Source organism: Triticum aestivum, chromosome 6D (genome assembly GCF_018294505.1).
Source record: "Triticum aestivum cultivar Chinese Spring chromosome 6D, IWGSC CS RefSeq v2.1, whole genome shotgun sequence".
In the NCBI taxonomy this organism is placed as follows: domain Eukaryota; kingdom Viridiplantae; phylum Streptophyta; class Magnoliopsida; order Poales; family Poaceae; genus Triticum; species Triticum aestivum.
The window spans coordinates 86868409-86939943 of NC_057811.1; the positions used below are offsets into that span (position 1 = coordinate 86868409).

The following is a 71535-nucleotide window of genomic DNA, read 5'->3' on the forward strand; positions in this document are numbered from 1 at the left end:
TTGTCTTAAAGAACATCTTTAAAAGAACACACCTATATAAGCTAGACTATTAAACGTCACAGTCTATGAGAGCTGGGTGCTCTATAGTAAACTCGTGAAGAGGCCCCGGAGTATGATGTATAAGCTCCTACCCATGGGATAGTCATTCGACAGCCTAGTATCAGTGAAGATTTCACATGAAACTTTTTTGCACAAAACTTGCAACTCTAGGCGTAAACCATTGTTCAAGTTGTGAATGGATGTAGCGTGGAGTTTTAGGTGAAAGTTTAACTTAACAGTCTCCACCAAAATACCGGTATATAAACAATGCTTTGGAACCATATGCAAACTCTACGTGCCTCCGGTATCTTGTAGGGGATTGCTGGAATGATTGGGTTTAGCATGTTTATTATTACCGATAATTCATGAAAACCTCAGGGGTCCATGTGGCCCATTCATGCATTACAAGGGAGCGTAGAAAGTTTAGGGGTTGTTGGTTGCTGCCCACATTCGCCCAGCCAAATTGTGGGCAGAGCAAACAATTGGCGACTGATTCATCCACCCTGGCTTCGCCAACATTTTGGCATGAAATCATATGGAAGGAGTGCATATAGTTGGGCGTGCCAAAAAACGAAGTTGATCCAAACAGACGCCCACGTCTAAGTCAACGTCTATATTTTGGCTTGACAAGTGTGGCTACGATCCAAACGGCCCCTTAGTCCCATCCAGATTGTGGAAGAGGTTTTGGACCCAACATATAAGATTGGTTGGCTCACACACTACTAAAAGCTTGAGAAAAGAACACATACATGTGTGCTCGTCCGCCTTCCGCCTTGCCACGCCTCGCACGCACATCATGTTTAGTGAACGAGCGGAGCCTGTCTGATCTTTGCACGTGTGCATGCTGGATTTTTTTTCAGGCAAGTAAGAAGCGGAAACGTTTTTTCCGCTAATGGAAAACGAAACTAAAGTGCTGTGACTGTTTCCATTCATCTCCTCATTAATGTTTCTATTTAGCTTCCACTTCTGGAGTCTATATTAGAGGTCGCTCCTTTTCTGTAGATATATGTCACTTCATCTCTCCCAACGCGATTACTTCCTAGTTTTAGGCTTTGCATTGCCTACCTCTTCTCCATCTCGCTCTTCGGCGTACACCCTAAAGTCAAATAGCAGGTCTTCAAAGCCTCGCCTCTTGTGATTCCGTATGGGAGAGGGACGATCAGATTTTTGTAGAGCGCTCTATTAAATTATCATGTTCTATCTACTCCCTCTCTCTCAGTTTACAGGGCATGCACGTACCCCTAGGTCGTCAATTTGGTTAACCTAATACAAGTCATATATTACAAAAAATTATACCAATATAAACTTCAGAGTTTTTACTTTCAAAAGTTATAATTTTGTGTTATATAGTTTATATTAGGGTGATAAAATTAGCAACCGAGGTATACGCGCAGGACTTGTAAACTGAAATGGAGGGAGTATTGTTTTTCTGAATTAAGCTTGATGAAAAATTGCTCAAATATTCAACACACCTGAAAGCACTAGTACGAGGTAGAAGTAGCAAGGAAAGCGTAGGATAGGGGGAAGGCAGCACGGCGTCTCACTCGGATTCGTCCTAGACGTGCGATGGTTTATTCGTTGAGGTCGAGAGGCATCAGGATGCGCTTGTCGCACAGCGCCTCTATGGGCTCAGCCTGTAGCAAGAGCATCCACCGACGACTGGTTTTGATCTGTAATAGGTTCTTTATTACACCCTAATTCTGCTCAGGTTGTACGTGCAGATGGGCATTTGCTACATCAGTAGTTGCTGTGAGCTCCGGTACGTATAGGTTTCGCCACACTAGTGTCAGCACCACAGAACACACAATATCTGCTTAGCATGTTCAGCAACTTATTTACTAGTTATACCACAGTGCCTTTAACAACAGAATAAAATTTTAGAACAGGCAAGCGCACCATTATTTGTTCCTTAGGACTGTGAATGGAAGCATAATTTTGGTAATCAATGGGTAACTGCAATTTCTGAAACCGGCATGAAAATGCGTCGAGTTTTCCACCATATATAGCTTCCAAATCAACAACCAGAAATATCTCATCTGTACTGTCTGTCACGCAGCTGAATAATACTGCCCCGTGGGCGATGATCAGTAAAATGCATTGCATTCCACATCTCAGAATCATATTAGTCTGACTGTGCATCTGATAGCAGGGTACTTTTACAAGCCAAAAAGGCCAAAAAGGCCAAAAACAATATTCAGCCAGGGTACTTCCACATCTCAGTCTTCCCGGTAGAGAACTCAAAAAGGAGTGCAACAGACTAGTAAAACTAGTTACCAGACCTTCATGGCCTCATTCTTACCTTCTCAGTTCACCGCAAAATTATGAAGAACTAATAAGTAAACTAGTACCACACCCTTAGCAGCTCAAAGTAAACATGTCGATGTGAAATAGCACCAGCATCAGTACCATGATCAAAAACTAAAACCTCTCATGCCATAACTCGAGAAGCGATCCAGCACTTGTCATGCCTCAACACACAGAAGGGATCCTCCACTGACAAGTCAATGGCGTTCTGAAAGGTCCAGCAAGGGGAGGCAACGTAAACATAAATAATATTACTGCCACTGCTTCCACCTGATGGCGCATTGCCCTCACCAACGGATCCTGACACCGGACCTTCCTCCATTACCACACCATCACTGCCACTACTTCCACCTGATGACACATTGCCCTCGCCAGCAGAACCTGACATAGGGCCTCCCTCCACTACCACATCATCACTGTCAGCACAATCGATGCCCAGCGTCTTAAGCACCTTCGCCTTCTTCAAGATATAACAAAGAAACAAGTACTCACAGTCCAGACCCTGGTATCTATGGAAGACGAATGTCTTCAGATGAGATTCAAGGCAATCGCAAGAGCCCAGGGACTTCCAGAACTCAGCACAACCGACACTATCAGGTGAACTGGGTCGAATGGACTGGATAGCAAAAACACAATGTTAGAGTTTAGCATATCAATCTTCAAATTACACCAAAAATACTACTAGAAGTGCTAGAACAGATATCTACAACATCAATCTGGAATTTATAACAATGAACAACTAGCACTTGAATAAGCTGATATCCACATTATCATCTTGAATCGCAATTGATAAACAAGTATAGGGACGAACAGATATCGATATGACATGGGTACTACCATGACGTGAAGCGTCTCGAGGCGAGGAAAGCATCTGAGCAGAGTGTCCAGCATCTTGACCTCCATGTCGTGCGAAAACCGCACCTTGACAGCCAGCATCTTCAAACTTGGCAGCATGGCCCTAGCTCTCACATTCATACCAGCCTGCCATTGAGGCAAATTAAACACCATGAGAAATTCGATTGGATACACAGTCACCTAATGAGTGTTAAGTGCAGACCACAGAAGTTACAAGACCCAGTTACCCTGATGACAATGCCACCAATCTCGAGCGCGTGGATCTGGAGGTCCAAGAAGCCGAGCACCTCCAGCCTAGGTGCGTTGACAATCCTAACGGGCCTCCGATCGGAAATGCTATGGAAGAGCAGGCGCTCCAGGCAAGGTGCATCCTCGACGATGATTTCATTGAAACCGCATCTCCATTCCATCATGACGCGGAGGCTGCTGGACCTGATACGGAGGCGTGAACCGCAGCTGTACGCCATGGCAAAGGAGAGGATTCTCAGCTTGGAGCAGTGCGCGAGCAAGGCATCGACATCCCTGTCCTCGATGATGGAGTGAAAAAGGCCGAGCTCATGGAGGTTGGGAAATGCGGGCTGGTGGGCGGCAGTGTCTGGGAAGCGCCAGAAGCCGATGTAGAGGCGGGTGAGAGAGCCACAGCTGAGGATGTCGTCGGGGAGCGGCATGTCGAGCGGCCAGGGTCGGTTGAAGAGGATGAGGTCCTGGACGTTCTTGGCGGCGAGGCTGGCGACCAGGCGCTCGAGCGCGTACTCCTGCCGGTGGAAGGAGGTGTGGGTGACGCGCACGGCACGGACGGGGCCGGGGTGAGCGGCCACGCAGCGCGAGAGGGCACGCACGGCGTGCCTGTCGGCGGCCCTGAGGTGGGTGTCGTCGACGAGGAGCGGGGTCGCCGCCCAGACGGAGCGCCAGCGGGTCGAGAGGACCATGGTGCGCGCGGCTTCGTTGGTGGGGAGGCAGGAGACGATGTTGGAGAGCAGGTCGTCCGGGAGACGGCTGATGTGGTCCTGGCCGTCACCATCCTGTGCCGCCGGATCGACAGCGGGCCCGTCGGCGGGGGCGGCGATGTCGTCATCGGAGGAGGTGAGGGAGAAGTGGTCGTCGTCGGAGTCGGAGGACTCGTCGGCGTCGGCGTCGGGCGCGGGGACGAAGGGTGGGGGCAGGAGGGAGATGAGGTAGGGGACGATGCGATCGATGCGATCCTGCGCGGACGGCCCCTCCAGTGCCAGAAGGCTGAAGTACGCCCCGATTTGGGCGTAGGTGACAAATACTTCTTCTCCTCCCCCTCCGGCGGCGTCCATGGCGGCGGATCCCGGCTAGGGTTTTGTCGGCGGGCACGAGGCGAGCAGGCTGAACGAATGGGGACTGGCGTGGGGTGCCGTGGACCGTGGTGGACTGGTGATAGTGGGCTCTGTGGTCTGACTAGTGTTGTGATTTGTGAACTTGTGGACCAAAATTTAAAATTCAAATTCATTCCATATATTGCAGATCAATCAAACAGATATATTCGAATTCTCAAAAAAAAATCAAACAGATATATTCAGCTGTGAACAGTTGTGACACAACTACTATTGACAGATGATTTTCTTTTTCTTTTTCTTGTGTATGTCAAAATCAGATTCATAATTATTAGGGGTTTATAATAGTCTACCTGTCGCGCCACTTTGCGAACTAGAGGCCGCACTATAGGAAGGGAGTTTTTATTATGTTTGAGATGCTTTATAGTTCCGGTAAATTTTTATAATATATCTATTCATTTTCAAAAATGAAGGAAGGGAGATGTCGAGAATAATTTTCTCGCCACTCTATATCCAACTTTTCATTCAAATCACCGACAGGACAAGTCCTAACAAAACCAATCGGTGCTTACACTAATATATAAATTTGTGGCGCCACTGGGTATCTCCTTTTGTGTAGTGCAACCAAAATATAACTCTACCTAGTATTAAAAAATGGCAAGACTATCTTACCTAAGTACAATCCATTGCAAATGCAATAGATCTAATGTGGGCATATGTGGCCAATAACTTGCGCGATTCATTTCGTACCCACCAATGGCTGGTCTTCTTTTGTGGTGATATTCACTACATATCTACTACTGACTTCGCATTCATTTTGTGCAGTGCAGATAAAATCGATCCACATATGGAGAACATGGTTAACTTATTTGAAATCGAATGCAAGCAAACTTTATGAAATAAGCAATTAGTTAACCTTAAACTTGACTTAGTCCATGATGTGATTAGTGTTGGAAATATGCCCTAGAGGCAATAATAAAATGGTTATTATTATATTTCCTTGTTCATGATAATTGTCTGTTGTTCATGCTATAATTGTATTAACTGGAAACCGTAATACATGTGTGAATACATAGACCACAACATGTCCCTAGTAAGCCTCTAGTTGACTAGCTCGTTGATCAATAGATGGTTATGGTTTCCTGACCATGGACATTGGATGTCATTGGTAACGGGATCACATCATTAGGAGAATGATGTGATGGACAAGACCCAATCCTAAGCATAGCACAAGATCGTGTAGTTCGTTTGCTAGAGCTTTTCTAATGTCAAGTATCATTTCCTTAGACCATGAGATTGTGCAACTCCCGCATACCGTAGGAATGCTTTGGGTGTACCAAACGTCACAACGTAACTGGGTGGCTATAAAGGTGCACTACAGGTATCTCCGAAAGTGTCTGTTGGGTTGACACGAATCAAGACTGGGATTTGTCACTCCGTATGACGGAGAGGTATCTCTGGGCCCACTCGGTAATGCATCATCATAATGAGCTCAATGTGACTAAGGAGTTAGCCACGGGATCATGCGTTACGGTACGAGTAAAGTGACTTGCCGGTAACGAGATTGAACAAGGTATTGGGATACCGACGATCGAATCTCGGGCAAGTAACGTACCGATTGACAAAGGGAATTGTATACGGGATTGATTGAATCCTCGACATCGTGGTTCATCCGATGAGATCATCGTGGAACATGTGGGAGCCAACATGGGTATCCAGATCCCACTGTTGGTTATTGACCGGAGAGTCGTCTCGGTCATGTCTGCATGTCTCCCGAACCCGTAGGGTCTACACACTTAAGGTTCGGTGACGCTAGAGTTGTAGAGATATTAGTATGCGGTTAACCGAAAGTTGTTCGGAGTCCCGGATGAGATCCCGGACGTCACGAGGAGTTCCGGAATGGTCCGGAGGTAGAGATTTATATATGGGAAGTCCTATTTTGGCCACCGGAAAATGTTCGGGATTTTTCGGTATTGTACCGGGAAGGTTCTAGAAGGTTTTGAAGTGGGGCCCACCTGCATGGGGGGACCCACATGAACGTGGGTAGTGGGGGCAAGGCCCCACACCCCTGGTCAAGGCGCACCAAGATCCCACCTTAGAAGGAATAAGATCATATCCCGAAGGGATAAGATCAAGATCCCTAAAAAAGGGGGATAACAATCGGTGGGGAAGGGAAATGATGGGATTTCTTTCCCCCACCTTTGCCAACGCCCCAATGGACTTGGAGGGCAAGAAACCAGCCCCCTCCACCCCTATATATAGTGGGGAGGCGCATGGGAGCAGCACCCCAAGCCCTGGCGCCTCCCTCCCTCCCGTGACACCTCTTCCTCCCCGCTTGCGCTTGGCGAAGCCCTACCGGGATCCCGCTACTTCCACCACCACGCCGTCGTGCTGCTGGATCTCCATCAACCTCTCCTCCCCTCTTGCTGGATCAAGAAGGAGGAGACGTCGCTGCTCCGTACGTGTGTTGAACGCGGAGGTGCCGTCCGTTCGACGCTAGGATCATCGGTGATTTGGATCACGACGAGTACGACTCCATCAACCCCGTTCTCTTGAACGCTTCCACTCGCGATCTACAAGGGTATGTAGATGCACTCCTCCCCTCTCATTGCTAGCATCTCCTAGATTGATCTTGGTGACACGTAGGAAAATTTTGAATTTCTGCTACGTTCCCCAACAATTAGGACAATAGCACTCGGAACTTTTCCAGGTCATGTTCACCATTTACGATGCTTGCGGAGAAGAAATAAAAATTGTCAACTCTCTTGACTTCCTCGAGAAACGGGTGGTCGCGGCAAACCCAACAACTATGTTGGCTTCGTTGATGGTTGTGATCCTACAAAAATCCTCTTCACGAAACCTCAAATCCATAACCAAGTTTTTTTGTGCACTGCAACTAAAATTTATATCTATGTCAAGAAAATAGTTATTATCTACTTTTCAGCTAATGTAGAGGTATATAGAACGCACAAACCTCAGATAACAAAATGAACCATAATTTTTTACATCAAAGGCACAACTGCTATGGCTAGCACGAGTTAAATAAATCAAGTTATTCTTCAACACATATTAGCCAAAGCTAACCATGCATTAGTTATGTGTAAGGGCAGCAAGTTTCATCATCATTCTACTGCCTGGCCCAACACCATTAGAATAGTTTGACTTAACTGTAAATTTTTAATAGATTTCTATAAACACTAGCTAACCCTAAAAAATCCATAAGCATACAACATCTAACCCTACAAAAATGCATCGATATGAAGGTTGGTCACACAGAAAATCCTGAAATTGCTATATTGTAAGAAGCAATGGAGCTCACTACTATGGTCATCGCCCCAACCGAAGAACAAGGCAACACATGCCAATTCTATGACCGAGCATGATGGCGCGGGAGACCCGATGTCCGACTAAAAGGCAGATTGCATGGAACCAGAAATGGTCGAATAGAGGCGACGCCTCACGGACGTCGAGGCGATGCACGGAAAGAAAGCGCCGCTCGGGACGATATGGGAGCGACTGTGTAAGGATGGTGCGTCCGCGACGAGTGTCTGCGGGCGAGTCGGATAGGGCACCATCGGAACGGATCAATGGCTGTATACAATGAAAACTAAGCGGAGAGGAGCTCATCGGCGCTAGCAAGAGTTGGGAATCGAGGATGTGCAATGGATTATAAGAGGCAGCGAACACCACAACACCGAGCGACCAAAGAAAGATGTTCAACCATGAATGAACAACACAGACATATCAAATATAGCAGTCGATGAGTGATTACCTTCCTTCCATTTTGGTCATCGGAACATATGATCACTGACCGGTCATTTTTAGACTAGACTGTGAGAACATCCAACCAAGCCCAAAAAACTATATCATTGATGCCTTTGGAATGGCAGGTTAGTGTTGTCCCTCATCATTGAAGCTAGGCCAGGCACCGCTTAACGATGAGGCATCAGTGCTATTCAGCTATGCAGTAGTGATTAGAGTAGTTTTAATGCAACAAAACCATCCTTTAGCATTTGTGAGCGAAGATTTGGGCCCGAGGAACAGAGCCTTGTCAGCGTATGAGAAGGAATATGTGGCTTTTTGATAGCACTAGAACAATGGAGATCTTACTTGCAAATTCGGAATTTTCTGATAAGAAAACTGACCAAAAAAGTTTTTCTAGCTTGAAATAAAATATTACATACACCCTAGAAATAGAAGGCACTCACTAAATTGTCGAGTCTTGATTATCAGATTGTATACAAGTAAGGTACAAGGAACCCTGCCACTTATGCATTATCTAGGAGGCCTCAAGGTGAGTTACAAGTCCTGAATGTCACTAGTTTACAACCTGCCTAGCTTTATGAGGTTATTGCCTCTTATGAGCAAGATGCTAAGGTTCGTGAAATTCTTCAGCAATTAGTTGTGCCACCAGATTCTCGTCCTCCTTAACAGCACATCAATGGATTGCTCAGCGACAAGGATTGTATTGGGATTGGAGCTGCCCCTGAGTTATCAGAATTGCGCATGCTTTTCATGCCTACCCTGTTGAAGGTCACCTTGGTTTCCCAATGACTTACAAGAGAGTTCACTCCCTGTTTAGGTGCACTCGGACAAAAGTTTTCATCAAGATTTTTTTCTTTCAAAATTGCATGATTTGTCAACAAAAAGCAAAACTTGAGCATGTCAATTACCCATGATTGCTATCTCCCTTGTGAGTACCTCAAAAAGCTTGGGAAACTATCACTATGGATTTGAATATATGGTCTACCACACTCTGCACATTATGACCACATTATGATTGTTATAGATAAGTTTACTAAGTACATGCAATTTATTTTTGTTAAACTTCCATATAATGCCGAGAAGATTGTTGATCTCTTTCTGGAAAATGTGTATACAACGTGCCCAGATTCATTGTTTCATATAGGGATCCTGTGTTCACAAGTGCATTTTGGCAACATTTGGACAAAAGAACAGGGGTTGAGCTAAGCATGAGTACTGCTTACCATCCTGAAACTGATGGACAAACTAAAAGAGTTAATCAAGTGGAATGCTTTCTCAGGTGTTTCATTGTGTTCACCCCAATAAATGGATAAAATGGCTCTCATTGTGTGAATTTTGGTATAACACCAACTGGCATTCTTCCTTAAACAAGTTTCCGTATTAAGTTTTGTATGGACACAATCCTAGTTACCTTGGAATTACTCTTTCTAATACAATGGCGCCAGTGGATTTGCGACAATGGTTGGATGATAGAGAAGTGGCAAATCAGCATGTCAGACAACTCTTGTTGAGAACTCAGCAAAGGATGAAAGCCCGTGCTGATAAGCATAGAATTGAAATAGAGGTTTATGAGGGTGATGAAGTATTTTTGAAATTGCAGCCCTATGTGCAAACTTCAGTTGCCCATTTTTCAAATCACAAGCTTGCCTTTAATTATTATGGTCCTTATCCTATGACTAGGAGAGTTGGAGAAGTGACCTACAGATTACAACTACCTAGCTACCTGACACTAGCAAGACCCATCTGGTGTTTCATGTTTCCCAATGAAAGAAGTGTACAGGGCCTCCACTCCAGGTACAAAAGAAATTACCCTCTTTCATTTCACCGTTTTAAGTTCTCGTCAGAATCCTGCAACAGCGAGTTCGACGAGCTACTATGGCCCAAGAACTTGTTGAATGGAGTGATGTAGCACCTCAAGAATCAACTTGGGAAGACATGTATTCTCTCAAAGAGACATTTCCACATGCGTCGGCTAGGAGGCAAGCAGTTACTCAAGAACAGGGGATCCCAACTGCTCTACTGATGGCAACAAGATAACATACAAGCGGGAAGTACCAAATTCAAGTCGTGGGCTTAAAGACCCATATGGTGTTTCATGTTTCCCTACGAAAGAAGTGTATGAAGTCCCCACTCCAGGTACAAAAGAGAAGGGCCCTCTTCCATTTCACCATTTCAAGTTCCTGTCAGGATCCTACAATGGCGAATTCGACGAGCTGGCAATCGTACTGTGGGCCAAGTACTTGTTGAATGGAGTGATGCATCATGCATCACTGCAATAGTCAACTTGGGAAGACATGGATTCTCTCAAGCAAACATTTCCATGGATTCAGCTTTGTGTGTGGGGGGGGAGGGGGATCTAGCGGCTACTCGAGAATGGTGGGGATCTCAGCAGCTCTATTGACAACAACAAAAGAACATACAAGCGGGGAATACCAAATTCAGCTCATGGGCTTAAAGACCCCTGGTGTTCCATGTTTCCCATTGAACGAAGTGTATGCGGCCTCCACTCGAGGTACAAAGAGATTTGCCCTCTTTCACTTCACCGTTTCAAGTTCCTGTCAAGATTCTGCAACCGTGAGCTCGGCGAGATGAGATGGCAATCATACTCTGGCTCAAGTCACTGTTAAATGGGTTGACGCATCACCTCAAGAGTCAACTTGGGAAGACATGGATTCTCTCAAGCAAACATTTCCACGTGCACGACGGGGGGGCATGCAACTACTTAAGAACGAGGGGGTGCCATCACCTCTACTAACGACAACAAGAGAACAAACAAGCTGAAAATGTCAAATTCAACTTGTGGGCTTGAAGCACGACCCACTCGTCATCGCCACCTCCCCTAGTGGCTTGCAAGCCCGAACTGGACCCGTTAATCAGGTGTAATAGCTTACGCTTAAATACATAACCAGGGACCTCCTACATGGCCTCGTACGTGCCAGAAGCCACGGAGCGCGCACCCTCCCCGCTCTTACGAGCGCACTCATGGGCCGGCCCATGTGTGGGGCGGCGAGCCTCTTGTTTTTTTTTGCTTTTTGTTCTGTTTTAAGTTTTTTCATTTTTAGAAATAATTCAGGATTTAAAAAAAGTTGCAAATTGTTGAATCTTTTGTGAATTCAAAAATTGTTCATGACTTCAAAAACGTTCGGGAAATGATAAATGCTCACGGATTCAAAAAATGTTTGTGATTTCAGAAAAAAATGGTTGTCTATTCAGAAAATGTTTACAACTGAAAAATGTTCATGAATTTATAGAAAAATGTTTACAATATTCAGAAATCGAGAATTTCAAAAAATGTTCCCATATTTCAAAAAAATGTTCACAAAATTCAAAAAATATTTGCTGTGTTAAGAAGTCTTAATGAACTCAAAATTATTTGCCAAAAACAAAAATGCTCCTGAATTCCAAAAATTGTTCCCAAATCTCAAAAAATGTTCACATGTTCCAAAAATGTACGCAATTTCAAGAAATGTTTGTGATTTTAATAAATGTTCAGGAGTTTATATAAATGTTCACAATTTCACAAAAAATGTTCACCATTTCAAAAAAATCATGAATTTGAAATGATGTTCACTTTTTCAAAAAATATTTTCGAATTTGTAAAAAAATGTTCGTCTATTCGAAAAATGTTCATGATTTTTTTTAAATGTTCGCGAATCTATAAAAAATGTTCAGGAATTTGAAATTTGTTCACAATTTCAATAAATGTTCACGAGTTCAAAGAATGTTCGGATTGAGAAGATGTGTTCGGCAATTTGAAAGATGGCCGAAAATAAAGAAAAATAAAATCAGAACAGTAAATATAAGCAAAAACAAAAACAAAAAAGTAAACAAAGAAAAAGAAAGAAAAAACTGAGAAAAAAAACGGTTCTAGGAAGGTTCTGGAACCTTCCCAAACCGGTGGGTAGGAATAGCGAAATGACCGACCCAAAAAGGAGCAGACGCTGTAAGGGGGTACGCGCCAGCTAGTTATTTGGTGACCTACGCGCCAAATAGGAGTGGCGTACAACCAGTACGTGTGCTTGGTATTAGCTTCAAAAAATTCGTGACTCTGTGTGGGCGGTTGGGTGAATTATCCAGCGAGAAATTCAATTCAAAGTGATTCGTGAGTAAGGAGAGAGCTAGATCCTTACAAGTGACGACTGCTTTTGATCTGTAATGGGTTCTGTACACCCTAATTTTTCCTTCCGAAGGTTTACACCTTAATTCTGCTCAGGTGCTACGTGCAGACGGGCTGTTACTACATCAGTAGTACGTACTCCATAGTACATAGCTATTGGTTTCGACATACAAAGTGGCGCTGTGGCAGCACCTCACAACACTCTTGGTCTGCTTAAAATGCTGGGCAACTCATTTATACTGCCTGTAGCGACCGAGTAAAACTGGAAACAGGTAGTAGCCACACCATATCGTTGCTGTTACAACTGTCAACACAGGCATAATTTTGGAAAACAATGACAAACTACAAATTCCGAGCGCGGCCTGAAAACGTGTGGATTTTTCCGGCATAGCTACCGAATCAACAACAAAACGGCTTCGTCTGTATTTGTTCGTCACCAATATTGTTGTCCCGTGGGCGAGGATCAGTCAACTACTACATTGCATTCCAAGAACTATGTTAATTCATCAACTTAGCAGCAAAAGCACAGATGCGAAATAACATCAGGATGTCAGTAGAGAAAATAATTCCACCCAGGTGTTGTTAAGTTCTTCTCTTCTCTGGCCGTTGCCAGGATCCATGGATGAGATAATCCATCGACGTCAAACTGGCGAGATGAATGAATACTTCTATCTTTTTTTCACCCATCATGATAATAAATGAACAAACGTTTATTTTCTCATGAGCGTGATAACATCAGTATCGCGAGAACTAAAGCAAAAAAAAAAAACTCATCGTTTTCATTTCTTTCATTACAAACCCAAATACAAGGGCACTTTGGGAATATATTTGTTTCTATTACTTGTGAACCCCAGTTCCTTAAGTAAGTTCTATCCTATATAGGAGTACTTTACAAGAAGCCATCATCATCTCTTGGGCAGCAGAAAGTCCAAGCTCTGGAAATGGCCTCATCATCTGCTGATCATTGGAACCTACTAATCTTTCTTTTCGGATTCTATAACTCCCGAACGTCAGAATTTTAAAAGTCGCCTCCGAACGTCCTCTAGACCAGTGGATAGGAGCACGAATCCTAAAGATTGGATTGCTGACACGTCAGCTCTGGAAATCGTTCGGGGAGGAGTTCCATCACCCCGAACCTTATCTTCTCCCCCACCGCATTAGCTTCTGCCTTGTTTATCCACTCCCACCTCCCCGACAGTGAGGCGGAGGCCATGCCGCCGCGGCCGCTGCGGCGGGCGTCCAGGCCGGCCCCTCCGCGTGCTCCTCGCCGACGCTGGGGCACCAGACGCGTTTTCCGTTCCGTCTTGGGCATAGCCGAGCGCCAGCCGGCTCAACCGGCTCGAGGTGTCAGGTCGCACCGCCGCAACAGGCGTCCATGGCGGCCCCTCCTCGTGCTCCTCGCCGACGACGGGGCACCATGACGCCGTGTTCTCCGTTCCGTCTTGGGCGTAGCCGAGCGCCGCCTGCTCGCCCGCGCCACCGCGGCGGGCGTCGAGGACGCCTCCATTCGAGCGCTCCTCGCTGACGACGAGCACCAGACCGCCGGTTTTCAGGGTCCAGGCCGAGAGATCCTGCAGCCACGCCCGAGCTGCGCAGCTCGCCTCCAACCCTGCAGCAGCCGCTACCTTGCCGCGCGACCGGTGAGGCCCCGCCACGACCTCCTACTTTCGTCTTCTCCAGCTTCCTGCTCTCTCACTCCTTGCGGCAGCTAAGCTTTTCAGAGGAGGAATCTTTGATGGTGAACTACGAGGTCAGGGGAAAAGTAGCCAACAGCTCGAGCGGTGCGCTCGATTCATGTCGCCGTCGCAGGACCACTGGTCCTTCGGGAGGCGGCGAGGCAGACGGGAGGCAGGCGTGGTAGGCGCAGCAAGCCTTTGCGGCAGTTGCAGGCACGGCTAGTAATTTCAGGTTCTGCACACACTCAATCCATCCTAGTTTAGCTATCAAAATTTTCTTCAATGTGCGTGCACTTATTGAGAGAGGTTGTACCTTTCAATCTAGCTGTAGATGGGGCCATGGCAAATTTAGTATAAGTTTGTTCAATCCCATGGCAATTTTCTAACAAAATCTACCCTTTATCATGGCGATTACATATTACTTTGTTGGAAGTTCATGGAATTTGTTCATACCTTGGCAAATTTGTATCTGGTCGCATGGAAAATTCTATAACAAAAAATGATGGCCATGTCAACCATAGCTTCAAGGTGTGTTTTGCCATGCCAACTTGAAGCTTAGGTGTTTCCATGACGGCAACATTTGTGTTGTGTCTTTTTTGCCCTATTTATCTGAAGAATGTTGCCATGGCAATTACATTTTTGTTTGAGAACATGGCAACTTTGGTGTTCTAACTTTTTCTTGCCATGGCAAAATTTATTATCTTTTTTTAAAACAGGGCAAACTTGCCATGGCAACTTTGCTATGTTCAAGAACATGACAAAGTTATGGATGTTCAAAAACATGGCAAACTTGCCATGGCAAACTTAAAATGTTTTTGGCAAATGTATTGACGGGGCATGGCAATTCTAGTTCACGGGGCATGGCAAAAATACCTTTATTCACAGCCAAAAGTGAGATTTTTTCTACGTTTTTCTTGCCATGGCAACTTTACTTTAATGGCATGTCAAATTTTACTTTATTTTTTTGACATGGCAAGTTTATTGTATAGAGCATGACAATTTTAATTTAAATATGATGGCAAATTTACATTTCCACACATTAATTTTTTTAATATGTAGCATGGCAAATATACTTGTGTAGCCATGGCAATTTTTAATTTATTTCCATGACAAAATTACACCATTTTTGCCATGGCAAAAATTACTTCATTTTTTTGCCACAGCGTACTTTTAATGACATGGCAAATTTTAGTTTTTTTTTCATGGCAAATTTATTGTAAAGAGCATGGCAATTTTAATTTAAATATGATGGCAAATTTACATTTTCCGGAACATGACAAATTTTTACTATGTAGCATGGTAAATATATTTGTATTCCCATGGCAATTTTTAATTTATTTTCCATGGCAAAATTTAATCCATTTTTTGCCATGGAAAATTTTACTCCATTTTTGCCATGGCAAAAATACTTCTATTCACATGGCAAATTTTAGTTTAACTTGCCATGTGAAAATTTCCTGCTTTTTTACATTTGTATATTGAAAGATGGCAAAGTTAAGATATTTTGATCCATTGATATAGCATTGCTCAGATTTTTATACATGCCCAATGACAATTTTTGTAGAAATCTTTTTTGTTCTATCTGATATTTCCATTTTTTTTTGTGTTTCCATAATATCATAGCAAACTTTTTCCACACTCAGTTGTAATGAAGTCTGTATGAACATCATGGCAAATCATGTAATTTTTTAATATACCCTTTTTCATGATTATATGCTAGTTTTGTTCATTAGAGCATGGCAACTTTTTGTCACGTACTATGGATTTTCTAGATTCACGTACGTTCTCTCAGGTGCTTCTTCTTCCAGCAGGCGTCACCTGCGAGTCTCCCATCTCTTCTCTCGGTCATGAGTCAATCAAGCTCACCACCAGGGAAAAATGGTATGCGCTCGTCTATGGCCTATCCTTAAATATTTGTCCAGTCTGATGAATGCAATACGTACTGCTGCAAGGGGCGGCATATTGAATATACTCCGTTCTGATCTTCCAAGCAGTAGATGTCAACGTTGGATGGGACGAGGGCAGCGATTAGTTTCCAGTGATCTTCCAAGCTTCTAGGTCGTGTCCTCGTATGCCTATTAATTAGGTTGTGTCTTTCAAACCATAGAAGGTGTAATTGCAGAACTACATATATCAACAACTAGATCACATGATTTGTTATCAAATTCCCAATATCGCTGCCACCGCCTGCTTGTTGTCATCTGCCGCCTTCAGGAAGCACTGTTGGTTGATCGTTCTATCTCCTCTGTGTCCAAATTTGAGTAAACGGTGATGCTGCAATGGCCGGCTTGCCGCAAGCAAGCACCATCTTCCATGGCACCAATACATCGTTTCTCTATTATTAATATGGTCTGATTGGGTAACGCCCTAATGCATTATTTAGTAGCAATTGTAGTTACATGTGGTTTACTAATAGAGATCTGATCTTTATCCCAGTTTAGATGTATTTGTCTAGATAAAAATAAATAGAAAGAAAGAATAGAACATAATGCTATTTTCAAGCCATTTTCTTCAAGTCTGAACGTTGTGCGCTAATGATCTGAATTCAACGTGCTAATCATATGATCATATACGTACTGCTAGAGCTAAATTTACACCCACATTTGCAAAACATGCGTTTTTTTCTCTTATATTAATTATTATTTGTGCAACTATTACAGAACATACATTGCAATTTTATGTGAGAATTGATATGCAGGCGGCGACGGCTACATCTGCAACTGCGGCGCGATGAAGATGGGCGGCGTCGGCTGCCACTGCGGCTCCTACCTACTATCCAAATCCAAAGGAAATGAACTAAATAGGCCACAAAGGGAGATGGTGATGTACAAGATCTCTAAGATAGGGCGCGAATTACCTGTGTTTGTGCAGAAGATGACGAAAAATGATATACTGAGTCCAAACCTGGTGAGTTCATAACTTCAGATACCACGCGCAATATGTATAAAGCTCGCAAATTTAGAACCATTTTTCTTGCTGAATTAATCGTCCGCCTGATACCCGGTCTCCATCTTGACGCGCTCTTTTCTGAACAGTATTTTTGCAAGGCATATGTTTCGAGGTGTCTCCCGCGCCAACAAGAGGGCAACCAAATAATACCTCTCAAAGTTTTGCTGGAAGGTATGCAGATGGACGCAAAGCTGGTCTTCACGAAATATTCCCATGGGACGTGGCCTACTATATATCGAAAAGACTGGAAGAAATTGATCGAAGATGCCGGGATGAAGGCGGGAGACATCTGCCTCTTCCAAGTTGTAGACAGGAGCAGCAGCGGGCTCACGATGATGGTCCATATGATCCGCAAGTCGGAAATGCTGGTAATAGCCTTAGTCTTGGAGGGCCGTATAAACCATTTTTTCTTGTGCATGTGCGACATTTTGCCTTTTAGTAGAATTCATATATATTATATTGTGCCTCACTCAATTCATTCTGCTAGCATTACATCCCTCTTACTGCCTATCTATATATATATATATATATATATATATATATATATATATATATATATCAGTTGTGCTAACATTTCAATCTGCTGTGTGCTGCTAGCCTCGCAAGGAAGGAAGCACCAGCGTCGAGGCCAGCGAGCCTCGCGCGGAGGAGACACGCTTGGCCCAGCCGGGAGGAGACGCCGGCAAGCCTCGCGCGGAGGAGACCCACTCCTCCCCGGCGGGAGGATACGTCGGCAAGCCTCGCGCTGAGCCCTCCGGAGGGAGCGACAGCGACAGCCGCCCCCATCTGAATGTGAAGAGGAGTCTCTCGCCTTCACCTGGCGAGTAAGTACCCGCGTCTTACTTTCTGCTTCGTGATCTTTGTTTCCTACCTCTTGAAACCGGGAGCTGAGCCCCCGTGCCATGCAGGTCCCTTCAAAAGGAGAAGAAGATGCAGTTAGGGGCCACGACGTCCACCGAGTCCTCAGCGAAGGCGCCCGCTGAGGAGACCCATGCGCCCCTGTCGAGCCCTGAGGGGCGTGAGGAGATGGCCCGCCATGTTGAGGCGGCGACGGGGCAGACGGTGACCGAGGATGATTGTGTGACTTCGCAGCCGCACCAAGACTTGCCTCCCCCAGCTGGGAGGAACGAGCTTCGCAAGGGAAGGGGCCTCCGGAGGTGAGGAGGTGCCTCTAAAGGCGCGACGAGCCCCCAGCACAAGCCCACAGACGTGAAATAACATCAGGATGTCAGCGAAAGCACAGACGTGAAATAACAATTTTGCATCTGATAGTAGGGTACTACTTTTACAAGTCAAAAAGGCCAAAACAATTTTCAGCCCGGGTACTTCCACATCTCAGAATCACATTTGTCTTCCCCAATAGAGAACTCAAGAAAGACGATTGGCTTAGTCAATCAATCGATACGTGCTTCCATAGCCTGATGCACTTGCGTTTGTCTCGACCACGGCAGCAGATACTTGCTTCCATTGACGATTGTTTTTGATCTGATCTGTAATGGGTTCTTTACACCCTAATTCTGCTTCAGGTGATACGTGCAGATGGGGAGTTGCTACATCAGTAGTTACTGTGAGCTCCAGTACGTACGTGCTCCATACTCCATAGCTATTGCTGCCTCTGTGATAGCACCTCACAACACTCTTGGTCTGCTTAAAATGCTGGGCAACTCATTTATACTGCCTGTAGCGACCGAGTAAAACAGGAAACAGGTAGTAGCCACACCATATCGTTGCTGTCACAACTGTCAACACAAGCATAATTCTGGAAAACAATGGCAACTACAAATTCTGAACTCGGACTGGAAACACGTGGACTTTTCCGCCATAGCTACCGAATCAACAACAAAACGGCTCCGCCTGTATTTGTTCATCAAGGATATTATCATCCCGTGGGGCGAGAATCAGTCAACTACATTGCATTCCTGGAACTATGTTACTAATTTATCAGCTTAGCAGCAAAAGCACACACGTGAAATAACATCAGTAGAGATAGATTGTGAATCTGATAGTAGGGTACTTTTACAGGCCAAAAGGCCAAAACAATAATCAGCCAGGGTACTTCCACACCTCAGAATCACATCAGTCTTCCCCAATAGAGAACTCAAGAAAGAGTGCAACATACATACTAGTAAAACTAGCTTCCAGACCATCATGGCCTCATTCTACCTTCGCAATTCACCGCAAAATTATGCAGAAGTGCAGAACTAATAAGTAAAGTACCAAACCCTTAGCAGCTCAAAGTAAACATGTCGATGCGAAATACCATCAGCATGAAAAACAAAAACTACTCATGCCTCAGCTCGAGAAGCCCTCCAGGCCCTGGCACGCCTCAACACACAGAAGGGATCCTCCACTGACAAGTCAATGGCGTTCTGAAAGCTCCAGCTAGGGGAGGCGGGGCAAACGTAAATGACATCACTGCCAGTGCCTCCGCCTGATGGCGCATCGCCCTCACTAACGGAACCTGACACGGGACCTCCCTCCATTACCACATCATGGCTGCCAGTGCTTCCACCTGATGACACATTGCCCTCACCAGCAGAACCTGAGACAGGGCCTCCCTCCACTACCACATCATCACTGCCACTACTTCCACCTGATGGCGCATTGCCCTCGCCAACAGAACATGACATCCGGCCTGCCTCCGATACCACATCATCACTGTCTCTACAAACCATTCCCAGCGTCTTAAGCACCTTCCCATTCTTCAAGATGTAACCGAGGAACAACAGCTCACAGTTCAGGCCCTGGAATCCGTGGAGGACGAGCGTCTTCAGATGTGATTCGAGGCAATCGCAAGAGCTCTGAGACTCCCAGAACTCAGCAGAATGTACACCATCAGGTGAAGTGGATTGAATGGACTGAAATTGAGCAAAAAGAAACAATGTCAGCGTTTAGCATATCAAACTTCAAATTACACCAAAATACAATTACAAGTGCAAAGAACAGATATCTACAATATCAATCTGGACAATATAGCAATTAACTAGTACTGGAATAAGCTGGTATTCATATTATCATCTTGAATCACCATCGATAGACAAGTATAGGGAAGGTATCAAAATGCCATATTATCGATAAACAAGTATAGGGAAGATAACAAGTGCTAGAACGAATATCGTATCTGAGTAATGCTACACACACAGGGGCTTTACGGGATAATTAAATTATTAAAGATTAATGGATGTGATTTAGTTAAGTAGGACGGGCCCCACCAGTTAAATTCAGGGGGGCGGGGAGGCAATTAAATTAGGCCACGTTCTTCAGCCCGTGAAGTTCGTTGAAACATCCCCGTGAATCTAGTATCATCGTATTGACAGTATCAATCTGTAATACTCCCTCTGTTTACTAATATAAGACGTTTGGCAGTTTAACTTGAACTGCCAAAACATCTTACTATATTAATGAACAGAGGTAGTATATAGCAATGGGCAACTAGCACTTGAATAAGCTGACATCCATATTATCGTCTTGAATGGCAATTGATAAACAAGTGCAGAGATGAACAGATATCGATATGGCGTACCATGATGTGAAGTGTCTCGAGGCGAGGAAAGCATCTGAGCAGGGTGTGCAGCATCTTGACCTCCATGTCGTGCGAAAGTCACACCTTGACAGCTAATATCTTCAAACTTGGCAGCATGGCGCTAGCTCTCACACTCATCCCAGCCTGCCATTGAGGCAAATTATTAAAAAAAATGAGAGAGAAATTTGTTTGGTCGCACAGTCACGTAATGAATGCTAAGTGCAGATGACAGAAGTTACAAGAAGCAGTTACCCTGATGACAATGCCACCAATCTCGAGAGCGTGGAGTTGAAGGTCCAAGTAGCCGAGCACCTCCAGCCTAGGGGCGTGGACAATCTTGACGGGCCTCCGGTCGAAAATGCTTTGGAAGAGCAGGCGCTCCAGGCAGGGGGCATCCTCCACAATGATTTCATCGAAGCTGCATCCCCATTCCATCACGGCGCGGAGGCTGCTGGACTTGATGCGGAGGATCGAACGGCTAATGTACGCGATGGCGACGGAGAGGATTTTCAGCTTGGGGCAGTGCGCGAGCAAGGCATCGACTTCTCTGTCCTCCATGATGGAGTGGAAAAGGCCGAGCTCTTCGAGGTTGGGGAAGGCTGGCCGGAGGGTGGTGGTGTCTGGGAAGTGCCAGCGCCAGACGCCTATGTAGAGGCGGGTGAGGGAGGCACAGTCGAGGATGCTGTCGGGGAGCGGCATGTCGAGCGGCCAGGGGCGGTTGAAGAGGATGAGGTCCTGGATCTTCTTGGCGGCGAGGCTGGCGATCAGGCGCTCGAGTGCGTGCTCCTGCCGGTGAAAGGAGGTGCGGATGAAGCGCACGGCACGGACGGGGCCGGGGTGAGCGGCCACGCAGCGCGAGACGGCACGCACGGCGTGGAAATCGCGGGGCCCGTCGGCGGCCCTGAGGTGGGCGTCGTCGACGAGGAGCGGGGTCGCCGCCCACACGCAGCGCCAGCGGGTGGAGAGTACCATGGTGCGCGCGGCTTCCTTGGTGGGGAGGCGGGAGATGATGTTGCAGAGCAGGTCGTCCGGGAGGCGGCTGATGTGGTCCTGGCCGTCGCCGCCCTGCACGGCGGGCCGGTCGGCGGCGGCGGGGGCGGCGTCCTCGGAGTCGGAGGAGGTGAGGGAGAAGTGGTCGTCGTCGGAGTCGGAGGACTCGTCGGCGTCGGCGTCGGGCGCGGGGACGAAGGGCGCGGGGAGGAGGGAGATGATTTGGGAGACGATGCCGTCCATGCGGTCCTGCGCGGACGGGCCCTCCAGTGCCATGTTGTTGAAGTACGCCTCGATTTGGGCGTAGGTGACAAATTCTTCTTCTCCTCCCCCTGCGGCGGCGTCCATGGCGGCGGAGGCCGGCTAGGGTTTGTCGGCGGGCGGGAGGAAGGGAGAGACCTCACCTCCGCGAGAGGAGCAGGCTGAACAAATGGGGACTGGTGTGGGATGCCGTGGACCGTGTAGACTGGCTGTACGGCGGCTCTTTGGTCTGACTACTGTTGTGAACTTGTGGACCAAATTTAAATTTCAAATACATTCCATGTATTGGAGTTCAAACAGATAAATTCAGCTGTGGACAGTTGTTGACGGTGTCCCAGCGGCCTCTCGCCACGTCGGTTCTCGGTCCGATGGGCCGGGCCAAGGACCCCTTTGCCAGTTCCGTCCCAGGCTACTTCAGCGGGGCCATCACATGAAAATTCCAGAAGACTTAGAGCATCTCCAATAGATGGTCCAAAATTTGGCGGTCCAAAACCGGAGATGTAAAATTTGGACCGCAAAAAAATGCGTTTTGGAGCTTCGAAAAAAGCTCAACTCCAACAGATGGTCCAAAAGAGTAACTCCAACAGATGGTCCAAAATGAAGATGTAAAATCGCCTGGATCGTCTTCTTCAACCTCGGGACGTCGGCCGCCTTCGTCAAATCCGTCGCCATCAAGCTCTCCCCGACCTCCCCGAGCGCGCCATCCTCCCCGTGATGAGCTCCTCTCCCAATCCCCTTATTTTCCCCCTTCGATCGGTGTCGTTTGCCACCGCTCCCGTGCTGGTCCGTGGTCGCCATGGCCAGAGCCCGAGCTCCCCTGTACGTGCTCCTTTGCCGGCCAGCAGCGACAGAGGCGGGCAGCAGCCGACGCGAACACCACGAGCAGCGGCACAGGCACGCTGCACGGACCAGCAGCGACGGCAGCTCGGCTGGACAGGGTCAGTGCGGGGCGGCGGCGGGGCCGGGAGGCGGTGGCAACGGGGCGGGCCAGCGAGCAGCGGCGGGCGGCGGAGGCGGGCGGCGGCCTAAGGACCCGGCGGAGGCCTACATGGGCAGCCAGACCGCCGGAGGCGCCGAATCCTACCGCGGCTGCCTCCCGATTCGGCGGCGCCCGGGCGGCTGCGAGACGGCTTCCGGCGAGGAAGGCGGCGGAGGGCGGCGCGGCGATTTGGGGCGGCGGCGGCGACGGTGGCGGATTCTGGCCGACTGGTGTTCGGGCGGGCGGACAGGCGCGGCTGTGAAATGAAATGAAGTGGCGGTTGGGCGTTGGTGGGCGGTCGCCGAATTTGCACCAGATGCATCTCGTGATGTAAATTTGCACCGCGAGGTGTTGTATTTTACATCACGAGGAGGCCGCGGTACAATTTTTTTTTACATATGGACCGTCTGTTGGAGCAGCGTTTTTTGCCCTAAACGGTCCAAAAGTTAGGTATTTTTACATTTGGACCGTCTATTGGAGATGCTCTTAGCTGGGATCATGGAAAACTCTACCTCACCGTACATAGCCGGGAGAACTCGACCTCACCGCACGTAGCCAACTAGGATTTGTACCCCTAGGGTCCTCGGTATGTTATATAAGTCAGGGTCTTGGTGGTCAAAAGTGATCGGTACGTCCGGCCACTTATTCTCCGAAGTCGTTGTGCTTTCAATGACGTCCGACCACTTATTGTCCGAAGTCGTTGTGTTTTCAATGGTACATATCTCTCGAAGAGCTCTCTTCCGTTGATTTCTTGATGAGTGTGTTTCATAGATCATATGTACATCTTTGTCCTCGGACGTGTATTGTTCTTCTGTACAGTCGATTTCTACACCCCGAACCCTTCCGCTATTGGGGTTATTGAGGAACTCCCATCATCCTTTTGCCACTTGCTTGACAACCCAACAGTGCCTGCTTTTGTGGGTGGCTGGTTTATCCGACGAGGCAGAGTGGATCGTGCACGGGTGGTCGAGTATCATGTCCAGCAGTGATTTGACTCCGATGCCGACTACCCGGCTCTTCTTCTATGGAAGCTCACTACTAGGAAAAGGGCTATAGATGAAATGGCCACTAATGACGCACCAGACATGTGGTGCGCCACTGTGGCGCACCATGTGCTGGTGCGCCATTAGTGTGAAAGACACTAATGGCGCACCAGACACACGGTGCGCCACTAGTAACAAAAAATGTATTATTATTTTTTCAAACATACTAATGGCGCACCAGGGCACAGTGCGCCATTACTAGTTCTAACTAGTAATGGTGCACCAGCCACATAGTGCGCCACTACTATATTTTTTTTGCAAAACTACTAATGGCGCACCAGGGTATAGTGCGCCATTACTAGTTTAAACTAGTAATGGCGCACTGTGCCCTGGTGCGCTATTAGTGTGTGTATATATATATATATATATTTTGCAAAACTACTAATGGCGCACCACCAGTAGGTGCGCCATTAGTAACCAGGGTTACTAATGGCGCATTTGTAGGTGGTGCGCCATTAGTAACCTGGGACCAGCTAAATATTTTGGACAGCCACACCTACCCACTCACTTTCCCCACTTCATTCTCTCCACCTCCTCCTCCAAGCTTGTCTCGGCTGCCTCCTCCTCCTCACCTCATTTGCACCATAAATTCATCCAAATTAAGTGGTTAAATTACCTTTTTTGATAGGTAAGTAAGGGGGAAGCTATCTTTATGTTGTTCTCCCTCCAACAACGTGCACATGCATTTTTTATGGCCTAGCTAGATCTATGTATGTTTGTGGTGTTGCATATATGTTTGTGTTTGCAGGTACCGGTATTTGAAATGCGATAGTTGCCAATATTTTGCCGGAATGTTGATTCATTTCCGTTTCGGCGAGATTTTGGCACTATGCATTCTTTTTGGTCCTATTTTTAGGGAAAGTCATGCCAAATTTTTTCTTGGTTCTAAAATATCGTTTTACTCTACCCCGCAGGCGACCATGGTTCGCACGATGACCGAAGGCATCGTGAATAGGTTTTTGAGCTCCGCGAAGGCCGAGATGCTTCAAAAGAACGAGACGGAGATAAGATGTCCGTGCCGAAGATGCAAGCTGAAGAGCCTTATTGAGGACCCGGATTCCGGGCAGGTGCGGGACCACCTGCTCTTGCGTGGTTTCATGGATGGCTATCGGTGGCAAGGTTATGAAGACGACTATGAAGTCGTCCATAGGGGCCGGGCAAGAAATGAGGAAGGGCAGCAAGACAACCACCGCGGCTCGGGCGGGCGAGAAGACGAAGAATCTCCAGGACATGATCACGACGGTGATGCTGTACACAGTCATCATGTAGAAGATGCCGGACATGATGATGAGGAAGATGCCAGAGCAGACGAAGGGCATGATCATGAAAATGAAGATGCCGGCGGAGCAGACGATGATGGACCATCGATGGGCTGGGTGCAGGACCTTCATATTCAAGAGCTGCTTCTCAAGCAGACGGATAACGCAAGAGCTGTCGCCCGAGAGAAAGCCAAGCTGGATCAACTGGAGATAGATGCGGTTACTCCATTGTATGAAGGATGCAGGACCGAGGATACCCGCCTGAAAGTAACGCTCATGGCTCTGGAGATGAAGGTAAAACACAAAATGACCGACGCATGCTTCGACGAGAACATGTCATTCTGGCACAAACGTCTTCCCAAGGAGAACAAGTGCCCGACCAGTTTCGAGGAGGCGAAGAAAATCGTGTGTCCTCTGGATTTACCGCACGTGAAATACCATGTGTGCATGAACAATTGCATCATTTATCGGGACGAGCACGCGGAGTCTACCATATGTCCGTGTTGGGGAACGTAGTAATTTCAAAAAAATTCCTACGCACACGCAAGATCATGGTGATGCATAGCAACAAGAGGGGAGAGTGTTGTCCACGTACCCTCGTAGACCGACAGCGGAAGCGTTATCACAACGTGGTTGATGTAGTCGTACGTCTTCACGATCCGACCGATCAAGTACCGAACGTACGGCACCTCCGAGTTCTACACACGTTCAGCTCGATGACGTCCCTCGAACTCCGATCCAGCCAAGTGTTGAGGGAGAGTTTCGTCAGCACGACGGCGTGGTGACGATGATGATGTTCCACCGACGCAGGGCTTCGCCTAAGCTCCGCAACGGTATTATCGAGGTGTAACATGGTGGAGGGGGGCACCGCACACGGCTAAGAGATCTCATGGATCAATTGTTGTGTCTCTGGGGTGCCCCCCCCCGCCCCCGTATATAAAGGAGCAAGGGGGAGGCAGCCGGCCAAGGGGAGAGGCGCGCCATAGGGGGGAGTCCTACTCCCACCGGGAGTAGGACTCCTCCTTTCCTTGTGGGAGTAGGAGAAGGGAAGGGGGAAGGAGAAAGAAGGAAGGGTGCGCCCCCCTTCCCTAGTCCAATTCGGACCAGACCATGGGGAGGGGTGCGGCCACCTTTTGAGGCCTTTCTCTCCTTTCCCGTATGGCCCATTAAGGCCCAATACGAATTCCCGTAACTCTCCGGTACTCCGAAAAATACCCGAATCACTCGGAACCTTTCCGAAGTCCGAATATAGTCGTCCAATATATCGATCTTTACGTCTCGACCATTTCGAGACTCCTCGTCATATCCCCGATCTCATCCGGGACTCCAAACTCCTTCGGTACATCAAAACTCAATAAAACTGTCATCGTAACGTTAAGCGTGCGGACCCTACGGGTTCGAGAACTATGTAGACATGACCGAGACACGTCTCCGGTCAATAACCAATAGCGGGACCTGGATGCCCATATTGGCTCCCACATATTCTACGAAGATCTTTATCGGTCAGACCGCATAACAACATACGTTGTTCCCTTTGTCACCGGTATGTTACTTGCCCGAGATTTGATCGTCGGTATCTCGATACCTAGTTCAATCTCGTTACCGGCAAGTCTCTTTACTCGTTCCGTAACACATCATCCCGCAACTAACTCATTAGTCACAATGCTTGCAAGGCTTATAGTGATGTGCATTACCGAGTGGGCCCAGAGATACCTCTCCGACAATTGGAGTGACAAATCCTAATCTCGAAATACGCCAACCCAACAAGTACCTTTGGAGACACCTGTAGAGCACCTTTATAATCACCCATTTACGTTGTGACGTTTGGTAGCACACAAAGTGTTCCTCCGGTAAACGGGAGTTGCATAATCTCATAGTCATAGGAACATGTATAAGTCATGAAGAAAGCAATAGCAACATACTAAACGATCGAGTGCTAAGCTAACGGAATGGGTCAAGTCAATCACGTCATTCTCCTAATGAGGTGATCCTGTTAATCAAATGACAACTCATGTCTATGGCTAGGAAACATAACCATCTTTGATTAACGAGCTAGTCAAGTAGAGGCATACTAGTGACACTCTGTTTGTCTATGTATTCACACATGTATTATGTTTCCGGTTAATACAATTCTAGCATGAATAATAAACATTTATCATGATATAAGGAAATATATAATACTTTATTATTGCCTCTAGGGCATATTTCCTTCAGTCTCCCACTTGCACTAGAGTCAATAATCTAGTTCACATCGCCATGTGATTTAACATCAATAATTCACATCACCATGTGATTAACACCCATAGTTCACATCTCTATGTGACCAACACTCAAAGGGTTTACTAGAGTCAATAATCTAGTTCACATCGCTATGTGATTAACACCCAAAGAGTACTAAGGTGTGATCATGTTTTGATTGTGAGATAATTTTAGTCAACGGGTCTGTCACATTCAGATCCGTAAGTATTTTGCAAATTTCTATGTCTACAATGCTCTGCACGGAGCTACTCTAGCTAATTGCTCCCACTTTTAATATGTATCTAGACCGAGACTTAGATTCATCTAGATTTAGTGTCAAAACTTGCATCGACGTAACCCTTTACGACGAACCTTTTGTCACTTCCATAATCGAGAAACATATCCTTATTCCAGTAAGGACAATTTTGACCGCTGTCCAGTGATCTACTCCTAGATCACTATTGTACTCCTTTGCCAAAATTAGTGTAGGGTATACAATAGATCTGGTACACAGCATGGCATACTTTATAGAACCTATGGTCAAGGCATAGGGAATGACTTTCATTCTCTTTCTATCTTTTGCCGTGGTCGGGCTTTGAGTCTTTACTCAATTTCACACCTTGTAACACAGGCAAGAACTCTTTCTTTGACTGTTCTATTTTGAACTACTTCAAAATCTTGTTAAGGTATGTACTCATTGAAAAACTCATCAAGCGTCTTGATCTATCTCTATAGATCTTGATGCTCAATATGTAAGCAGCTTCACCGAGGTCTTTCTTTGAAAAACTCATTTCAAAACACTCCTTTATGCTTTACAGAATAATTCTACATGATTTCCGATCAACAATATGTCATTCACATATACTTATCAGAAATGCTGTAGTGCTCCCACTCACTTTCTTGTAAATACAGGCTTCACCGCAAGTCTGTATAAAACTATATCCTTTGATCAACTTATCAAAGTGTATATTCCAACTCTGAGATGCTTGCACCAGTCCATAGATGGGTCGCTGGAGCATGCATATTTTGTTAGCACCTTTAGGATTGACAAAACCTCCTGGTTGCATCATATACAACTCTTCTTTAATAAATCCATTAAGGAATGCAGTTTTGTTTATTCATTTGCCATATTTCATAAAATGCGGCAATTGCTAACATGATTCAGACAGACTTAAGCATAGATACGAGTGAGAAACTCTCATCGTAGTCAACACCTTGAACTTTGTCAAAAACCTTTTTTCGACAATTCTAGCTTTGTAGATAGTAACACTACTATCAGCGTTCGTCTTCCTCTTGAAGATCCATTTAATCTCAATGGCTCGCCGATCATTGGGCAAGTCAGTCAAAGTCCATACTTTGTTCTCATACATGGATCTCATCTTAGATTTCATGGCCTCTGGCCATTTTGCGGAATCTGGGCTCACCATTGCTTCTTCATAGTACATAGGTTCGTCATGGTCAAATAACATGACCTCCAGAACAGGATTACCGTACCACTCTGGTGCGGATCTTACTCTGGTTGACCTACAAGGTTTAGTAACAACTTGATCTGAAGTTTCATGATCATCATCATTAACTTCCTCACTCATTGGTATAGACGTCACAGGAACCGTTTCTTGTGATGAACTACTTTCCAATAAGGGAGCAGGTACAATTACCTCATCAAGTTCTACTTTCCTCCCACTCACTTCTTTCGAGAGAAACTCCTTCTCTAGAAAGGATCCATACTAAGCAACGAATGTCTTGCCTTCGGATCTGTGATAGAAGGTGTACCCAACTGTCTCCTTTGGGTATCCTATGAAGACACATTTCTCCGATTTGGGTTTGAGCTTATCAGGATGAAACTTTTTCACATAAGCATCGCAACCCCAAACTTTAAGAAACGACAACTTTGGTTTCTTGCCAAACCACAGTTCATAAGGCGTCGTCTCTGCGGATTTTGATGGTGCCCTTTTTAACGTGAATGTAGCTGTCTCTAATGCATAACCCCAAAACGATAGTGGTAAATTGGTAAGAGACATCATAGATTGCACTATATCCAATAAAGTACGGTTATGACGTTCGGACACACCATTATGCTTTGGTGTTCCAGGTGGCGTGAGTAGTGAAACTATTTCACATTGTTTTAACTGAAGGCCTAACTCGTAACTCAAATACTCTTTTCTACGATCAGATCATAGAAACTTTATTTTCTTGTCACGATGATTTTCCACTTCACTCTGAAATTCTTTAAACTTTTCAAATGTTTCAGACTTATGTTTCATCAAGTAGATATACCCATATCTGCTCAAATCATCTGTGAAGCTCAGAAAATAATGATACCTGCTACAAGCCTCAATATTCATCGGACCACATACATCTGTATGTATGATTTCCAACAAATCTGTTGCTCTCTCCATAGTACCGGAGAACGGTGTTTTGGTCATCTTGTCCATAAGGCACGGTTCGCAAGTACCAAGTGATTCAAAATCAAGTGATTCCAAAATTCCATCAGTATGGAGTTTCTTCATGCGCTTTACACCGATATGACCCAAACGGCAGTGCCACAAATAAGTTGCACTATCATTATTAACTTTGCATCTTTTGGCTTCAATATTATGAATATGTGTATCACTACGATCGAGATCCAACAAACCATTTTCGTTGGTCTGTATGACCATAGAAGGTTTTTATTCATGTAAACAGAACAACAATTGTTCTCTGACTTAAATGAATAACCGTATTGCAATAAACATGATCAAATCATATTCATGCTCAACGCAAACACCAAATAACACTTATTTAGTTTCAACACTAATCCCGAAAGTATAGTGAGTGTGCGATGATGATCATATCAATCTTGGAAGTACTTCCAACACACATCGTCACCTCTCCTTTTACTAGTCTCTGTTTATTCTGCAACTCCCGTTTCGAGTTACTACTCTTTAGCAACTGAACCAGTATCAAATACTGAGGGGTTGCTATAAACACTAGTAAGTACACATCAATAACATGTATATCCAATATACCTTTGTTCACTTTTGCCATCTTTCTTATCCACCAAATACTTGGGGTAGTTCCGCTTCCAGTGACCAGTCCCTTTGCAGTAGAAGCACTTAGTCTCAGGCTTAGGTACAGACTTGGGCTTCTTCACTTGAGTAGCAACTTGCTTGCCGTTCTTTTGAAGTTCCCCTTCTTCCCTTTGCCCTTTTCTTGAAACTAGTGGTCTTGTCAACCATCAACACTTGAAGTGGTCTCGTCAACCATCAACACTTGATGTTTTTCTTGATTTCTACCTTCGTCGATTTCAGCATCACGAAGAGCTCGGGAATTACTTTCTTCATCCCTTGCATACTATAGTTCATCACGAAGTTCTACTAACTTGGTGATGGTGACTAGAGAATTCTGTCAATCACTATTTTATCTGGAAGATTAACTCCCACTTGATTCAAGCGATTGTAGTACCCAGACAATCTGAGCACATGCTCACTAGTTGAGCGATTCTCCTCCATCTTTTAGCTATAGAACTTGTTGGAGACTTCATATCTCTCAACTCGGGTATTTGCTTGAAATATTAACTTCAACTCCTGGAACATCTCATATGGTCCATGACGTTCAAAACGTCTTTGAAGTCCCGATTCTAAGCCGTTAAGCATGGTGCACTAAACTATCAAGTAGTCATCATATTGAGCTAGCCAAACGTTCATAACGTCTGCATCTGCTCCTGCAATAGGTCTGTCACCTAGCGGTGCATCAAGGACATAATTTTTCTGTGCAGCAATGAGGATAATCCTCAGATCACGGATCCAATCCGCATCTTTGCTACTAACATCTTTCAACATAATTTTTCTCTAGGAACATATCAAAAATAAACACAGGGAAGCAACAACGCGAGCTATTGATCTACAACATAATTTGCAAAATACTATCAGGACTAAGTTCATGATAAATTTAAGTTCAATTAATCATATTACTTAAGAACTCCCACTTAGATAGACATCCCTCTAATCATCTAAGTGATTACGTGATCCAAAGCAACTAAACCATGTCCGATTAACACGTGAGATGGAGTAGTTTCAATGGTGAACATCACTATGTTGATCATATCTACTATATGATTCACGCTCGACCTTTCGGTCTCTGTGTTCCGAGGCCATATCTGTATATGCTAGGCTCGTCAAGTTTAACCTGAGTATTCCGCGTGTGCAACTGTTTTGCACCCGTTGTATTTGAACGTAGAGCCTATCACACCCGATTAACACGTGGTGTCTCAGCACGAAGAACTTTTGCAACGGTGCATACTCAGGGAGAACACTTTTATCTTGAAATTTTAGTGAGAGATCATCTTATAATGCTACCGTCAATCAAAGCAAGATAAGATGCATAAAGGATTAACATCACATGCAATCAATATAAGTGATATGATATGGCCATCATCATCTTGTGCTTGTGATCTCCATCTCCGAAGCACCGTGCTCGTGATCTCCATCTCCGAAGCACCGTCATGATCACCATCGTCACCGGCTGACACCTTGATCTCCATCGTAGTATCGTTGTCGTCTCGCCAACTTATTGCTTTTACGACTATCGCTACCGCTTAGTGATAAAGTAAAACTATTACATGGCGATTGCATCTCATACAATAAAGCGACAACCATATGGCTCCTGCCAGTTGCCGATAACTCGGTTACAAAACATGATCATCTCATACAACACATTATATCACATCATGTCTTGACCATATCACATCACAACATGCCCTGCAAAAACAAGTTAGACGTCCTCTACTTTGTTGTTGCATGTTTTACGTGGCTGCTACGGGCTTAGCAAGAACCGTTCTTACCTACGCATCAAAACCACAACGATAGTTTGTCAAGTTGGTGCTGTTTTAACCTTCGCAAGGACCGGGCGTAGCCACACTCGGTTCAACTAAAGTGAGAGAGACAGACACCCGCCGGTCACCTTTAAGCAACGAGTGCTCGCAACGGTGAAACCAGTCTCGCGTAAGCGTACGCGTAATGTCGGTCCGGGCCGCTTCATCTCACAATACCGCTGAACCAAAGTATGACATGCTGGTAAGCAGTATGACTTATATCGCCCACAACTCACTTGTGTTCTACTCGTGCATAGCATCAACGCATAAAACCAGGCTCGGATGCCACTGTTGGGGAACGTAGTAATTTCAAAAAAATTCCTACGCACACGCAAGATCATGGTGATGCATAGCAACGAGAGGGGAGAGTGTTGTCCACGTACCCTCGTAGACCGACAGCGGAAGCGTTATCACAACGCGGTTGATGTAGTCGTACGTCTTCACGATCCGACCGATCAAGTACCGAACGTACGGCACCTCCGAGTTCTACACACGTTCAGCTCGATGACGTCCCTCGAACTCCGATCCAGCCGAGTGTTGAGGGAGAGTTTCGTCAGCACGACGGCGTGGTGACGATGATGATGTTCCACCGACGCAGGGCTTCGCCTAAGCTCCGCAACGGTATTATCGAGGTGTAATATGGTGGAGGGGGGCACCGCACACGGCTAAGAGATCTCAAGGATCAATTGTTGTGTCTCTGGGGTGCCCCCCTGCCCCCGTATATAAAGGAGCAAGGGGGAGGCAGCCGGCCAAGGGGAGAGGCGCGCCATAGGGGGGAGTCCTACTCCCACCGGGAGTAGGACTCCTCCTTTCCTTGTGGGAGTAGGAGAAGGGAAGGGGGAAGGAGAAAGAAGGAAGGGTGCGCCCCCCTTCCCTAGTCCAATTCGGACCAGACCATGGGGAGGGGTGCGGCCACCTTTTGAGGCCTTTCTCTCCTTTCCCGTATGGCCCATTAAGGCCCAATACGAATTCCCGTAACTCTCCGGTACTCCGAAAAATACCCGAATCACTCGGAACCTTTCCGAAGTCCGAATATAGTCGTCCAATATATCGATCTTTACGTCTCGACCATTTCGAGACTCCTCGTCATATCCCCGATCTCATCCGGGACTCCGAACTCCTTCGGTACATCAAAACTCAATAAAACTGTCATCGTAACGTTAAGCGTGCGGACCCTACGGGTTCGAGAACTATGTAGACATGACCGAGACACGTCTCCGGTCAATAACCAATAGCGGGACCTGGATGCCCATATTGGCTCCCACATATTCTACGAAGATCTTTATCGGTCAGACCGCATAACAACATACGTTGTTCCCTTTGTCACCGGTATGTTACTTGCCCGAGATTTGATCGTCGGTATCTCGATACCTAGTTCAATCTCGTTACCGGCAAGTCTCTTTACTCGTTCCGTAACACATCATCCCGCAACTAACTCATTAGTCACAATGCTTGCAAGGCTTATAGTGATGTGCATTACCGAGTGGGCCCAGAGATACCTCTCCGACAATTGGAGTGACAAATCCTAATCTCGAAATACGCCAACCCAACAAGTACCTTTGGAGACACCTGTAGAGCACCTTTATAATCACCCATTTACGTTGTGACGTTTGGTAGCACACAAAGTGTTCCTCCGGTAAACGGGAGTTGCATAATCTCATAGTCATAGGAACATGTATAAGTCATGAAGAAAGCAATAGCAACATACTAAACGATCAAGTGCTAAGCTAACGGAATGGGTCAAGTCAATCACGTCATTCTCGTAATGAGGTGATCCTGTTAATCAAATGACAACTCATGTCTATGGCTAGGAAACATAACCATCTTTGATTAACGAGCTAGTCAAGTAGAGGCATACTAGTGACACTCTGTTTGTCTATGTATTCACACATGTATTATGTTTCCGGTTAATACAATTCTAGCATGAATAATAAACATTTATCATGATATAAGGAAATATATAATACTTTATTATTGCCTCTAGGGCATATTTCCTTCAGTCCGGTGTGCGGCGTCACTCGATACAAGAAGAGGAAGAAAGCTCCTCGAAAAGTGGTGTGGTACTTTCCGATCACTCCTCGTCTGCAGCGGTATTTCGCGGACCCTAAGGTAGCAAAGCTCCTGCGTTGGCACGCAGATAGGGAGGAGAAGAAGCGAGAAGATGACGCAAATGATCCGGAGATAAATAAAAAAGACAAGATGCTGAGTCACCCTAAGGATGGGAGCCAGTGGCAAGCGTTGAACTTCGAACACCCAGAATTTGGGAAGGATCCAAGGAACATCGTGCTGGGCGCAAGCACCGATGGAGTCAATCCGTTTGGCTGCCAGAGAAGCACACATAGCACCTGCCCTGTGTTTGTGTGGATGTACAACCTCCCCCCTGGTTGTGCATGAAGAGGAAGAACATTCACATGAGTATGCTAATTGAAGGGCCGAAACAACCAGGGAACGACATCAATCTGTATCTGGGGCTGCTGAAAGAGGAGCTAGACACGCTGTGGAAAACACCAGCCAATACGTGGGACGCCGCAGAGAAAGAATATTTCCCTATGAGAGCCGCACTGCTCACGACGGTGCACGACTATCTCAGTTACGGATATCTCGCGGGGCAGGTGGTCCACGGATTTTCTGGATGCGTCAGGTGCATGGATGACACAACGTATCGCCAACTAGATAGAGATCTCGGGTCTTCGAAAACCGTGTTCATGGGACATCGAAGGTGGCTTGGCGATGATGACCCGTGGAGGAAACGCAAGGATCTGTTCGATGGTGAAACCGAACCCCGAAGACGCCCGCGTACGAGGAGCAGCGAGGAAATAGACGAGATGTTGAAAAATTGGAAAGATTGCCCACTGCCGGGAAAGAAGCAAAAGGCGCCAGAGCCGGGAAAGAAGCGAAAGGCGCCAGAGCCGCTGCTGAAGGTATGGAAAACGAGGTCTGTTTTCTGGGACTTGCCGTACTGGAAGATCCACCGTGTGCCTCACAGCCTTGATGTCATGCATATCACGAAGAACGTGTGCGAGAGTCTGCTTGGTACCCTGCTCAACATGCCAGAGAGGACCAAAGATGGGCCGAAAGCAAGGGCAGACTTGAAATCAATGGGCATCAGGGAGGAGCTTCATGCTAATGATGATGATGATGAGGCGAAGCAGGACACGGAAAGTCATCGCAAAGGCAAAAAGGCCAAGAAGACCGGAAATGACTTCCCTCCCGCGTGCTTCACTCTAAGTCAGGAGGAGATCGATCAGTTTTTCACCTGCCTCGTAGGAGTAAAACTTCCTTACGGTTACGCGGGGAAGATAAGCAGATACCTAGACTCAGCGAAGCAGAAGTTCAGCGGGATGAAGTCTCACGACTGTCACGTGCTGATGACGCAGATAGTTCCAGTTGCAATCCGTGGGATCATGGACGCGCACGTCCGTGAAACGCTATTTGGCCTATGCAACTTTTTCGACGTCATCTCTCGGAAGTCGGTTGGCATGAGGCAACTTAGAAGGCTACAGGAAGAGATCGTGGTGATACTATGCGAGCTTGAGATGTACTTCCCGCCCGCATTCTTCGACGTTATGGTGCATTTGCTGGTCCATATCGTGGAGGATATCATCCAACTCAGGCCGACGTTCCTGCACAGCATGATGCCGTTTGAAAGGATGAATGGTGTCATCAAAGGATACGTTCGCAACATGTCACGTCCAGAGGGAAGCATAGCCAGGGGCTTTCTGACCGAAGAGTGCATCTCCTACTGCACGAATTATCTAGGCATCGAGAACCCCGTTGGTCTGCCCGTCAACAGGCACCTCGGTAGGCTCGCTGGATGGGGTCACCGTGAGGGTTGCCGCAAAATGCATGTCGACTTCGAGGGTCGACTCGCCGACTTTGAAAGAGCAGACCTAGTCGCGCTACGACACATAGATGTGGTCGATCCTTGGGTGGTAGAGCACAAAACCTTTATTGAGAAGATGTACAATGACCGAGGCCAACAGAGGACGGACGGAGATATAATCAAAGAGCACAACTCATGTTTCACGCGTTGGTTCAAGCCGAAGCTTCTGTCGTACCCTTTACATGAGGATTCTTCCGCGGAAGAACAACTCATATTCGCCTTGTCACAGGGCGCCGAGCACAACCTGATGACCTATGAGGCGTACGATATCAACGGCTACACATTCTACACCGAGGACAAGGACATGAAGAGCGATGGTTATCAGAACTCCGGGGTAACGATGGAATCCTACACCGGTAACGACAAGGACAGATACTACGGAAGGATCGAGGAGATCTGGGAGCTGAGCTACGCTGGAGAGAAGGTCCCGATGTTCCGTGTCAGATGGGCCAAGAGCGTCATAATAGAAGAACGGTATTTCACCACCATGGTTATACCCGAAGCCAAATCCAAGACCGCGGGCGCGAACGTCACCGCAAAAAATGAGCCATGGGTACTGGCTTCCCAACTGGACCAATGCTTCTTCATTACCGACCCGTCAAAGCCCAGTCGTGTTGTCGTGAGGAGAGGCAAAAGGAAGATCATCGGAATGGATGGAGTTGCCAATGAGCAAGACTTCGACAAGTACGGCGACCCGAAGATGGAACATGACGACGACGATGAAGTATCAGCATACACCACAAGAAGAAGCAGGACCACCCTACCTAAAGGGCGTCCGTTCAAGAGAAGAACTCCATTTACGAAAAATAAGGGCAAGAAGATTGTGAACAGATAGCTAGCTAAGATCGATTGTATTTAAATTGTAGCCTTCATTTCTCGATTGTATTTCATGGGCACTTTTTGAACTCATGAATATTTTCAAATTTCATGGGCACTTTTTGTATTCATGAATATTTTTTCAAATTTGATGATATTTTTTGACCCACCGCACCCTCCCCCGCTTCACCGCCGCCGCCGACCCCTGCACCCTCCCTGGCCCGCTCCACCGCCGCCGATCGAGCACCCCCCGCACCCTCCCCCGCTCCACCGCCGCCGACGACCCACCGCACCCTCCCCCGCTCCACCGCCGCCGCCGACCCCCCGCACCCTCCCCGGCCCGCTCCACCGCCGCCGAGCAGCCCCCGCACCCTGCCCCGCCGCCGTCGATCCCCCGCACCCTCCCCAGCCCGCTCCACCGCCGCCGAGCACCCCCATTTGATGATATTTTCAAATAACAAATTTGATGATATTTTTTCATATTCATAAAAAAATTATTACTGTTTTTATAAAAAATTATTAAAAACATACTAATGGCGCACCGCTCGGGTGGTGCGCCATTGCTATCTAAAAAAAGATTTCTAATGGCGCACTGCTAGGGGGTGCGCCACTGCTATAAAAAAAACATACTAATGGTGCACTGCTCGGGGGTGCGCCATTAGTAATCTTCCCCCTAGCTCTAACTCGCCCGACCCCTTTGTCCCTCCCTCTCGCCAGATCCACTCCCCCCCCCCGCACGCTGCCCCGACCCACGACGCCGCCGCCCCCGCGCCCCCCACCACTGCAGCTCCGCCATCGCCGACGCCTCCGCGACCTCGCCGTCACCGACAGCCTCCCCGCGTCGGCCCCTGCCCTGCACCGCCTCTACCTCAGTCCGGGCACGGGGTGCAGGACGACGACCGCCGCCGACCCGCGAAGCACGTGGCCGCCGGCCTCCCCACGACCAACCGAGGCGCCCAGGAGGACCGCCGCCGTCTTCCTCTTCGACTACGAGGACCCGGACGAGCTCGAACGCCCTCGAGCCATCCCTTCGACGCCGCCGCCGCCGACCCCGACCCCTCCGGCGACCGGCCGTGCCCGCCCAGGTACCTCTCCTCCTTCCTCCTTCCTCCCTCCCAAGGTTAAGTCAGTTTCCCCTCTCTACAACTTTGTCTGCCTCCAGAAAATTGAAAACCGAACACAAAATTCAGTGATAGTTTCAGACCATCCGGAGTCACAAATCATAAAATAGACTTTGTTGGAATTCGTTGATTGCATGAGAACTGAATTTATGTTAATTAGTCAGAAGTCATAGCATTATGCAAAGAAACTTTGCCGAAATTGGAGCAGCTCTCTTATGAAGTTCTGATGAAGGGCAGCAAAAACTCTACATTCAGTTTTCAGTCATAGGAAAACAAAGTTATCCACAAAGTGTTTTTCTGTTTAACATTTTGATGGAGTACAATTGTTACAGTACAGTCAGAATTGTGTATGATTGTGCCTAAGTAGATAATCTAAAGATACAGACAAAATAATTAGGGGAGCATGTGTGAATCTCTGACAACAATACAAACTAAGATTCAATTAAGACTAATTAACTGCATTTGATGTCACTATATTCTCTGAATAACTTCAGTTATGATCTGTACTGGAAAACTTCAGTTAACACTCATTTTTCAGTTAACTCCTTACAGTTCAGATCATATTTTGATTGTCAATAATAGTGGACTTTTAAGGCTTTTTTAGAGGCAATACTAGTGGATTTTAGGCTTTTTTACACGCAATAATAGTGGAATTTTAGGCTTTTTTTGGAGGAGTGTGTTTCATGCTGGCCTACAGTGATGAATTAGTCAGAGGATTGTGCCTTAGGATTGTGCCAAAGTTATCCATTGTATCTATTTGCTTGTCCTTCAAATAGGGGCAAGACTGTTACATAAAAATTACTTGCAAGCATATTGTGCCTTAGTTACAGAAAAATTACTTGCAAGCATATTGTAACTATTTTCACTCTGCCCTGAAGGTTTTTGACTACAGAATCTGTGGTGACCCACACTCTGTTGGTTTACAGGGTGCTAGAGCTGCACTTGACTAGCTAAAATCATCCCCTTGTTCTTACTGGTTATAGAAATTCATTGCTTGTCCTATGTTTTCTGTCAGGGTATTGTTTAGGAAGCTTGCTTGAGTTTGTGTCCTTTAATTTGTAAATCTGCAGTTCTAGCCACATTTAGGATAAGTTGTTGTATATACTGTCATAAAGTTCAGCAAGAATAGGGCATCAACAGGCATGGATTAAGCTGTTTCTTTGCTGTAACATACTGTATATCACTCCACAATGAAATACAGTACATATTGATGTGCTTTGTAAAACTTGTTCATGTACTGAACTACTAATGCCTTGTGATGCTCTGAATTACTTGTGATGCCTCTGAATTACTTGTGATCACATTGAGAAAGACTTGTAAAGATGATGATCATCTTTTACAGAAAACAATTTCTGTAAACACGTCAGTAACTTTGCAAGTTTGCTGGGTTTTGTCTCCGACCATCGTGTCATGATGATTTTGCAGGTACCCCGAGAGGCCCTTGAGTTTGCTGGAATGTCGATTAACTTCCGTTCCGGCAAATTCGGATACTCCATATGTCCTATTTTCAGCAAAGGTCATGCTGAAATTTTCCGTGAATTTTAGCATGACTTTGCTAAAAATAGGACATATGGGGTACTTGTGACTAATGCATGGGCCGGGGTCTTAGTACTTAATTAAGTAGGATCAACTGCCCCTTTATTCTTGCTGCATTAAACCATAGGTGGCAATAGAGCCAAGTGATTAGGCCCAACTTAGAATTCTCCTTCCCAGCTTAGCTTTTAGGGTGCCTTGGCGTCGACAAACCCTAAATTATAAAACCTTGGCTTTTAGGGTGCCTCGGTGTCGATAAGAACCTAAATGATGAAAGCTTAGGCTTTTAGGGTGCCTCGGCGTCGACAAACCCTAAATGATAAAAGCTTAGCTTTTAGGATGCCCCGGTGTCGACAAACCCTAAATGATGAGACCATGATCTTGTTCCTTGACAATAACCAACTTTTTGACCAAATTTTTTTCCTATTTAGAGCAAAACATGGCCCACAATGATGAGGCCGACGGTTCGGGCGGCAAGCAATTCTGGGAGCTGTCCCAGGAGCTGGAGGAAGAACCTCACCGCTATGAGGACGCCGTGGAAGACACCGATCCTGACTACACAACCCCTAGTGGCGTCGGGGATGACACCACTGATGGTGCCGCCGAGGATGCCACCACTGATGATGGCGGCGCACGCACAGATGGCAGCCAACCGAAGAGGCAACGGAAGGACCGGCGCCCGAGCGTGCTCGGCACCGTCAAGGAGGAATTTACTGAAGTGAACTCCGACGGGCATCCAACGGCGCCCAAAGAATTAGTCAAGGGGTACTCGGTTCAGCTCGGGTGCATTCTCTGGAGCACCGTCTCAATCAACACCGAGAACCTAAGGCATAAAGACCGAGGGAATTTGTGCAGCCTCCTCTTCACGAAGCTGCACGAACGATACAATTTCCCCGCTGACTTTGCAAACACACACCTCTCAGGGAATAAAGTGAACAGTGCCGCCCTCACGAGGATGAGCACGGCCCTGTCTACTTGGAGAAGCACGGTGAAGGCAATGATTGAAAAAGGTGATAGTTATGAGAAGATCAAGGTGAAATATCGTTTGATCGGCGAAGATGACTACAAGGAGTTCAAGATCAAGTGCGAGAGCAGCGCAACCTCCGAATCAAGTCAGTGGGGGAAAGAAATGGGGCAGTTGAACTTAGGGGTCCACCAACTCGGTCCCGGCGGTTACAGAGTGGCGGAGCCTATATGGGACAAGGAGGACGCGGAGCGTGCCGAGCAAGGCCTACCGCTCCGCTTCGAGAAATACCGTAACAAGCAGACCAGGAACTTTGTCAGGGCCCGGTACAAGGGTAACAAAGGAGCTTACCACGGATCCGAAGACCAGGGCGCTTGAGCTTGTTCTGGTAAGGAATACACCCCCGCGTAATTAGCTCCATATGGTTGCATTCTAATTAATGAAGCCAAATTTCTAAATGGTTCACATTCCTTCCGCAGGAGGCTGAAAGCAGTAGCGCAGGGTCGTCTCAGAGCTCCCCTTTCGACACCCCTTTAAATAGGGCATTGAACGTAATGAAAAACAAGGATAAGCTCAGTAAGCCGTCGTTAGCTGGTCGTGTGGCCGGCAAAGGCTTGTCCACAAAATGGTCGTCATACTATACCGCTGGTGGGCGAAAGGAGAAAAAGACCAGCTCGGAAAGTCAGTCGCGCGAGGTTCAAGAACTCAAGGCACAAGTGGCGCGGATTCCGGACATTGTCCAAGAGCAAGTGCAACAACAACTGGGAACGACGCTCACCGCCATGGTGCCTACCTTGATTCAGGGGCTGACGACGTGGATTGCGGGCGGCCAATAGGGGCCTCCCCCGGTTCCCAGCTTGGCCAGCAACTCGCACAACGCGCAGGCGGCGCCATTGGTGTCTCCGGCGGAGGCGGTATTCGTGTCTCCGACGCCGGCACGGGCATTGGAGCTTAATGCACCCGGGTGTACGCCGGCCGGCACCTCGCCAGCAAGCGGTCCCTCCGTCAGTTGCACGCCCGCCGTTGGCGGTGCCTCGACATTAGCCGAGCTCGACGACATCACGGTAACTAAGCCTCTCGGCCGATGACTTCATCTCCTTGCCTTTGACTGGGCATCCTTGACGCCCTACATGTTTTCGCAGGGCGCCGCCGACGTTCCTTGCACTCTCCTGCACTTCGTGGGCGGCGAGTTGGTCGATGTCGCCAAGGGCAGAATCGTTCAACCGGGCAACCGCGTGTTCCACGGTAATCCGATGCCACCCACCTTGTATAGGGTTGAACTGGTTCGGGTGCTGCCAGGCTGCGACGAGTTGTTACCTCCGATTCGACCCGCTGGGGCCGACGAAGATGATGTGATGACCCTCAGCGCCTGCGTAAGCTGGCCCCTGCTTTGGCCGAAGAGCCAGATTCGTTTGGGGGCGGGGGACACCACCCCACAGACAAGACCGCCAGTCGTGCCAGCGCCAAGCCATGGCAAGAACGCTGCAACGCTACCGGACATGCCGGACATCCCTATGGCACAGGATCTGGACATGCATATGGCACATGATCCGGACGACGACGACAACGACGACGGTACATTTACCAACGTCGATAAGTACTTTGCCGAACATGGGCACGGTGACGAGTTCTGCGGGCCTCCTTCTCAAGAACCCAACCCTGAAAAAGACGACCGCGATCTAGCTGGTACGACGGAGAAACCCAATTGCAACAGGCGTCGTCTGGCGTTCAGTTCTCAGGAGACGCCTCCAGCTGCCGCCTTCATCGAGCCTCAAATAGCTAAGGTGCGAAATATTATCAGCCCCAACACGCTCAAGAAGGCGGTCTGTGAGCAGAACTCGATCCCATTACAGCAGATCAAGAAGAAGGGACGGAAACGAAAGACTAACAAGGGCGCCGGTGCGAGCCAGCCGACACCGAGTACGATCCGTGCTCAGGACGGGCCACCTAAGGATATCTCGAGGAGGGTGCATGTGGCGGGTAGGGCGATGCTATCGACAAATATGCTCAATGCTGCAACCGGTGCTATGCGGAGTCTGCATGACAGTGTTCTTTCTTTGGAGAAGCGGCGTCTCAGAGAGAATGATGTGGCATACCCGGTTTTCGTGGCCAAGGTGCCAGAGGGCAAGGGCTTTGTGGATAGCGCCGTCGGGGGTACGATCGTCCTGCGGTTTGATGACATCTTTGCTATGTTTAACCTTCATCCGCTGCACTACACCTTCGTTCGGCTGTTTTCGCTGAGTATGGAGATGCAGATCATTAGAGACAAGACCCCGGACATTGTGATAGTCGACCCCTTCTACATGCGTGCCAAGATCTTGGGCAGCGCTGGGGACCGGCAAGTCGCGAGTTCACACCTCGAAGGCGTCATTCTGGCAAACCCAGATAAGGATAACTTCCTCGTGCCTTACTTTCCCGAGTAAGTCATCCCCTAACCGCCCCGTAACATATGATTTCTTAGATTTCGATCGTTCTTTTTTTTCTAACATTCCGTGTTCTGTGCAGTGACACACATTGCACACTCATCCTCTTAAGCCCGAAATATTCCATGGCCACGTATTTCGACCCGGACCGTGACTCCAAGATAGACTACACAAATATCAAGAAAGTTCTTGATGATGCTCTCCCCGGCTACGCCGCATCTGGAGGCACCTTTAAGAGGCCAGTTCGTAGGTACGGCAGGCACGTGTTCACCCACAATACGACGTTCCCCTGCGTCAAGCAGCCGCCTGGCGGTCAGAAGGATGCCTACTACGCCCTCCATCACATGCGGGCGATCGTACGGGACCATAATCACCTTCTGCTACCAAATAATCTCAAAGATTGGGCCGCAAGCTTGGCGGCAATCCAGGACGCGGACATCCGACAAGAATTCTTTCGCATCCAGTCGGAGTTTGCAGAAATCATCCATCAAGATGTCCTTCGTACCTCGGGGCAGTTCTACCTCAAATATCAACCGTCCAACAGTGAGATAGACACAACGCTACAAATGCAGGCTGACAACGCCCGCGACTTCATGACCATCACGAAAGACGGCGGCTTCATCCACGCTCCGGTCCCATGAGTCGAGTCGAAAGTAGTGATGCTATGTGTAGTTCTGAAACATCGATTAGCTCATGTTGTAATTAAACTTTAATGAACTTGTATGTCTCTTTGGTTTGGACAGTCGTTCAACTTAGATGTAATCGATGCTATTTATTAGTAGGACCATGAATCGTGCTATTAATGTCTTGCTTTTCTCTTCCGATCCTTTTGTTGCATACTTATATATTGCTTATGTATTGTCTGTTGTTTGGCTAGTGCATAGAGATGCCGTCGTATGTCGTGTACAAGGGTAAGGTTCCCGGAGTCTACGACGACTGGGAGGAGTGTCGGAGACAGGTTCACCGTTTCAGCGGTAACAGTTACAAAGGGTACACCACTAGGGCGGAGGCGGAATCTAGATACGCGCGCTATCTAGCGGGAGAGAGGAGGGAGCGTTGGAGGAACCGGATGAAGACCAGTTTCATCGCGATGATGCTCATCGTGATGACCGCAGCTCTCTTCTATGTGATGGTAGTTTAGATGATCGATATTGACTTGTAATGTGAAGACAAACTCGCTACTCGCGGTCTCGAGACTTGTAATGTTCTATCTTTGTTCGGTCTTTTGAATTCGGAGACTAATATGATGAATTGTATTCGGAGACTAATCTTCTATTGTATTCGATGAATCTGCTGTTGCTGTGTGGTGCTGTCTATATTATGTCCAATAATATATTTTGTAACCTGTGCAAATATCAGAAAAGAAAAAAAATAATCCCTAATATTCATACTAATGGCGCATCACCCCAACGTGCGCCATTAGTATACCAAAGGATACTAATGGCGCATCACCCCACAGTGCGCCATTAGTATGGCAAAGCACATGTGTAAATATCGCCCCCTAGGAGGCACACTAATGGCGCATGTTGGTCTATACTAATGGCGCACGGCGTGATGCGCCATTAGTATACCAGATACTAATGGCGCACCATTAGTATTTAATACTAGTGGCGTGGTACTAGTGGCGCACCAGTAGTGCGCCATTAGTAGGCAAAACTGGTGCGCCACTAGTAGGCCTTTTCCTAGTAGTGGCTGCTGGTCGTGTGTCAATATTGTTGCGCTTGGAACGCCGGTTGCGAGGGTCGTGCCTGCCTTCTGCTTCGGGTAACCCCAAGCTGGGGTCTCGAGCAATATTGGTTGCCTAAGCGGGCGTCCTCTATGGCGCAATAGTTTGTCATTAGGTCGGGGAGTGTGTTGAATGTCCTCGGATGATGACGACCAATATCTCTACTGACCCATTCGTCGTAAACGTTGAAACGAAATGCCGTTAGGGATTCACTGTCGCTGCAATCCGGGATCTCGTTCTTCTTTTACAGAAAACGTGTCTAGAATCCTGAACACCCAACGCCATCAATATGGCGCATTGTTAAAATATAGTGGTGGCAGGTCCTCACCCCACGGCTTATATAGATATTAGGGGTGCCTACGGTTTACACATAGGTCAGTTATCTAAGGGTAATCGTGACGACGACGACCACTAAGTCTTGGAGTATGTGCCATGTCTTCGGAACCTTCCATCTTGGTTCTCCTTGGCCCGATGAATGTGGCCCGCTGTTTGATAATCTTAGGGGTCCTCTGCACGACCCATACGTCAGGGAGCCGACATGCCTAGCACCGCCTAGTCCAGGACACCATCACCCACCAACACCAGTGCCTCTAGATGCAACATTGCTTGCTATCGACCAGGATTTTTACCACTGGGGCAAGGGGCTTGACGAACCAGTTGATGCCTACAAAGTGCCACCGAATTTGTCTACCATCACCAACTCCACATGTCTACCGCCGCCAACGCCCCTCAAAACTCCCTGCCACCAGTGCCATCAACTCTGGCACTGCCGCTACCAAGAAAAAGGGCGAGGAGGGTGGGAAATTTCTACGACCTCCCAAGTCACAAACGCCGCCAATGAGAGATTGCGCTCATGATACCAATCGTCACGCCCCAAAGCAGTGGATCGTGGGATTTGGGGATGAACATGAACTAGGGTTTCGATCCAGATCAAGAAAACATTTATATTGGAGTATGTTTAAAGTATAATATAGTTATCTCCGAAATGGGGAATGAGGAGGGTACAACAGATTAAGGCATAGTTTTGTGGTGGAAAGGGGCTGATGCTTTCTCACCTAGCTAGGTTCAAGGCATGGTACCTGCAATTTCGGTTTGTTGCATCAATTATACTATAAGAGTATCCCTTACAGTCTATCTGTCAAAAAATTAATGAGGATACAACCTCACGGTGCCGACTTTTATATAGCCCGACAACGGTAGAAAAAATACAGTACAAAAGAGACGGTGACACGATATAATAAGTAGGCGAGCAAATGTGAGCCATTGGACCTTCATAATTGCACTTGATCTAGTCCGTCCGTTAACTGAATCTAAGTCTTTCTTGACTGAACATGAGTTAACCACCAGCAGAATCCAGCGGGGACTAGGAGTATCACACGTAGCCTTACGTTTTTTTAGAACAACGTAGCATTAAGTTGCCACTTGTGGGCTGTTAACATGGAATCGCATAAGACAAAATGTAAAAGACTGGTTAGAAGTCTATTTATTATTTTGAAGTTTGTTATGCTTCAAGAATAAAGAGAAAATAATTAAGCATCACTTCTTCCTTTCCATAATATAAAAGCATTTTTTACAGTGTCGTGTCAAAAGCGCTCTTATATTAGGGAAGTGTTTACGCGCGGAGCGCCGGCGGAACGCTCGGGCCGGTCGCTTTCACCTCGTTGGCGTTAGCCATCAGGAAGGCAACACGTGTACCTTATCCTATCCCCAACGCCTCCATCCACTCCTTCTTCCTCGCGATTGCCCAGGCAGAGAACTCCATGGATCCATGCCGGCCATCAGCTCCTGCCTCCTGTGATGTTCGTGCGCCCCTCGGGGGCAACGCTGCCGCGCCGTTTCCATGGTTGCGTTCATCTCCATGGCCGCGCCGCCGCCTGATGGCCGCGCGTGAGAGAAGCTGCAACCGGGAGCGCAAAATGCTACAACCGATGACCCAAATAGCTTCAACCGGCAACATAAAAAGTTTCAAAAGACAAACAGAGATGCTGGTCGCCGGCGCACACCCGCAACAAAAGCTGCAACTGATGGCCTGGAAAGCTACAACCGGCGACGGGAAAGCTTCAATCGAAAATACGAAGAAACTGATCACCGGGGCATCGAGCACAAAAAAGCTGCATCCATTAAATTCAGGAGCTTCAACTATTGAATTGAAAAGCTTCATCCCGCATTTAAGAAAGCTTCAACCGGCTTCATATAAAGCTTCAACCAGTGAGCACATGACGCGTTGACATGCAAAGCTTCAAACCTAATTTTGAAAAGCTTCAACCATTTTGTTTTGCTACAACCGTTTTTTGGTTTGCTGCAACCAGTGTCAATTTTTGCTACCACCGGCTTCTTGATTTTTCTGGAACCAGCGCTCGATTTTTTATTTTTGCTACCACCAGCGTTTCGATTTGCTGGAACAAGCATCATTTTTTGCTACCATCAGGTTTTTGGTTTGTTGGAACGGCGTCGATTTTTTTCCAATTTTTGCTACCAACGTTTATTGGTTTTTGCTCGAACCGTCAAGATTTTTTGCTGCGACCAGAAAATTAAGGACGGGGAACAACACGAGCTCTACGACGGGTGCTGCGGCCGGCGACGTGCGGCTCTGCGAGCCGCGGGGGCGGGGGGGGGGGGGGGGGAGGCTCGCCGGAGATGCGCCGCGGGGGCCTTGCTGGAGCTGCGAGCCGCGGGGGATCTCGCCGGAGATGCGCCACGGGGGCCCGAGGAAGAAGCGCCGCGGGGGAGGCCTTGCTGGAGCTGCGCGGTGCTGTGAGCTGCGGGGGATCTCGCCGGAGATGCGCCACGGGGGCCTGAGAAAGAAGAAGCTGAGGCGATTTTTTTTTGCTCCAGATCCAACCACCGCGCGGCTCCCATCGAGCGGCTATGGCTGGACCGGCCAAAAGTTTCGGCCGGTGCGCCGGTGTCTAGCAGTGCCCTTATATTATGGGACGGAGGGAGTACTTCTCTTTCCTGCTCTTGGAACTAACACAGGTTACACAAGTGACAGCACCACACAACCAAGGGGGTCTGCTTACAAATGTTCAACAACTTATGTTCAGCAACAGCAGAGTAAACGGCACCATTGTTACAACTGTAAATGCAAGCATGGTTTTGGAAAACAGAAGTACAAATTCTGAATAATTTGTTATAAGAAATAGTTGAAAACAGGACACAGCGGATGCAGCAAACCATGCATACCTCTGACACTTCAAATACTGGTCCAAAAATGGACACTTCAAGCACACTATCAAAAGACATAATTTGTTATAAGAAATATTTTAACCGACTCAACACAGAATCAACCATAACAACTCAAGTGTTTAACGTCTGAAACTTAAAATACTGATCCAAAAAATGGACACTTCAAACACTATGAAAAGATACCTAAAGCAAGTAGGCGGTAAAAAGATAGAGCGTATAAACGGGATCAAGCAGCACGGCCTCTTCACTCCTCGTCCGGTTCGGCGACCTGGAGCCAGACCACAAACGGCCTGGCATTCTTCACAACCTGGGAGGCCTTGCCGGCAGCAACAGCTTCATCGTACCACTGGACAATGGCTTCTTCCTCGAGGACGTCGCCATCATACAGGCATTTCAGGACCACCGGCACCTCCTTCAGGGCCTCGGCGCTGCACTTGCCGCAGAACGCCTCGATGGCCTGGAGCAGCAGCATCTGGGCTCCTTCATCGGGCACGGCAGCAGCAAGGTAGTCATTGTTCTTCTTGACGTCCTTTGCAAACCCCTTGCCCGCACCGTGGAAGAGCGCCTCAAAGAGGGCGTCCGTCACGTCCTTGGCGGGGAGGGTCGAGGAGGACAGCACAGCCTTGATCTGAGCTGGAGTGGCAGCATTGCCCACGTTGGCCTTGATCTCCTCGACCAGTTCATCATATGGAGACATTTTGGCATGTTGCTTCTTCTTTTCTGTCTCTTCGGTGGCAAGCATGACCATCTCGGCAGTCGCCGCATTCAGCTGCTCCTCCATGCGCTTTCTCGCAGCCTCTGCTGACGTGTCAGTCTGCCACTCCACACCGTCATCATCGTCGTCGTCATAGTCGTCATCTGCAGCAGCTGGAAAGTCCACAGCTTGACTGTAAGTTGACGAGGTTGCATGTTCTTCATCAGAACCACCAGCAGTAGCATTTTTCTTTGCAGCAACACCTTTTGCAGTGCTGTCCTTGGATGAAGCACCTTTCTTCTTCCCATCCTTCTTGAGTTTCTTCATCTCCTCATCAGCAGCCTGACCTTCCTTGAGCCGCTCCTTCTCAGCTCTTCGCATGGCTTTCTTGTCCTTGCCTCCCTTCTTCAGTTCTGGCGGGTTGTTCACAATGAATTTAGCAAGCTTGTCACTCATGTTAACATCCGAGATGAAGCCACATGCAGCACATTTCAGAGATAGCGTCTGTTTCTTGGAGATGACAACCTCTGTTTCAGGGTTGCCACACTTATAACACTGAACATACTTGTTGATGAAGTTCTCAAGAAGGCCAGCCAGTTTTGCAGTGTCATGGGCACCATTGACTATGCAAACCCCTGTCTTGTCATCAAATGTAGACTGTGCCCCAAGCGCACAGCCAAAGTACTTTGTTGTGTAGGAAGCTGGCCTGGCAAGCGCTTTTGCTATGCCAACCATGTTCACGATGTTTGTCTTGATGCCATTACCATGGCCTTCTATTTTTGTTAACATTTTGGGCATCTTGTACCTGTAGAAGGCGTCATCCTTGTTCAAAGCGCCAATGTTCTGCAGCGCCATCTTGGCTCAAGCTTTCTGATCCTATCAGCCTCGTCCAAATTCAGAAGCAAGAGCCGCCTTTGAGCTGACCTTGAACAGTGGCAAGTGAGGGGAAAGAAGCTTATCCCTTTTTCTTGTTGTACGAGAACACTCTCCCGGCAATCCAACTGATTCGAAGTACAGCGAGTGTTGTCCAGACATGAAAGAAACTTGGACTTCCAAGCCCTCCACTTTGTCAGATTGTAGCAAAGAGATTCTGCTGCCTGCATTAAACAAGCCAAAGATCATGCATTAGCGATTCTGCATACAAGGCAAGATTGAAAAGAAAAATATTCAGCCGGAGGTATATCATAATGCCAGAAAGGGAACAGAGGATTATACAGTGTGGACTGTCTAAACAAAATCAGATAGTGCCTAGAAATTAACAACGGGCATGGTTCCGTGCAAACTAGAGACGCGATGCAGAAGCAAATTCAACACAAAACGGCCGCATTGTTCATCAAAGAGTGAATATAGCCTATTGGACTGAACAAAACTGCATTTTTCACTTCAGATCTAGTAGGTCCCTAAATGACCAAGATAGGTCTAGTCTGCTACTAGTACTACGAGTAGATATGATCTATGTGTGGACTGAACAATATTTACTTAATCTATGATCTCAAGCAATAAACCAAAACTAGCAGCTCGGAATCAAATATACGCTACGAACGCTGAATCGCTTCCAGGCTACAACCGTGGAGATCAAATTGTTCCTCATGAAAAACAAATAATACCTACGCCGGATCAGGTCCAGCTCGACAGATACAGTAGTCGACGATACTAAGATATTTTTTTCTACATATACGAGGACACCCAACCAAACCCTAGCTCATGCCCAGTCCACAGCAACAATCGCTAAATTTAACAAAACAAAAAAATATCCAGGTAGCAGGGCCATCCCGCTCGGATCCACCGTGACCAAGAATACAGAGCGAGGTTACTCACCTAGGGCAGGGAGTTCGGCGCCGGCGGGGGGAACTCGAGCAGGAGGTCGCAGGCGATGGCGGCGGGCGCTGTGAGGAGAGGATCGGAGGCGTGCGTGCGTGCGGCTTTTATTTGAAGCGGTCGAGGGACGGCCTTGGTGGATTTCGTGATGGATTCGGTTTTTTTTTTGAGGATCTTTTTTTTTTTGCCGGGATGGATTCGGTTTCTAATCTAACACACGAGAAAGAGTCCGACCGGTGCTAGAAACAGTTTTTTTTTAGTTACCGGATAATTGCCCATGCGCTGTATTGGGAGCATAAACATTTTTTTAAAAATTATTTGTATTTTGCTAATATATAACTGACCGCATATAGCACATGACACGCGAATTAATAATCTTCAAATGTCTCTAAAAAACAATCCCTTCAAACGATCAAATCATTAAGAAAAAAAAACAAGTTGTAGGCGTGGAAGTAGCACCGGATAATTTGGAATACCCGATGTTTGTATTCGGGGAAATACCGGTATAGCAAGTTGACATCTTTATCCGAACAAAAATATAACTTGATGTGAAAATATCTGAATTTATCTTATAAATACAAATATGATTGAGAATTTAAAAAAGGTAGATGTGAAAGTGGATATATTCATATTTCAAGAAATATTACGCCTACAAATTTAAGCAATTCTAGCCCCAAATCTCAATTATACAACATAAAAGTCTAAAAAGTGGTCAAATTCCACTTTTGTATTTGTATGAAATTGCACTTGGAAATTATTAGGTTCCTTTGTAGCAAAACCTAACCCCCTCAGGTTTAAATCTGTTTGAGCGAGAATTATTTCCTGACAGAGGGAGTATTCCCAAAATAAGTAAGTTAAGACACTTATTTTGAAATGGAGGGAATAGTATTTATTCATCTACTCTCTCCGTCCGAAAATACTTGTCATCAAAATGGACAAAAAAGGATGTATCTAAAACTAAAATATGTCTAGATACATTCCCTTTTATTCATTTTGATGAGAAGTATTTCCGGACAGAGGGATATTATTTATCATTGACTTATCATATGTTACGAGTAGATAATTTTGTGTCACACAGTTGCTAACTTAATTTTGCACCTAATAATACATACACTAAATTTTAAGATCCATATATGCTCCGAACTGAGTAACATCTGATTCGTATCCGTATTCAAGTAGCATCCGCTCCATATATCGCATTCGTATGTGTGTCACAGCAAAAACATGACGAGAAAATTTGTACTGTATCTGTATCCTCTACACGTAAGAACTGCTGCAGGGAGGGTGCTCTTAGGCTGAAGACTTGTCGCCGCCAAAGGCATTCTCCAGAACACCGGTGGCCTCAAGGTGGCTAACATCCCCACACATCTTGACAATGCAGCGGCCAGTGTCACCAGAAACGAGCACGACAGTAACCGACGTGTTGTGTATTTTACCGCGGAGCGGCACGGGACTGGCGTGCCTGTAGAGCTCTCTGATGGTTCCGCCATGAGAGACCAGGATAACACGCTCCCCTGTTAGTAAATGAGAAAAAAAAGTTCAGAAATGCTCAGGAGGTCATAGCCAAGTAAGCAAATCTCATGCATAAGAGGTAGTTTTTGTCGGTAATATTTCTCTTTAACGGTTATTTGAAGTTTTAAACATTAACACAGTATCTCGTCTACAGCCCACAAGAACCAAAGGATGACAATAAGGCAACCCCTTCTTTGAATAGCATTCCTTTTGATAGGTAGTGAGCAAACTCTCAGGGTTTTCTTTTTCGAGATTGAAATATATATTTTATCCAGATTGTCAAGTTTACAAAACAATAGTCTGATTTACTACCAGTTATAAGTCAAAGAAAAAAATGAAGCTTGTTTTGTTCGTTTTGCTTTTTGCAGGGAAAAGTCTGAAGTCCGGAGTTTACCTCTATGTTTCTCGACTATTTTATACAGGCAGGAGACACATCGCTCGGATAGTTGATCAAGACTCTCCCCACCACCCTGAAAGGACAAGCCCCAAAAAACTCAGAACAATAAATCTTTCAAGACAAGCTAACGCATGAGGCTGATACAAGCATACGGCTGGTTAGAGAAAAGCTGTATGAGCATCCTGTATGATAAAAATCGACCTAGAATACAAAACCCCTTTCATGTACCAACCTATATGAACCTGTTGTGTGTGTAAGTTCATAAGAAATGACAGTTTGATATGGCAGAGTTGTTTGTCTGTTAAGTTGCCCTCAGAAACAGCTGCAAGTCTACGGCAGGGTACCAAAAACAGTGACTTGCATTAATACCTCAATTCATTAGGATTTCAGGAGCATGTCATGTTAAGTGAACAATGTTCTTGCCACTGGAAGATCAATCCATGTTCAACATGTTCAAGCCTACAAAATGGTTAACTATATGCAGGCCATTGAATGGTGCAGTGTCGATGCATATCTACTTGTGACATCTTTAAGACTATGGTTACAACCAACCATGTATTTGCAATATTTTCAAGTACACAATTCTCCACTGGTCAGTGAACTAATATCAACTCAAAAAAAAATCAACTGATAAACATTTTCTCAAAAGTAGAAAAATGTGAATGCTTACAGGAATTTGCTGGTTTCTCTTGTGAGACATAAAAGCTTTGTAAGCTTCTGGCTTTTCTTTGACAGCATCTTGAAGCGTCAGGCCCTGCACATCTCCTATGTGTCTTTCTCTAAGTGCAGGATCAAACACAACCTATTATGCAAATTGTTTGCTCATTAATATTATATCAAGCAATTTGTCAAGATGTGTGGAGATGCAGAGCCTGCACAAATTACATGGCAGCAACATGTTGTATGCTCGAGATATTTGAATAACAGAAAGAGTCAACGTGAATGAACGAACATTTGGTAAATTGCAGAATTTTGCTATTGTTCTTGCAGTCTCTGCGGCCCGCTTCAAATCTGACGAGTATATGGCAGCTGGTTTGGCTTCTTTAGACAGCCGATGAGCAACCTGGGCATTAGAGTCACACAAGTTCCACATAAAAAATGCTACTCCAGATGTCTTGTACTACCTCCATTCCTAAATATAAGTCTTTTTAGAGATTCCACTACGGACTACATACGGAGTAAAATGAGTGAATCTAAACTCTAAAACATGTCTATATACATCCGTATGTAGTCCGTAGTGGAATCTCTAAAATAGACTTATAATTAGGAACGGAGGGAGTAGTATATAAGTAAGCCATACAATACCGCAACAGCTTGCTGCCTCCCAATCTCATTCAGCTCTGCATCCAAGTGCCCCTAACACAAGAGTAGGATAACATATCAGATCGGTTGAGGGTTGGGTAATGTGCAAATACGCACCAGAGTTAAAATCATATCATGCCATTAATTTATTGCTCCTACCTATTTATTCAGATTATAAAATCGGATAAGGGAAAATGGCCCTAGGACGCTATTATTTGTTGGCATTTGCTCACACACACTACAAAACTGCTAACTGGCTCAGCAGTCAACACCATCACAAATTCATGGTCATTTGCAAGAGAAAGCTGGAAATACTAAATTACTATAGCTTGCCCAATTAAGAGAAGGCCAATATGTGTTTGTAGCTACCAGGCAATCTAAATCTACACCGAGGAGCAACAGAACATAAATTTTGACATTCTCTCCTTATTCAGGTACAAGTATGATGTATAGGTGAAAACTGACAATAGCAGTGGTATAACATTACTGTCTGTCATCTCTTAAGCTGCTTTTGCAATGGATGACCGCCCCTGGCCCATGGTCAATGGCCAATGGGCACCTCCAAGAGCAGAAGCAAGATAAATAATTCTAACGAGGCACACAACTAGAATATGAGATGCAACGAAGATACGAAGTGAAGATATGTAAATACTGTAGTGTGTAGTCTTCTGTAAGTAGCGTGAGAAAACATGCATTACCTTAAAAGTCCTAAGTTTCATTACATGACAAGCTAATTGAGGACGTGAAAGGAAAATTCCTCTTGCTACAGGTGGCTTAGAAATCAGTTGCACATTACATGACAAACTAAAATGAGGACATGAAAGGAAAATTCCTCTTGCTATAGGTGGCTTAGAAATCAGCTGCTAGCAACGGAAGCAAAATAGTGGTTGACAATATTGCAATGAATCAAGCAAAAAAATCAATTGAAGGAAAACTGATTAAGCTGCTTCCCGAGTTGCTTTGTAAATTGCTACTCCCTCCATCCCATAATGTAAGATGTTTTTTGACACTAGTGTAGTGCCAAAAAATGTCTTACATTATGGGACGGAGGGAGTACATCAGATGCCTATAATATATCGAAGTTCACATGTTGACATCAGTGCATCACACGTTAATAACCTCTACCAAATAGTCCTCTTCAAGACAGTCTCCCAGATATTTAGCCAGTAAACTTTTTCTACAACTAGACGTAAAAGATATTTTGATAGGTAGTTAGAGATAGCTTCTAGAGGGTTTATCCTTTGCTACAATGGGTGCCTATATAAACGGAATACCTGTGAATCTTCCGGATTGGTCTGCAATGAGCCTTGGCCAGGCTATTCCTCAAACTCCACCACCTCTGTTTCCCATGCGCCCATGGTGTCACCAAGAAGCTCTCTAAGGGCAATGACCTCATCTGGCGCGCTCAAATCCTCTCCCATGTGAGGGGCGCTCACATGGAGGGGTTCCTCGATGGATCAGGAGATCGACGCGGTCGCGACGGACGGGAAGACAATAGAGAAACACATTAACCCTGAATGAGGTTTGGGTTGCAGCTGGTCAGCAGGTGTACTCGTTCCTGCTCACCTCCCTGCCGAGGGAAATTTCCATGCAGGTTATTTCCTACACCATGACGGCGGCATGGTCCAGAACAAGTTCGCGTCACAGAACCGCACACACACGGTGAACATCCGGATGGTACTCGCGAACACCCAGAAGGGCAACTCGAGCATTGTTGAGTACATCGGCAAGCTCAGGGGCCTCTAATGTGATGGAGGCCCTAGGTAAGAAATTGGATGATGAGGACATTGTCTCCCACATCCTCAGCGGCCTAGCCGAGGACTTTGATTAGGCATCTCGGCGATGTGCTCGCGTGTCGACCCTGTATTGGTGAGCGAGCTCTACGGCCAGCTCGCCAGTTTTGAGACGTGCATGTCCATGCATGGTGGAGGGTCAGTGATGGTGTTACGGCCAAGGGTGCCTCACCTTGCTGGTAGTCGGCCCAAGTAGGCCGGCCTGAGGACCCCTAGGTCGGTTTCCACCCTAGGCCATCATGCCGGCCCATGGGCTCTGTAGAAGGAGGATGCTGGAAGCCTTGCCGTACAAGACAAGGAAGCCGGATCCGTGGAGGACTCCCCTCCACTGACGCAGCCGACTAGGTCCTATATAAGCAAGGCCCAAGCTAGTTGATACACATTAGATTACATTGAGATCAATCCCTCGATTGTACCTTGTACTCTGTACACCCCTTCGCAATACAACACGAGCAGGAGTGCGGTATTACCTTTATCATGAGGGCCTGAATCTGGGTAAATCTGGTCTCCTGTTTCCCCTCTAATCTATTCGACTAGCCAAGATAGCTTCCGACGGTGGTGGCCCATACAGGTCCTGGGGAGTGAACTCGGAGAATCAGATGGGATCGCCAGTTGCCGTCGGCACGATCCACACATCGGGTCAAATCTTCGTTTTCGGCGCCATGTGCTACGTCGCCGACTCAACCAGCCATCTTAGCCAAGTAGAGACCTACGCTCCAGGCCGGATCATTCACTTCGGCAATCTAGAATACGTCGCGGATTCACGCAGCGAGCTTGTCCTCCAAGGCCTAGCGCCATGCCAGGCCCAGGAGCAGCAGGCCCACCACCCACTTCATTGCTAACGTCGAAGACCTCACCGCCATCATCAAGAAGCTAGACGATCCCGATGAGGAGATGGGTGACTAAGCCAATAGCCACCCGCCAACTGCGGCACTTCACAGACCATGGAAGGCGGCCTCAATCAAGGCCTGCTACATGGCAGACACATCGGATACGAACCAGGAGGAAAGCGGTGAGGCAGAAGAAATCAATGATGATGACATCGAAGCGATTGACGAGCCGATCTTGGACAACGAGGCCCAAGAGTCTACCCGGGTGAAATCTTGGCGACCCTCAACAAGGTTAAAGGAAAAGAGACGCTTGGAAAGGAGTGCAGCCGAGTTGCAGAGGTCCGAGGAGCAGTTCCAGTCTCGCCAGAAAAGTTGAAAGACCATGCCGACGGCAGATACAGCCGCCCTAGCTCTCCGAAGCAGAAGGATGGATCAAGCACTCGAGAACGCCGTAGATCCAAGCCCGTGTCCTATCGCACGCCGGCAAAGAATATGCAGGCAGCGGCAAGGGCCCTCATTAATGTGAGGTTCCCCAACAGATATCCGGACAAGGAGATATCTGAGCTAGGGATGGAGCCTCTCAACACAACAGTGATCATGCAAGATAATTATGCCTGAGGGAGTCCTGGATTAGGGGGTCCCCAGGTGTCCGGTTTATTTGAAATGGGCCGGACTGATGGGCCATGAAGGCGAGGTAGAAGACCACCTCCTGTGTCCGGGTAGGACTCCTATGTGCGTAGAACGGAAAGTTTGGTGTCCGGGTGTAATACTCCTTTCCTTTGTAAACCGACTTTGTACAACCCTAGGCCCCTCCGGTGTGTATATAAACCGGAGGGTTTAGTCCGTAGAGGGCATCAGAATAATCATAGGCTAGACAGCTAGGGTTTGGCCATTATGATCTCGAGGTAGATCAACTCTTGTAACCCCTATACTCATCGAATACAATCAAGCAGGACGTAGGGTTTTACCTCCTTTGAGAGGGCCTGAACCTGGGTAAACACCGTGTCCCCATTGTCCCTTGTTACCATTGATCCTTAGACTCACAGCTTGGGCCCCCCTACCCGAGATCTGCCGGTTTTGACACCGACAATGGTGCTTTCATTTAGAGCTCCGTTGTGTGGTCACGAAAAGCGATCTATGGCTCACCTTGTCATCAACGACGATATCACTTCTAGAAGGAGCCTAACTTCAGGACAGGTCCTCCAGCTCGGCGGTTTCACCGTGGGTGCCCGCATGGCCATCAAGCCGACAGCGTCCCCCGTGATCGCCAAACACCACCCCTGCATCGGTCTCGAATACTCTGAAAAGATGGATCCGGCGGACACCTCGTCCTTAAACGAGCTGCTAGATCGCATCGCCGCCCTGGGGCTTTCAACGGCTATGATCGGATCGGGCTTAAACCTGACTAGAGGGAAATCAATCTCCCGCCGATCACCCACCTGGTAGCGGTCGTCGAGGAACGAGCCGAAGACACTTCTTCTCCTGAATTAAGGACCAGCTATGTTCGGACCTCCGAATCCCTTGAGTCGGATACCCTTCCTTTGGGTGGGACTCCGCGCCCCCTGAACTCAGGGTCGAACATAGAGTCTGGGGAGCACTAGGATCTTCCCGGACCCGAACTGGTGACCTCGGAGATTTTACAAGCTCCGGACACAATTTTACAAGCTATCCAAGAGCCACGCCAGGGCGTCCGGTGACTTGGTCAGCACGGCCTCCCAGCAGAGCCACAGGTCAGGCAACCACAATCGAGAGCCCCGCAAGCCAAGCACCTACGAACCAGCTCCTCGCCAGTTATATGAGTCATGCAGCAATAACCAGCCTCAAGCTAATCAGGGGATGGCCCCGCAGCTCGTCATGCCACACGGCCCACCCCCGAGAGAAACTCAAGAAAAAGCTTGTTCAATGCCACCAAACCTTTTTTCAAGAGATGGCATTGCCTTCTAGGTCATCCGTCGTCATCTATAGTTAAGCAAGTTGTCAGTCGCAATAATCTTTCCATGTGCTAGTGAGTCGAATAAAACCACTATGTATGATGCATGTCAAAAAGGCAAGAGCCCTCAATTGCCATATCCGAGTGATTAGTGAATCCAGTGCTCCTTTAGAGCTTATATTTTCCGATGTTTGGTGAAGCAGCACAAAATTTGTGGAGGAGCAACTCCACCTTGCCGCTACAATGTGTACAGCACAAGTGTTGAAGGAGCAGCTTCAACGTGCTGCGCTAGATATCGCTCTAGAGGCGAATGTAGGTTGATAGGGCAGCAAGAGTTCAATCCAGAACTCCTAGGGCACAAGATCTACTCCAAGATCTTAGATAAGAACAACAAGTTCTATTATAGGTAGGGGTACATAGTCTGCCTCCAAAGTAGAGGCGAGGACCTCTATTTATAGGGCTTTGGGAAGCCTTCACATACTTCTACTTATAGCTAGAATACTCTAGAAAACATTATGTAAGTTTCACCATTCTACTCATAGCTACTCACAACTAGAAGACTCTAGAAAACAGTAGGTAGGATAGAAAAGAAAAGGAAAGAAATACTACACTAGAGTGGAAGCATCTAGAAGTAGCCAAACAGATCTGGCATGTGTTTTCTTTCTTCTCATCTAGTGTTCCTCATCATTCTCCCCTGGTTGTTTGGAACTCGCCCTCGAGTTATCTTCATAGAGCGCTTCTTCTGGATGGTAGAGAGTCAAGTCCGCAACATTGAAAGTGTTGGAGATACCCATGTCACTTGGAAGATCTATCACATAAGCATTATCATTTATCTTCCTCATGATAGAGAAGGGCCCATACCTTCGCTGCCTAAGTTTCCCTTTAACACCTAAAGGCAGCCTCTCTTTTCGGAGGTAGACCATCACCTTATCACCGACTTGGAATGATTTTGGCCTCTTTTTGCAATCAGCAAGTTGTTTATATTTCTGATTTTGTGCTTCCAAAGCGCCGCGAATCTCTTCAAATAACTCGGTGTAATTATCAGCAAAGGACAATGCTGATTTTGAGTTTCCCCTTGATGGCAGCTTCACCAGGTCCACCACATGTGTTGGAACTTTAGTGTAGACAATGGAAAAAGGGCTCCTTCCTGTGGATCTATGCTTGGAGTTATTGTAGGAGAACTCTGCAAGAGATAAAGCCAAATCCCATTGCCCCTTTCTTTCTCCACAAATGCAACGGATCAGATTACCCAAAAACTTGTTCACCACTTCCGTTTGTCCATCTGTTTGTGGATGAGCAGTGCTAGAAAATTTCAATTCAGTGTTGAATTGCTTCCACAAAGTGAGCCAAAATGCAGCAAGAAACTTGCTATCACGGTCTGAGACAATGGACCTTGGAACTCCATGAAGTCTGACCACTTCTCGAAAGAATAGGTTTGCCACATGATGAGCATCCGTTGTCTTGCGGCATGGGATGAAATGAGCCATCTTAGAGAATCTATCCACGACCACAAATACAGCATCACTTCCTCGTCTTGTTCTTGGCAAGCCCAAGACGAAGTCCATAGAAATGTCCTCCCATGGAGCAACAGGAACAGGCAAAGGCATGTATAACCCTGTGTTCTGGACTTGGCCTTTGCAGGTCTGACATACGGGGCACCGTTGAACGAACTTTCCAGCATCTCTCTTTAGTTGTGGCCAAAAGTAGCGAGCTTCCAGGTTAGCGATAGTCTTGTCCCGTCCAACATGGCCACTAAGATCACTTGAATGGAGCTCTCTAACCAGCTTGTCACGTAGAGAACTTCTTGGAATGCACAAACGATCATTTTTGAAGAGATATCCATCTTGCATCAAATAGTCATCACCTAATGGTTGGCCCCTTGCGTGCTTTACCCAAACATGGCCAAAGTCTTCGTCACCCTCATACAACTCCTTTATTTGACCCATGCCCGGAAGTTCAGCTTCAAAAGAAGTCAAGAGGCATGCACGACGACTCAAAGCATCGGCCACTCTGTTAGTTATTCCAGATTTATGCACGATGAGATAGTTAAACCTCTCAAGATATGCTGCCCATCTTGCTAGCATGCGGTCAACATGCTTTTGATTTCTAAAATGCTTCAAGGATTGATGGTCGCTATAAACAATGAACTCTTTAGGCAGCAAATAGACTTCCCAAGTTTTCAACGCTCTGAAAACGGCGTATAATTCTTGCTGATAGGTACTCCATTTCTGTCTAGCTTCACTTAACTTCTCACTAAAGAAAGCAATGGGCTTCCTTTCTTGAGATAGGACAGCTCCAATGCCTACTCCACTTGCATCACACTCCAACTCAAAAGTCTTGTTGAAATCAGGTAGTACCAAGACAGGAGCTTGTGATAGCTTTTGTTTAATCTCATTGAAGCTAGCTTCAGCTGCTTCTGCCCATTGGAACTTTCCTTTCTTCAAACACTCGGTAATTGGTGCCATGATAGTGCTGAAATTCTTAACAAATCGCCTATAGAAAGTTGCAAGGCCATGAAAGCTTCTTACCTCAGAAATGGTCTTAGGAGTTGGCCATTCTCGGATTGCTTCAACCTTAGAATCATCAACACGAATGCCGTCACATGTTATGACGAATCCTAGGAAAAGAAGTTGTGTTTGCAGGAAAACACATTTCTTCAAGTTGACGTAGAGCTCATTTTCCCTTAGTACTTCTAGCACCTTCCGAATGTGATCAAAGTGTTCATCCTCATCCTTGCTATAGATCAAGATGTCATCGAAATAGACCACAACAAAGTGGGATAAGAAGGGTCTAAGGACTTGATTCATTAAGTGCATAAAGGTACTTGGTGCATTTGAGAGTCCAAATGGCATGACTAGCCATTCAAACAACCCTTCCTTTGTCTTGAAGGCGGTCTTCCATTCATCCCCGGGTCTTATACGGATTTGATGATATCCACTTCTTAAATCTAGCTTTGTGAACACTCTTGCTCCACTAAGCTGATCCAACATATCATCCAGACGGGGAATAGGGAATCTATACCTTACGGTGATCTTGTTAACGGCTCTACTGTCCGTACACATGCGCCAAGATCCATCTTTCTTTGGCGCGAGTAGGGCTGGTACAGCACATGGGCTAATACTTTCTCGAATGTGCCCCTTTTGCAACAATTCCTCCACTTTCTCCTTCAATATACCATGCTCCTTTGGGCTCATTCGATAGTGTGGAAGATTAGGAAGACTTGCTCCCGGAATTAAGTCAATTCTATGTTGAATTCCTCTCATCGGTGGCAAGCCATGTGGCTCCCCAAGTATGTTCTGAAATTCTGCCAATAAACCACGTACCTTTGCTGGAATTTCAACAGTCAGGTGCTCTTCTCCCTTTACAACAAGTGCAGCACACAAATCTGCCTCCTTCAAGTCTTCCATAAACTCATGAGAGGTATGGGAGATAGTTAACATAGTTTTCCCCTCCTCCTTAGAGGTATTACCTTCGGGTTTGTTTGGTAAGATAATGATCCTTCTCTTGTTCCAAATGAAAGAGTAAGAATTTTCCTTGCCCTTGTGTGTAGTATCCACATCAAATTGCCAAGGCCTCCCAAGAAGAACATGGCTGGCATCCATGTCAACCACATCACACAACACATTTGAGCGATAATGCTTACCCAAAGAAAGTGGCAGGTTGCATTGTTTGGTGATCCTCATATTCACTCCTTTCTTGATCCATCCAATAGTGTAGGGATTTGGATGATCATGGGTTTCAAGCTTTAAATGGTCCACCAACTTCTGGGAGATAAGATTCTCGCAGCTGCAACTATCAATCACTAGTTTGCATACCTTGCCATTCACCGTGCATTTGCTCTCAAATATTTTCTTCCGTTGTGTGTCATCGAGTTGTGGTGTGGAACATAGGACACGCTGGATCACACATACCACCTCTTCACCTTCTTCTTGACAAACCTCTTGTCCGTCTACATCTTCAGATTCGTATTCTTCCTCATCGCTTTCACCATCATGGATAGTCGTGTTAACAAATTTCCTTAGTGGGCAGCCGCTGGATATGTGTCCCTCTTTACCACATTTATAGCACTTTGGGCCTTCATTTGCCTTACCCTTGCCTCTAGTTTGCTTCGGGATGGGCTGTTTTGTCTTTGGTGGAGTGGTCTTTTCTTCCACTCTATTAGGTTGGCTCCTAGATGAGCCTTCGGTATGAGGATATGGAGGATATGGAGCCTTAGTTGTCTTTCTCATCCTCACAAACCTCTCGGCCTTTAAGGCTAGAGCTTGTGCTTGATCAACGGACCAGATTTGTTGCATCATCAATCGATCTTGAATAGCATCATTGAGACCATTGATGTACCTTGCAACTTGTTGCTCTTCAGTTTCAGCAAGGTTGCACCTCACTTGTAGCCTTAGAAACTCCTCCGTGTAATCTGAAACAGTCCTATTTCCTTGAGCACAATTTTGAAATTGGATAAATAGGATCTGGTCATAATCAGCGGGCAAAAATCTCCCTTTCAAGAGGCCTTTCATTTGTCGCCAAGTTCTAACACGAGGTTCTCCTCTCAGCCTGCGCTCCTCTTGAACGCGATGCCACCATGCACCGGCTCCTCCTTTCAGTTTGTATGCGACCAAAGGAACTCTACGATCTTCCGGAACCTCCATGACCTCAAAGAAAGTCTCCACTTCATATAACCAATCCAGGCACCCTTCAATGTCAACATTTCCATTAAAACTTGGGATCTCAGCTTTCACCTTGTATGTATCTCTTGCATATGTAGGGTTGGGTGCTCTCCGATATGCGTAGAGATTTGGCTCTTCAAGGGCATCATCATATTCTTCACCTTCAGAAGCCTCAACATAAATTGGCCTTCTTGAAGCACGTTGAACAACATGTTGTCGTGGCGGTCTTGCTCCAAGATTACCTCTCCTTCTTCCTTGATGAACATCTTCCTCTTCTTTAGATGAATCTCCTTCATTGGTAGCAGGGGGGACACCCTTTCTTATCATCTCAACCAGCTGGTCAAATCTCCTATTAAGATCTTCACGCAGCTCTTTGATTTGTTGTTCAGCAGCATCCATCCTCTTCTCCAATTGCTCCATTGCTTGCTGCAACTTACTCTCGAAGAGGACAACAAGAACTAGTATGGGTCAACGAGGCTCTGATACCACCTGAAGCAGCACAAAGTTTGTGGAGGAGCAACTCCACCTTGCTGCTACAATGTGTACAACACAAGTGTTGAAGGAACAGCTTCAACGTGCTGCGCTAGATATCGCTCTAGAGGCGAATGTAGGTTGATAGGGCAGCAAGAGTTCAATCCAGAACTCCTAGGGCACAAGATCTACTCCAAGATCTTAGATAAGAACAACAAGTTCTATTATAGGTAGGCATAGTCTGCCTCCAAAGTAGAGGCGAGGACCTCTATTTATAGGGCTTTGGGAAGCCTTCACATACTTCTACTTATAGCTGGAATACTCTAGAAAACATTATGTAAGTTTCACCATTCTACTCATAGCTACTCACAACTAGAAGACTCTAGAAAACAGTAGGTAGGATAGAAAAGAAAAGGAAAGAAATACTACACTAGAGTGGAAGCATCTAGAAGTAGCCAAACAGATCTGGCATGTGTTTTCTTTCTTCTCATCTAGTGTTCCTCATCATTTGGGCCCTTGCACGAGTCTATTGGACAAATGAAATATTATGTTATTGATGATTTAGCAAGCTCGCACGGATTTATCTAATCAAACAAAAATCTGAAGTGTTCGAAAAATTCAACGATTTCCAAGCAAACATTGAACGACAATTTAGCAAGAAAATTCTTGTTCTTCAATCTGATTGGGGAGGAGTATGAAAAACTCAAACTTCCTTTTACCAAAATTGGTATCTCCCATCATGTTTCTTGTCCACACGCACATCAACAAAATGGCTCTGATGTGCGAAAACGTCACATTGTTCGAATAGACCACTGTTAGCTGAAGCATCTATGCATGAATAAATCGGGTTTGTGATGATACAGACGTTCTAGTGGAGTCTCAAAATTGTTCACTTTACTAGGTACATGATTTATAAGATATGTGGCGGCAATTGAAAGCTTCATCCAAAACTCAAGGGTCCATGAGCTAAAAGAGACAATTTTGTTTCAATAATGTGACGGTGTTTTCGCTCAACAGAGCCATTTTGTTGATGAGTGTGTGGATGAGAGACATACCAATTTTGGTAAAAAAAAGAGAGTTTTTCATACTCTACTCCCAAGTCAGACTGAATAGCAAGATTCTTCTTACTAAATTGTAGATCCACGAGAGCTTGAAAATCATGGAATATTTGGAATACTTCAGATTTGTGTTTGATTAGATAAATCCATGTGAACTTGCTATCATCAATAAAACTAGCATGGTATTTCATCCATCCAAAAGACTCAAGCGCAGGGCGCCAAACATCAGAAAATATAAGCTCTAAAGGAGCACTTAGTTCACTAATCAAATTACAATATGGTAATTGATGACTCTTTGCTTTTTGACACGTATCACGCATAGTGTTTTTATTCGACTCGCTAGCACATGGAAGATTATTGCGACTAATAACTTGCGTAACTATAGATGATGGTAGTTGATCTAGATGACAATGTCATCTCTCCAAAGATGGTTTGATGACACTAAACACGCTTTTCCTAGAGTTAACGAAGTGGCCTGGAGGGGGTATAATCTTCTCCTACCCCTGCCGTGAAGCAAAGTTCTCCTTGTTTCCTAATCCTTGATAAAAAAGAGCGAGCAAAGTTCTCCTTGTTTCCTAATCTTTGAGGTGGAGAGGACGATCTAGTGTTTGAATTGATGAATAATCGATATGACTAATGCCCATACCTGGCGGCTTGGACTTGTTCATTGTCGTTGTAGCGGTCACGAGTGTTCAATTGGTTGAGATTGGCGGTGATGTGGAGTGTCTCCCGTGTCCACTTACCAATTCATGTCAACAGCCTACAATGTTGTGGTTGCTCCACGTTCTTTATTTATCCACCATAGGAGCAACCATACCTCCTCAACACTTCCATGTAGGGTGGCCCTAGCGACAAATTTGTCACTAAACTTTGGAGAATTGAGACAAGGTAATTGTTGGCATAGCCTTGGCCCCGTTGTTCTTCCTTTGGGTGATCACCGCCTCCGGAGTGGCCGTGGGAGCCGACAGAGTTGTTGTTAAAGTTATCGTGGTTGTTTCCTTGGCCCTGTTGTCAATGCAATACACTAGGGGTGTCCTCCCGAAAGGGGGGATGGCAGCAGGCCTGCCTCGAGGCCCATGATGCTTGATAAAGGTCCAACTATAAAAGGGGATCGCGGAAGCCCGTTGCGATGAATCATCTTGGCGTGCAAGCCAAGATGGCAACAACTTAGATCAGATTGATCTCCTGTAAAACACTAGCCCCCGTCATCTATATAAGGTGGGGGCTAGGGGCAATCGTTCCCATCTACTCTGGTAGAAACACTCTCAGTAATCTCATACTTCATCCTCCATTGTAATCCAGCACAAGGTACTCCACCATGAATACAAACCAAAAGCAGGATGTAAGGTGTTACTCCTCCCCGGAGGACCGAACCTGGGTAACTTCCTCGTGTGACATCCAATCTGGTACTTCCGGCCACTTTTGTCACCCTGCCTGGCGCCAACTGACGGTACATAAACCGGTCAGTACCGTGGCGAACGTCGCCGGAAGTATCAGATTGGAGATCACACGAAGAAGTTACCCAGGTTTGGGACTCCGGGACGGAGTAACACCCTACGTTCTGCTTTTGGTTTGTATTCATGATGGGGTACCTCGTGCGAGGATTACCATGGAGGATGAAGTATGAGACTATGGTTCTACCAATGTAGATGGGAATGACTACCCCTAGCCCCCACCTTATATAGATGACAGGGGCTAGGGTTTTACAGGAGATCGATCTGATCTAAGTTGCCGCCATCTTGGCTTGCACGCCAAGATGATCCATAGCAGCGTGTACGGGCTTTCGGTATCCCCTCTTGTAGTTGGACTTTCACCAAGCTTCATGGGCCCCGAGGCAGGCATGTTGCCGGGCTCCCTACCGGAGGCCACGCAGTGTATTGTACCGTCAGGGTGATCACCTCCTCTAGAGTTGCCATGGGAGCCAACGAAGTTGTTGCTAAAGTTGTCGTGGTGGTGGTTGTTGTTTCCATTACCACCACTACGTCTTGCGGTGGTCCTCCAGACTTGTGGTTTGTCAGGCCGCCGCGGGCAGCAGCGTTTGCAGAGGGCTGCGACCTTCTGCCACGCATGGATATGGCGTCTCAAAACTAACAAGTTGGTCGTAGAGCTCACTAACCAATACAAGCTCCACAAGCGAGCACGTCGCCGGAACTACCGTATCAAATTCGCGTTTAGGCAGTTGGGAGACAACGTCCTCATCATCCAATTTCTCGCCGATCACGTGATGTTGCAAGCGCTCGATATGCAAGGCTGATCGTTGTTTCATTTTCTAAGCCGGGCCGCCGTGCATCGATGTTGCACAACGTTGTAGGCCGGACACACGCCGCTTCAAGGACAATTGTCGCCACTGCAAGTTGGAATAGCGATGCTGAAATGCCTAGCGGGTGATGCTGAAAATCGAGACGCTTGGCGTTGCATGGCGGGCAGCTGTTGTTGCAAAGCTGGAATAGTGACGTTGCAAGGCCAGACCAGCGATACTGCAGATCAAGACACATGATGGTGCAAAACGGTGCCATCGATGCTGCAAAGCCGAAATCATGGCATTGCAAGACCGGATAGGCGACGCTGCAAGTCGAGACACACGACGCTGCAAGGTGGGGCCACCGCTGCTGCAAGGTGAAATTGTGACGTTGCAAGGCTGAACTAGCGATGCTGCAAGCCGAATCACGGAATGCTGCAAAGATGGACCAACAATGCTGCAATAACGCGCACCGCTACAAGGATGGACGATGCTGCTGCAGCAAAGCCGGAATTGTGATGCTAGGAAGCCATGCTAGCGATGTTGTAAGCCAAAGTCATGACGCTTGAGGGGCAAAATCATGCTTGCTAGTGATCAACTTGGAAGAGCATGCCCGACACGGGTGCTAGGAGAGGGCACTGGGAGTAATATCCTGGCCGATGGAGAGTTGGGCCAACCAATCCTAGCGTCACACGTGGCATCGACGCAAAAAGTGGTGTCGAGCACTTCTCCGCACAAGTTAAAATATTGTGTGCAGGGACTGGTTTTCCGACCGGTTTTACCGTTACTGAAAGCATGTAATTAGGGCTCAATATAGAAATAGAGTGTTTCGGTGAATTTTTTATTATACAATATTTATTTTGTTTTCTATCATCTATGTAAGCGTCTAGAGTTGGACATGCTCTGAATTTACAAGAAATAGCCAAGAGCTCAACGGCAAGCTCGTAGAGACAAAGACAAACCCTGTTCCATCTTATGCAAGCTTTTCGCATGTAGTTTTCATGTTGCAAAGGGGCACCCGTGTAGAACCAGGGTTCCAGGCCAAAGAGAAAGAAAAAAGTCAAAAAATGTATGCATGCAACTGAGCATGGACTGTAACGGAAGAAACAACACGACATATATAAGCTGCATCCTGGCCTTTAGAAGGGGGTTGATCCAATGTCCCACGAACCGGCTGATCCGCAGGCCAGATCAGCCGGCTGGTTCGCCTATCTTTTAACAGTACATAGTACCAAGCTCTAAATTCAATGAAAAAACATACGGGAGTATTCAGCAATTGTGATCACCTGTATGATGCGCGAGGCGTTCCAGGAAGTCTCGCCATGCCGCACCACCACGACCTCAGTGAACTCGCCATCCTTGCCCTCTACTGTGGAAGAGGACGACATCCCTAAAGCTGTAGCGAAGAGATTCTGCCACCTATAGATTAAAACAAGTCAAATATCATGCATTAGCGGTTCTGCATACAAGGTAAGACTGAAAAAAACAATTCAGCCAAAGGTATTTGCCAGAAAGGGAACACGGGATTACACTATCAATCTATATGGCACCAACTGCAAAATCAACAACTTTCCATACAGCAAAGGTGTGGTCAGTATAAAAACCAAATCAGATAGTGCCTAGAAATTACCAATGGTTCCGTGCAAACTATAGAAAGATGCAATGCAAAAGCAAATCCACTAGCAAGTAGCAACATGCAAAGAACATTTAACCGCAAGTGCAACTCCCAAATTTTGATTGATCGCCAGGTATTCTTTTATCAACACTCAAATAACGATACTGAACTAATTAAGTACAAACTACTAGGCTAGTATACAAGCAGTCATACATCTTACCCATGTCACCATCCTTGGGTAAATAGCCCAATGAATGTGAACGTATTCACATGATTGGCCTCGGTTTCACAATGAGAAGGAAGCAATGCTCAGGATGGCAAATCAACAGGTGTCTATCTAAAACTGAAAAGCAAAGAGGATGATGCCTACTTATCTGCCTTCAGGTATTATTAGGTCACCAACAAAATAATCAACAACCGGCCATGACAATCACTACAAATACTGGCATAGTTTTCCCTTTCTCTTCCTAAAAAAATCAACTGCAAGCTGGAAACAAAACAGAGAAACTAGCGGCACAGAAGATTTTTAATCTGATCTGAAGTCTAAACTCGTCTCTCTGAATCAACCAGAAGTAGCAGCATAGGGACCCGAGCACAAACGGATATGGCGAACCCAACTAACAGCGGAACTGGAGAAGAGATGACGGACGAGATTGCTCACCTAGAACAGGGAATTCGGCGCCGGCTGGGAGGAACCGAGCAGAGGAGGCTGCGGGCGAGGCGCTGCCGACCAGAGGCGGGCGACGCGGGGAGAAGGCCCGGGCCGGCGAGCGCGGCGCGCGCCGCCGCTGCTGCTGGGGCGCCGCCCTGCTCCAGTGCCGTGGAGCGACCGCGCTAGGCAATGGGACGCTGGGCCGAACGTGTTGGCGATGAAGCGAGAGCTGGCTAACTTGGGCTTGAGCCAGGCCGAGCAACTTGACGCGCACGTTTGAGTTTTCTTTTTTCCGTTTTATGGCAAAAGCCCAAAGGGCAAAGGCCACCCCATATCCAGCCCTGTTGCTTTCTTTCATCTAAAGTTTTTTTGCTCAAAAAAAATCTAAAGTTTTTTAACACGATAGAGACGCGGATGCTCATATATATGCACATACACTCACTCCTATGAATGCACGCATGCATATTCTACCCCTATGAGCACCTCCAAGAGACTGAGCCGATACATCATCTTGGGATTGACGTAGTCATCACAGGCCCCTCCGTAGTCGACGGAATGTCTACTCCCATCAAACGAACATCGCCGAATAGTGTGAAATAAATCTAGAAAAATACGAGCATCATTGCCAAATGTAGTAATTGAACCCTGGTGAGTTGGCTCCACCATAAAGAATCTAACCATCTGAGCTATGTCAAGTTCACTTTTCGAAAATGTATTGACGACATCAATCTCGAGGTGTTCTTGCATCTACAACCATCCGACATGGTTGTGAATATCACGAAAAGGATTATGGGTGTTTCAGCCCGTTTAGTTGTTTGTGTTGCACCTAAATCTCAGCCCGCACGATATTTAAAGCACCTCCGAGCCTGGCTGAGTACGAATGCTCGAATCGGCCATTTTTCCATAGCCAGGCCCGAGCAATGCAACTCGAGGCACGTGGACGTCTGAGGTTGCACGCGAGGAGCCACGCTCGAGATGCCGCGTTGCTTCCCGATGCGTCGCCATAACTCCCATCACCCTCTCTCACCGCTTACTCTCCCCTCTCTCCATTCTCAGACTCGCGGCGGCAAGCACAAAGATCTAGACGACAAGCATCGGAGCGAAGATCTAGGCGGCGACAGCCGGTGTCGATCACCGGTCTCATCACCTCACCCACATGCGTTCATCAATGGCGGTAAGCCCTTTGTCCTCGATGGAATCGTTTTATCATGCCTGCATTCTATGCATCACGCACTAGGCATCCAATCTACCTCTTGGGCATTGACTTGGCACTAGATTTAGGCATACCCAATTAGGGATTTGAGCGGTTTGAACGGGATTGAGTAAGATTTTCACTAGGGGGATAAATCGAGCTTACATTCATTGATCCATCCCAACAAGCACTGCATCCTAGCCGCGATGAGCTTGGAGGCGCTCGTAGCGGTGGTAGCCTTGAGGCTTGCAATCGCGACCTCCAAGGGCAGTGTATGGTCACCTGGCTCAGGCGCCCTAACCACCATCTCCACCTCTTCTGCATTGCTAGCGTCATGAGGCTCAACCGGTTCACCATTGGCAGCACCCAGCATCTCCTCCTCCTCCCCATCCTCCAGAACGATGGTGGTTGGCGCCACCGCAAAGGTCGATTAGTCATGAGAGCATGTACTTGGCCATCTGACTCTCTAACATGGATCGACCGACTCATCCTCATCCATCGCCCACTACAGTATGCCCGCAGACATAGCACCTTGATACATCCCGAACGTATCTATAATTTTTTATTGTCTCATGTTATTATCATACCACTTTTAGATAGTTTTTATAGCAATTTATATTATTTTTCTGGACTAACCTATTAATGTAGTGCCCAGAGTCACGCTACTGGAAACAGAGAATTTGCCATCAGTCAGCTCTTTGCCGTCTGCTAGCGGACGTCAAAGAAGACCTTTGTCGTCTGCTTATAAAAAACAGACGGCAAAGAGCCTAGTTGCCATCAGCCAATTCTTTGTCGTCCGCCAGCTAACGGCAAAGAATCTTTGCCGTCTGCTAGCTAACGGCAAAGAATCCTTGCCGTCTGCTAGCAGACGGCAAAGAGGTGGGTGGGGTCCAGTGGAGGTCTAAACCCTAACGACCCGCCAGCCCCACCTCATTGTCGTCTGCAACAGACGACAAAGAATATTTGCAGTCTGTTGGCACACGGCAAAGAATTGACTATCTAATGGTTGTCCCGCTCCCTTCTCTCTCTCCCTCCCCGACCTGACCCCCGCACCCGACCCCAATTAACCGCCGCCCCGCCCCCTCCCTTGCGGCGGCCGTCCCGCCGTCCTGCTACCTCTTGAGCATGCATTGGTTTCCCCTTGAAGAGGAAAGGGTGATGCAGCAAAGTAGCGTAAGTATTTCCCTCAGTTTTTGAGAACCAAGGTATCAATCCAGTAGGAGACTACACGCAAGTCCCTAGTACCTGCACAAACAATCAAGAACCTTGCAACCAACGCGATAAAGGGGTTGTCAATCCCTTCACGGCCACTTGCAAAAGTGAGATCTAATAAAGATAATAAGATAAATATTTTTGGTATTTTTGTTGTATAGATTGAAAAGTAAAGATTGCAAAATAAACGGCGACAGAAATAGCACGTTGGCGGGAGATTAATATGATGGAAGATAGACCCGGGGGCCATAGGTTTCACTAGTGGCTTCTCTCAAGATAGCATAATCTATGGTGGGTGAACAAATTACTGCCGAGCAATTGATAGAAAAGCGCATAATTATGAGAATATCTAGGCATGA

At 46.7% G+C, this 71535-nt stretch overlaps 4 protein-coding genes and 1 pseudogene across 12 annotated transcripts; 1 reads left to right on the plus strand and 4 right to left on the minus strand.

Moving 5' to 3' along the window:
* Positions 1–2123: 2123 nt before the first annotated feature.
* Positions 2124–4597, minus strand: LOC123141185 (putative F-box/FBD/LRR-repeat protein At3g49480). The gene is made up of 3 exons (XM_044560398.1): positions 3426–4597; positions 3181–3324; positions 2124–2959 (listed from the first exon to the last, which is right to left on the minus strand). Exons 1-3 carry the CDS (start codon positions 4497–4499, stop codon positions 2468–2470), a joined length of 1710 nt encoding a protein of 569 aa, XP_044416333.1. The 5' UTR covers positions 4500–4597; the 3' UTR covers positions 2124–2467.
* An 8935-nt stretch (positions 4598–13532) lies between these two features.
* LOC123143744 (uncharacterized) lies at positions 13533–18344 on the plus strand. Of its 9 annotated transcripts, none has more exons than XM_044562711.1 (7): positions 13533–14018; positions 14087–14286; positions 15847–15935; positions 16753–16961; positions 17090–17371; positions 17601–17827; positions 17912–18344. In XM_044562711.1, exons 3-7 carry the CDS (start codon positions 15902–15904, stop codon positions 18162–18164), a joined length of 1005 nt encoding a protein of 334 aa, XP_044418646.1. In that variant the 5' UTR covers positions 13533–14018; positions 14087–14286; positions 15847–15901; the 3' UTR covers positions 18165–18344. The 9 variants fall into 9 exon arrangements, with proteins under 9 accessions (XP_044418646.1, XP_044418647.1, XP_044418650.1 ...); XM_044562712.1 differs by having other exon boundaries at positions 15863–15935; XM_044562715.1 differs by having other exon boundaries at positions 14092–14286.
* A 631-nt stretch (positions 18345–18975) lies between these two features.
* Positions 18976–21974, minus strand: LOC123143743 (F-box/FBD/LRR-repeat protein At1g13570-like; annotated as a pseudogene).
* A 25870-nt stretch (positions 21975–47844) lies between these two features.
* On the minus strand, positions 47845–50448 carry LOC123143745 (eukaryotic translation initiation factor 5). The gene is made up of 2 exons (XM_044562718.1): positions 50313–50448; positions 47845–49591 (listed from the first exon to the last, which is right to left on the minus strand). The coding sequence occupies exon 2, from the start codon at positions 49347–49349 to the stop codon at positions 48045–48047; it is 1305 nt and encodes a 434-aa protein (XP_044418653.1). The 5' UTR covers positions 49350–49591; positions 50313–50448; the 3' UTR covers positions 47845–48044.
* A 903-nt stretch (positions 50449–51351) lies between these two features.
* Positions 51352–69027, minus strand: LOC123143747 (phosphoglycerate mutase-like protein 4). The gene is made up of 7 exons (XM_044562719.1): positions 68782–69027; positions 67792–67924; positions 53527–53577; positions 53174–53284; positions 52892–53023; positions 52219–52294; positions 51352–51826 (listed from the first exon to the last, which is right to left on the minus strand). Exons 2-7 carry the CDS (start codon positions 67891–67893, stop codon positions 51603–51605), a joined length of 696 nt encoding a protein of 231 aa, XP_044418654.1. The 5' UTR covers positions 67894–67924; positions 68782–69027; the 3' UTR covers positions 51352–51602.
* Positions 69028–71535: the final 2508 nt, after the last annotated feature.

Coding starts and splice junctions, on each gene's coding strand:
- LOC123141185 (XM_044560398.1), bottom strand. CDS start 4,499: ATGGACGCCGCCGGAGGGGGAGGAGAAGAAGTATTTGTCACCTACGCC. Junction 3,325..3,425: donor TTGGTGGCATTGTCATCAGG/GTAACTGGGTCT, acceptor CCTCAATGGCAG/GCTGGTATGAATGTGAGAGC. Junction 2,960..3,180: donor TCGAGACGCTTCACGTCATG/GTAGTACCCATG, acceptor TTTGCTATCCAG/TCCATTCGACCCAGTTCACC.
- LOC123143744 (XM_044562711.1), top strand. CDS start 15,902: ATGAGTCAATCAAGCTCACCACCAGGGAAAAATG. Junction 15,936..16,752: donor CTCACCACCAGGGAAAAATG/GTATGCGCTCGT, acceptor ATTGATATGCAG/GCGGCGACGGCTACATCTGC. Junction 16,962..17,089: donor ATATACTGAGTCCAAACCTG/GTGAGTTCATAA, acceptor TTTTCTGAACAG/TATTTTTGCAAGGCATATGT.
- LOC123143745 (XM_044562718.1), bottom strand. CDS start 49,349: ATGGCGCTGCAGAACATTGGCGCTTTGAACAAGGATGACGCCTTCTAC.
- LOC123143747 (XM_044562719.1), bottom strand. CDS start 67,893: ATGTCGTCCTCTTCCACAGTAGAGGGCAAGGATGGCGAGTTCACTGAG. Junction 53,024..53,173: donor AATTCTGCAATTTACCAAAT/GTTCGTTCATTC, acceptor TTTGCATAATAG/GTTGTGTTTGATCCTGCACT. Junction 51,827..52,218: donor AATAGTCGAGAAACATAGAG/GTAAACTCCGGA, acceptor ATTTACTAACAG/GGGAGCGTGTTATCCTGGTC.